The sequence below is a fragment of the Urtica dioica genome, chromosome 5, assembly GCF_054948205.1.
Source record: "Urtica dioica subsp. dioica isolate 48M chromosome 5, U.dioica_male_clone48M_v1_H2, whole genome shotgun sequence".
In the NCBI taxonomy this organism is placed as follows: domain Eukaryota; kingdom Viridiplantae; phylum Streptophyta; class Magnoliopsida; order Rosales; family Urticaceae; genus Urtica; species Urtica dioica.
This window is the reverse complement of record NC_142760.1, coordinates 14,204,556-14,276,644: the sequence shown is the minus strand read 5'-3', so window position 1 is coordinate 14,276,644 and position 72,089 is coordinate 14,204,556. Positions and strand designations below refer to the sequence as shown.

Here is a 72,089-nt window from a genome sequence, read left to right as displayed (position 1 = left end):
TATGTACCTTGTGCCTTTATGCACTAACAGTGCTATTCCTTGAACATGACGATCTAAGATTCCTTTCTAGAAGCCCACTCTATCTCGCTAAGCACTAGGAAAACATGTTTCCGAAATGTATTAGAGACGACGTGCCAACTCTAAAAACTAAGTGGGAGGGTTATACTTGTTGTTTACAACCCACGATCCCCAAGACCAAAGAAAAGTGCAATTATCGCCAGACTAAGAGTCACCCTCGTGGCCCTCTCTTAAATGAGAGTACTCAATGGCTCTTTGCTTTGATCATTGTTCAATGAGCTACGGTAGAGAGTGAGACAATGAGACAAGGCCTCCCCTCGGTGGATTGTTTTTCAAAGTCGATCTTTTGGACTAAGTGGTTGGTTACACACTTAGACTCCACCTTATTAATCCTCCCTCGAGACCCTGCGAAAGGATGTGAGTGATCAAACTTTTTTTATAAGGTGGGTAGTCAATTATGATGTATTGACATCTTGGCTATGCATTAATGATGAGTCATTTACTTATGAAAGGAGACTCATTGCGGCCTTCCCTCGAAGGAGTATAGTGTCATTTTGTTCATAACACCTTTGGATTTTTCCTGTCTTGTTCATCCTAAAAACTTCAAACTTAAATCCTAAACCAAAAGACTAATCATAAACTTATTTCAACTTAACTTCAGCAAAATGTCTCTCCACCTTCTCTCAATCATCATTTCCTCAAACAAACTCGAAACCGAAAACTACGTTGATTGGAAACATAACCTCGCCATCATCCTTACATTGGACAAGCGTAAATTGGTACTCACCACCCCCTGTCCTCAAACGAATGATGATTCGACACAAGAGGAAAAAGATGCCTTGGCGGCCTGGCTCCGATCCGATGAGATTACGAGGTACTATATCTTTGCATCAATGAACAATGTGTTGCAACAACAACATCGTGAAATCGAGACTGCCACCGACATGCTCTACGATCTCCATGAGATGTTTGGAGAGCAAGGGTATCAAGCAAGGAAACAAGCGGTTCGACAGTTTATGAACTGTCGCATGAAGGCTGGGACTCCCGTTAGCGACCATATGATGCTGATCATTAGTTATCTAAACGAGATGGGAATCCTTGGATATGAGATTGATGGGGAGACAAAATAGATATGATATTGGAAACTCTCCCCGAATCTTTTGATACCTTGAAGCTGAACTACTCCATGAACAAGCTAGAGTACACTGTTACCGAGCTTATGAAGGAGCTTCACACTGCTGAAGGTCTCAATAAGAGAAAGAGGAATCAAGGAGAGGCACATGCTACTGAGCACAAAGCCACCGCCTCTGGATCTAAGAAGAAGCCTCACAAGACCGAGAAGAAGAACTGTCTTGCCTACCTCAAAGCAAAGGAAAATAGTAATATAGTTATTATTAAAGCTTCTTAGTAGCAGATAATGTATCAACGTATATTCTTGACTCCGCTACTACTAACCATATTCGCTGCTCCTTGACTGGTTTTAGGAAAAGCAAAAGCTTAGAGGAAGGCAACTTCTGCTTCAAGTGGGGTAATGAGAGCTTAGTGTCTGCGAAGGCTGTGGAATCCGTGACGCTGCCTTTTGAAAACCGCACTTTAAAGTTGAATAATGTTAATTATGTTATTTCCTTTGGGAAAAACCTAATATCTGTTGCTCAACTTTTTGAGCAAGATTATTGTTTAAAGTTTACAAAGAATGGAATTCGTATTTCTTTTTCAAATTCTTTAGTCACTAAAGCATGTATTAAGAATGCTCTTTTCTACATTCATCCCACGCAACCTTCTCTTTTAGACACTGAAATAGATAATGATCTAGTTAGGGAGCCAAAGAGGATCAAACTTTCTGATTCATGCGATCTAATAAAATCAACATATCTCTGGCACTTAAGACTTGGTCATATCAGTCTAGACAGGATTAAGAGACTTGTGAGGGATGGTCCACTCCAAGCCTCTGCAATAGGTTCACTACCTACTTGTGAATCTTGTATAGAAGGAAAAATACCAAGCGACCTTTCTACAGGTCGAAGAGCCGCTGAGTTGCTGGAACTTATGCATTCTGATGTATGTGGTTCGCTCGATACACAGGTACGGGGAGGATATGAATACTTCATTACCTTCACCGGTGATTACTCAAGATACGGTTTTGTCTATTTTCTCAAACACAAATCCGAGAGCTTTAACGTATTTAAGGTCTTTCGGGCTTTAGTGAAACAGCAAAGTGGCAAACAGATCTAAACCCTTCAATTTGATCGAGGTGGTGAATATATGTCTGGAGAGTTCGATGACTTTCTTAAAGAAGAAGGTATCGCTTCTCAGCTTACAACACCTGACACACCTCAACAAAACGGGCTTTAGAGAGAAGGAACCGAACTCTAATGGAGACGGTTAGATCAATGATGTTGGAATTGATCTAGGGTTTAAGAAATAGTTTAATGCTTCGGTAAGCGGCGGAATTTTAAAAATTTTCTTTTAACTAGTAAAACGTTTTTACTAACCTAGACAAAGAGCAAGCACATGTAAATAAAAACTATTATGAGCATAAAAGATTACTAACCTTTTTAGAAGCTTGAACGTTGAGAATCTTTTGGAAAGTTGCAACGTTCGTCTCCCCTCGCAGCACGTCTCTCTTCTTTCCTTGGCAACACGAGCAACCACGATAGTTTCTATCACAAGAATCACTCGAGAGAAAAGGAATGAGTGAGTTTGCACTTTTAAACACGACGACTCGAGAACAAGTCTCAAAGTCGAAGAGCTAAAACCGCTAGGTCAAATGAGGACCTAGGTGCCAAAACAAAAAACGAAATTGACTAGAGAGAGAGAGAGGAGTCGGCCAAGCTTGAGAGAGAAGCTCTCAAATCTCAAAAACTTGGGATCAATGAAATGAGAAGAATTAGGCTCATATTTATAGGAGAGGTCTCACCTTCAATAAGGTAGTTTCCTCTTCTATAGAATATCACATATTCATGAGCCAATTTCCTCTTTTCCTTCATGAGTCACACGGTCAAGAGGATCCAAGTGTATCCTTGGATTTGTTTCCTCTTTTATTTGCTTCTCCCTTGACCCATTTGGCAGCCCATATCGATTTCCTCTTAGGGGAAATTTGTTTCCTCTTTTTCTTTTGGCAAGTATTTTCATACATTTATGCACAAAATATTCTCTCTTTTCCTTTGGGTAGTGGGCGCCCAACACCATCCAGAAAGGCCTTCTAGAAGCTTTTCCATTTGTTCATGACAACATGAAAAAGGCCCATTAAGAATTTTCAATAAAATTTTTATGAAATGAAATTAATCCACAAGGCCCAATTAAACTAACTTGGTCGAGTGGGTTTAATTCATTAAATGACTTTGTCAAAAAATTGATTGACACTCATTTCATCCTATGTCCAAAAAGACAAAAATACCCTTTTGACAATTTTCACAAAACTTGTCTCGTTCTTGTTTTGACTTAGCTTCTAGTTTAACTATTCTTACTCGATGTGATTTGTGACAGTAACCTCATGGATCCAAATGAACAAAGCTTGAGCTAAACACTTGGACTCAAAAGTTCACAAACCTTTTCCAAGTTTAGCTTAATGTCAACTGACTCCACTAAAGAGTTGACGCTGAAAATCTCTCAGTTCAAATGAATTTATTTTCTACTCAAGAATTCAACCAAATTATGATGAGCGGATCCACTGAATATTATCTATGTTTACCGTTCATGAATATCATCAGCTAGTCGAGATTTACAAAATTACCATTTTACCCTTCAAGCTGTTACATCCTCAACTCCTTTGTCGCTTGTGAATAAGTTAGAAACAATGTATTGACGATGAGCTAACAAGTCGCATTGTTTCATCCAAAAGAGTCAGGACTTAATTTTGACACTGGCCAGTTTGTTGTCAATGGTGCCCACAAGAAGAGTTGTAGTGTGTATTTATGTACATTTGATGTCATATAGTCTTACGAAGACTCTTGCTTGTAACTGCTTATTTATTAATAAAAGTTGAAACGTTCAATCAATCTTCCTTGTCTGAAGATTTATGATAAAACCTTAGTCTTTTACTCCATAAACAAACTTAACAACTTACGAAGAGACAAATGTAGATTTGCATGAACAAACTCTTCGTAGTTTGCTTAAAACGATATATACGCAATCTAAGGGTTAAAGGACTATTGACCTCAGTATGATTGTTAGAAGAATCTATGATGTCTCGTTATGAGGCATTGAGAGTTGGACACTCTATAGTTCTTCTAGGTATCTTCCGAAGGTACTGAATTGACTAGTGCACTTCTAGAGACAAGATAAGAACAAACCATTTAACCTCTTATGTCTCGAAGTCACTACGTATGAATTGCATCGTGCTTACCTTAATCCTGAAATGAGACATGTCATTTCACACCTTAGTATTCTCATTTGAGAAAGTCAGAGTTCGGACTCACTATGTGATTCCGAACAAGGCCTATTGGTGAAGTACTAAGTTGTGAGAATGTCATGAGTATTTTTGTGAAGATCTCATAGATATGGAATTCATGTACAAGATTGCTGAAATGCAATGTATATCACGTCATGCTTTGTTCCTTGGAGTGTGAATAAATGAACTGGCCAGTGTCCAAATTGAGTCTTGACTCTTTTGGATGAAACAATGTGACTTGTTAGCTCCTCGTCAATACATTGTTTCTAACTTATTCACAAGCAACAAAGTAGTTGAAGAAATAACAGCTAGAAGGGTAAAATGGTAATTTTGTAAATCCCGACTAGCTGATGATATTCATGAAGGGTAAACACTGATAATATTATGTGGATCCAGTCATTACAATTAGGTTGAATTCTTGAGTAGAAAATAAATTCATTTGAACCGAGAGATTTTCAGTGTCAAATCTTTAGTGGAGTCAGTTGACATTAAGCTAAACTTAGAAAAGGTTTGTGAACTTTTAAGTCCAAGTATTTAGCTCAAGCTTTGTTCATTTGGATCCATGAGGTCACTGTCACGAATCACATCGAGTAGGAATAGTTAAACTGGAAGCTAAGTCAAAACAAGAACGAAAATAGTCAAAAGGGTATTTTTGTCTTCTGAGACATAGGATGAAATGAATATCAATAAATTTTCTGACAAGGTTATTTGATGACTCAATAACACTCGGCCATGACTTGATCATTGGGCCTTGTCGATTAATTTTATTTCATAAGAATTTTATTGAAAATTCTTAATGGGCCTTTTTCATGTTGTCATGAACAAATGGAAAAACTTCTAGAAGGCCTTTCTAGCATGTTTTAGGCGCCCAACTACCCAAGAGAAAGAGAGAATATTTTGTGCATAAATGTATCAAGATACTTGCCAAAAGAAAAAGAGGAAACAAATTTCCTATGCATGGCATAGAGAATTTCGGCCAAAGAGGGAGAAAATAAATGAGGAAACAAATCCATGTGGCATGAGTAATGCCTTACACGCCCAAAAAGAAAAAGGGAAACAAGGGATTTGTTCATGAATATGTGATATTCAATATAGAAGAGGAAACTACCTTATTGAAGGTGAGACCTCTCCTATAAATAGGAGACTCATTCCTCTCATTTCATTTATTCCATATAAGTTAGAGATTGAGAGACTCTCTCTCTAGACCTTGTGGCCGCCCCTCTCCTCTCTCTCTAGTCAATTTTGTTTTATTGTTTTGGCACCTAGGTCCTCATTTGACCTAGAGTTTAGCTCTGCGACTTCAAGACTCGTTCTTAAGTCGTAGTGTTTAAAAGTACCCACACACTAATTCTTTTTATTTCGAGTGATTTAGTGATAGAAACTTTCGTGGTTGCTCGAGTTGCCGAGGAAAGAAAGAGAGACGTGCTGCGAGGGAGACGAACGTTTTCAACCTTCAGAAGGCTCATCAACGTTCAAGCTTCTAAAAAGGTTAGTAAATTTATTATGCTCATATTAGTTTTATTTACATGTGCTTGCTCTTTGTCTAGGTTAGTAAAAATTGTTTTACTTGAAAAAGAAAATTTTTAAAATTCCGCCGCTTAACGAAGCGTTAAACTTTTTCTTAAACCCTAGATCAATTCCAACAAATGGTATCAGAGCTATGGTCAAAGATATGCATGTACATGTATTTAAAAATATGAGCTTGAAAATCGTTTTTGAAAGTTTACTAATTTTGTGAAAAGTTAGAATTGTTATCATAGATTTTTTTTAATTTATTGCTCTTGCCTTTAAATTAAAAATCATGTTGAAAATCAGTTCTAAAAGTTTTTAATTTTTTAAATCGAAAAACGTGTTTTAAAAGGTTTGAGAAATTTCGAGTAAATTTTGTGACTAGTTTTCTTGTCTTACTAGTTTCTTTTATTTACTTGAATAGTTTTATGCATGTTGTTATTTCTTTTATACTATGTTATTACCCTGCTAATAAAACACAAATAAAAGCTTTAACAACATCCTAAAACGTTCCGTTACACTCGATTCTTTTTCGCACCTAAAAAGGACCAAGCTTTAATTATTTCTTTTTCTTCGAAATGGAGTAAAACCCGCAGTAAAAGTAGCGTAACTCTAAGCTCAAAAATTGAAATTTAATGATACTTGAATCAAATTAAAGCTCTGTCCGTCCTCTATCCAATGCCACTGGTTTCAGGTCAAAAGAACATCGGAGCCTCCAGTTATGGCGATTTTACTCCGAGGTGCGCGGCTGTCCGAAAGTCCAGTTTTTTAGAATTCCGGATTTTCGGCCCCACTACCATGAGTTATAGAACTCTAATGAGAAAAATTTCTTGAGAAAAAATGTTTTTCATAAGATTATAAACATGATGTGTAAAATTAAAATGTTTTGATCTTTGAAAGTTTAATTGAAATTGAATTTTTACAAAACTAGTTTGAATTTTGAAAAACCGTTTTCGCTTTCAAACTTGAAAAATATTTTGTCATCCAAATCAAATAAATTTTCAAAATGTTTTCAAAACTATATCTATATCACATATGTTCAAAATCTATATGCTCTTGAAAATTTAAGTGGGAGGTCTCCTTGTAGACAAGCCGAAAAATAAAAAGATGTGTAATCTCAAACCTTCAAGTGTTCGAGTGAGTTGAAGTTCACACTTCCCTCATGCACTTTCCCGAAATAGAAAATAGGAAAAGATCCGAGTATGTCCCTTGTGCCTTTATGCACTAACACTGCTCTGAACATGAAGATCTAGGATTCTCTTCTAGTTGTCCGCTCTGTCGCTCTCTAACTAGAAAATCCGTTTCCGAACTTATAAGAGTCGATGTACCAACTCCAAAAACTAAATGGGAGGGTTATACTTGTTGTTTGTAACCCACGATCCCCAACACTAATGAAAAGTGCAATTGTCGCTAGACTAAGAGTCACCCTCGTGGCCCTATCTTAAATGAGAGTACTCAAGGGCGCTTTGCTTCGATCATTGCTCAATGAGCTACGTCCGAGAGTGAGACGATGATGACAAGGCCTCCGTTTGGGGGATTGGTTTTCAAAGTTGACCTTTTGGACTAAGTGGTTGGTTACACACTTAGACTCAATCCCTAGTAATCCTCCCTCGAGGCCCTGCGAAAGGATGTGAGTGATCAAACCAATTTAAAAGGTGGCTGGTCAAAATTGGTGTATTGACATCTTGGCTAAGCATTAATGATGTGTCATTTACTTATAAATGGAGATTTTTTGCGGCCTTCCCTCGAAGGAGTAAATTATCGTTTAGTTTATAACACCTTTGGATTTTATCAAATGTTTAAAAACTTAAATCCTAAACCAAAGACTAATCATAAACTTGTTTCAACTTTTATAAGCAACATGTCTCTCCACCATCTCTCAATCATCCTTTCCTCAAACAAACTCTAAACCATATCATCCTTACCACTAACAAGCACAAATGGGTACTCACCACCCCATGTCCTCCTCTAACGAATGATGATTCGACTCGAGAGGACAAAGACGCCTTGGCGGCCTGGCTCTGCTCCGATGAGATTGTGAGGTGCTATATCTTAGCATCAATGAACAATGTGTTGCAACAACAACATCGTGACATCGAGACTGCCTCCGACATGCTCAACGATGTTTGAAGAGCAAAGGCGTCAAACAAGGCAACAAGCAGTCCGACAGTTTATAAACTGTCGCATGAAGGCTAGGACTCCTGTTGGAGACTTTATGATACTGATCATTAGTTATCTGAATAAAATTGAAATCCTAGGATCTGAGATTGATGGGAAGAATGTCATAGATATGATCTTAGAAACTCTCCCCGCATCTCTTGATACCTCCAAGTTGAACTACTCCATGAACAAGCTAGAGTACACTATTACCAAGCTTATGATGGAACTTCACACTACTGTAGGTCTCACTAAAAGAAAGAGGAATCAAGGAGAGGCACATGCTACTGAGAAAAAAGCCTCCGCCTCTGGAACTGTGAAGAGACCTCACAAAGCCGATAAAAAGAATTGTCATGCCTATCTCAAAGCAAAGGAACATAGTATTGTACTAGTTACCGAAGCATGCTTAGTAGCTGATAATGTATCAACGTGGATTCTTGACTCCGCTGCTACTAACCATATTTGTTGTTCCTTGAATGGTTTCAAGAAAACCAAAAGCTTAGAGGAAGGCGAGTTTTGTTTTAAATGGGGTGATGGAAGCCTGGTGTCTGCGAAGGCTGTGGGATCCGTGACGCTGTCTTTTGAAGACCGCACTTTAAACTTCAATAATGTTTATTTTGTTCCTACCTTTGGGAAGAACTTAATATCCGTTGCTCGTCTTCTTGAGCAAGATTATTGTTTAAAGTTCATTAAGAATGAAATTCGTATTTCGTTTCCTGATAATTCTTTTGTCACTGATGCATGTATGAAGAATGCTCTTTTCTACATCTATCCCACTCAACCTTCTCTTTTAGACACCGAAATAGATAATGATCTAATTAGGGAGCCAAAGAGGATCAAACTTTCTGAATCCTCTGATCTAACAAAATCAACATACCTATGGCACTTAAGACTTGGTCATATCAGTCTAGATAGGATTAAGAGACTTGTGAGGGACGGTCCACTCCAAGCCTCTGCAATAGGTTCACTACCTACTTGTGAATCCTGCATAGAAGGGAAAATGACTAAGCGACCTTTCTCCGATAAAGGTCGAAGAGCCACTGAGTTCCTGGAACTAGTACATTCTGATGTATGTGGTCCGCTCAGCCAACAGGCACGTGGAGGATACGAATACTTCGTTACCTTCACCGATGATTACTCACGATATGGTTTTGTCTATTTGCTCAAACACAAATCCGAGACCTTTAACGTATTTAAGGTCTTTAGGGCTTTAGTGGATAAGCAAACTGGCAAAGTGATCAAAACCCTTCGATTTGATCGAGGTGGTGAGTATATATCTGGAGAGTTCGATGACTTTCTTAAAGAAGAAGGAATCGCTTCTCAGCTTACTGCACCTGGCACACCTCAACAAAACGGAGTGTCAGAGAGAAGAAACCGAACTCTTATGGAGATGGTTAGATCAATGATGAGTTACTCATCATTCCTTCTTTCCTTTTAGGGATATGCCCTCGAAACAACCGCTTATATTCTGAACCAAGTTCCGTCCAAAACGGTTCCTGGTACTCCTTATGAACGATGGACTGGCCGTAAAGTAAATCTGGGTCACATCCGAATTTGGGGTTGCCCTGCACATGTGCTAAGGCAAAAGACTAGCAAGTTGGCTAGTAGGTCAGAATTGTGCCTGTTTGTGGGATATCCAAAGGAAACCAAGGGTTTCATCTTCTATAGTCCCGAGGACGATAAGACTTTCATTAGCACGAATGCTCGTTTCCTTGAGGAGGACTTTATGAAAGATGCAAAACCTAGAAGCAAAATTGTGCTCGAAGAAAAGTTGGGTGAGGAAGCTTCTACCTCATCTGTAAGAACTGTTCTTACCCCAACTGAAACACAACATAACTCATCAGAATCTCGTCAAGTAGTACTTCGACGTAGTGAGAGGGCTACTCAAAAGCCTGACAGGTACATGTCTTATGGAGACTCTCTCGTAGTTGTCTCTGACATGGATGATCATGTTTCCTATAGCCAAGCGATGGCTTGTTCTGAATCAAACCTTTGGCTTGACGCCATGAAAGTTAAGATTGTTGTCAATGGTGCCCACAAGAAGAGTTGTAGTCTTTATTTTATACATTTGATGTAATAAAGTCTCACGAAGTCTCTTGCTTGTAATTGCTTATTCATTAGTAAAAAGTTGAAACGTTCATTCATTCTTCCTTGTCTGTTTGAAGTTTTATGATAAAACATCAGTCTTTAGTCCATAAACAAACTTAACAACTTACGAAGAGACAAATGTAGATTTGCTTGAACAAACTCTTCGTAATTTGCTTAAAACGATATATTCGCAATCTAAGGGTCAAAGGACTATTGACCTCAGTATGATTGTTAGGAGAATCTATGATGTCTGCTTATGGGGCATTGAGAGTTGGAGACTCTATAGTTCTTCTAGGTATCTTCCGAAGATACTGAATTGACCAGTGCACTTCTAGAGACAAGATAAGAACACACCATTTAACCTCTTATGTCTCGAAGTCACTACGTATGAATTGCATCATGTTTACCTTAATCCTGAAATGAGACATGTCATTTCATAGCTTACGTATTCTCATTTGAAAAAGTCAGAGTTCGGACTCACTATGTGATTCCGAACAGGACCTATTGGTGAAATACTAAGTTATGAAGATGTCATGAGTAACTTTGTAAAGATCTCATAGATATGGAATTCATGTACAAGATTGTTGAAATGCAATGTATATCACCTCATGCTTTGTTCCTTGGAGTGTGAATAAATGAACTGGCCAGTGTCCAAATTGAGTCTTGACTCGTTTGGATGAAACAATGTGACTTGTTAGCTCCTCGTCAATACATTGTTTCCAACTTATTCACAAGCGACAAAGGAGTTGAGGAAATAACAGCTAGAAGGGTAAAATGGTAATTTTGTAAATCCCGACTAGCTGATGATATTCATGAAGGGTAAACATAGATAATATTCAGTGGATCCGCTCATTACAATTAGGTAGAATTCTTGAGTAGAAAATAAATTCATTTGAACCGAGAGATTTTCAGTGTCAACTCTTTAGTGGAGTCAGTTGACATTAAGCTAAAATTGGAAAAGGTTTGTGAACTTTTGAGTCCAAGTGTTTAGCTCAAGCTTTGTTCATTTGGATCCATGAGGTCACTGTCACAAATCATATCGAGTAGGAATAGTTAAACTAGTAGCTAAGTCAAAACAAGAACGAGATAAGTTTTGTGAAAATTGTCTAAAGGGTATTTTTGTCTTTTTAGACATAGGACGAAATGAATGTCAATAAATTTTTTGACATTGTCATATGATGACAAATGAAATAAAAATCACACGGCCAACTTAAAGAATTTTGGCCTTGAGGATTAATTTCATTTCATAGAATTTTACTTGAAAATTCTTAATGGGCTTTTCTTATGTTGTCATGAACAAATGAAGAAACATCTAGAAGCTCCTTCTAGAAGCTCAAATTTCGTCCAACCCAAGGAAAATAAGGCTGAATTTCGTTCATGCCATAGTGGGAAAGAGAGTTTATTTTGTGCATTAATGTATGAAGATACTTGCCAAAAGAAAAAGACGAAACAAATTTCCTCTAGAAGGAAAGTGCATTTTCGACCAACTAAGAGAGAACAAATGAGGAAACAAATCCAAGGACTTGCATGACATGTCATGAACGTCCAACATGGGTAGAAAAGAGGAAATAAGATTTGCTCATGCCTCCTCTATAAATAGAGACATCATTCCTCTCATTCTAGTCATTCCACATAAGTTAGAGATTGAGAGACTCTCTCTCTAGACCTTGTGGCCGATTTCTCCTCTCTCTCTCTCTAGTTATTTTTTGTTTTTGTTTTGGCACCTAGGTCCTCATTTGACCTAGTGGTTTTAGCTCTTCGACTCTGAGACTTGTTCTCGAGTCGTCGTGTTTAAAAGTACACACTCACTAATTCATTTTTTCTCGAGTGATTTAGTGATAGAAACTATCATGGTTGCTCGTGTTGCCGAGGAAAGAAGAGAGACGTGCTGCGAAGGGGGAGACGAACGTTGCAACTTTCCAAAAGCTTCTCAACGTTCAAGCTTCTAAAAGGTTAGTAATCTTTTATGCTCATAATAGTTTTTATTTACATGTGCTTGCTCTTTGTCTAGGTTAGTAAAAACGTTTTACTAGTTAAAAGAAATTTTTTAAAATTCCACCGCTTACCGAAGCGTTAAACTTTTTCTTAAACCTTAGATCAATTCCAACAAATTGTATCAGAGCTATGGTCAAAGATATGCATGTACATGTATTTAAAATTATGAGCTTGAAAATCGTTTTCGAAAGTTAACTAATTTTGTGACAAGTTAGAATTGTTTTCTTAGATTTTTTTTTAATTTATTGCTCTTGCCTTTAAATTAAAAATCATGTTGTTTTTCTATGAGTTTGGGATGTTATTAAAACACATTAGAATAAGTTCTAAAAGTTTTTAATTTTGTATATTGAAAAACGTGTTTTAAAGGTTTGAGAAATTTCGAGTGAATTTTGTGACTAGTTTTCTTGTCTTACTAGTTTCTTGTATTTACTTGAATCATTTTATGCATGTTGTTATTTCTTTTATACCATGTTATTACCCTGCTAATAAAACACAAATAAAAGCTTTAACAACCTCCTAAAACGTTCCGTTACACTCGATTCTTTTTCGCACCTAAAAAGACCGAACTTTAATTATTTCTTTTTCTTTGAGCTGGAGTAAAACCCTCAATAAAAGTGGCATAACTCTCTGCTCAGAAATCGAAATTTAATGATTCTTGAATCAAATTAAAGGTCTGTCTGTCCTCTTTCGAATGCCCCCGGTTTTGGGTCAAAAGGACATCGGAGCCGCCAGTTATGGCGATTTTACTCCGAGGTGCGCGGCTGTTCCGAAAGTCCAGTTTTTTAGAATTCCGGATTTTCAGCCCCACTACCATGAGTTATAGAACTCTAATGAGAAAAATTTCTTGAAAAAAAATGTTTTTCATAAGATTATAAACATGATGTGTAAGATTAAAATGTTTTGATTTTTGAAAGTTTAATTGAAATTGAATTTTACAAAACTAATTTAAATCTTGAAAAACCGTTTTCGTTTTCAAACTTAAAAAATTTTGTCATCCAAATCAAATAAGTTTTCAAAACTATATCTATATCACATATGTTCAAAATCTATATGCTCTTGAAAATTTAAGTGGGAGGTCTCCTTGTAGACAAGCCGAAAAATAAAAAGATGTGTAATCTCAAACTTTCAAGTGTTCGAGTGAGTTGAAGTTCGCACTTCCCTCATGCACTTTCCCGAGATAGAATATAGGAAAAGATCCGAGTATGTCCCTTGTGCCTTTATGCACTAACACTGCTTTGAACATGAAGATCTAGGATTCTTTTCTAGTTGTCCGCTCTATCGCTCTATAACTAGGAAAACCGTTTCCGAACTTATAAGAGTCGATGTACCAACTCCAAAAACTAAGTGGGAGGGTTATACTTGTTGTTTGTAACCCGCGATCCCCAACACTAATGAAAGAAGCAATAAACGTGGGACTAAGTGCCGCTCTTGCGACCCTCTCTTAAATGTGAGTACTCCAAGGCGTTTTTGCTTCGATCATTGCTCAATGAGCTACGTCCGAGAGTGAGACGATGATGACAAGGCCTCCGTTTGGGGGATTGTTTCAAAGTTGACATTTTGGACTAAGTGGTTGGTTGCACACTTAGGCTCAATCCCTAGTAATCCTCCCTTGAGGCTCTGCGAAAGGATGTGAGTGATCAAACCAATTTAAAAGGTGGCTAGTCAAAATTGATGTATTGACATCTTAGCTAAGCATTAATGATGTGTCATTTACTTATAAATTGAGATTTTTTGCGGCCTTCTCTTGAGGGAGTAAATTATCGTTTGGTTTATAACACCTTTGGATTTTATCAAGTCTTAAACAAACTTAAATCCTAAACCAAAGACTAATCATAAACTTGTTTCAACTTTTTGTCTCCCAACTCTCTCTCTTTCATCCTTTCCTCGAACAAACTCGAAAACAAAACTACGTAGATTTGAAACATAACCTCGATATCATCCTTACCATTAACAAGCACAAATGGGTACTCACCACCCCGTGTCCTCCTCAAACGAATGATGATTCGGCTCAAGAGGACAAAGACGCCTTGGCGGCCTGGCTCTGCTCTGATGAGATTGTGAGGTGCTATATCTTAGCATCAATGAACAATGTGTTGCAACAACAACATCGTGACATTGAGACTGCCGTCGACATGCTCAACAATCTCCATGAGATGTTTGGAGGGCAAAGGCGTCAAACAAGGCAACAAGCAGTCCGACAGTTTATGAACTGTCGCATGAAGGCTAGGACTCCTGTTGGAGACTTTATGATACTGATCATTAGTTATCTTAATAAAATGGAAATCCTAGGATCTGAGATTGATGAGAAGAATGTCATAGATATGATCTTAGAAACTCTCCCCGCATCTCTTGATACCTCCAAGATGAACTACTCCATAAACAAGCTAGAGTACACTGTTACCAAGCTTATGATGGAACTTCACATTGCTGTAGGTCTCACTAAGAGAAAGAGGAATAAAGGAAAGGCACATGCTACTGAGCACAAAGCCTCCGCCTCTGGAACTGAGAAGAGACCTCACAAGGCCGATAAAAAGAACTGTCCTGCCTATCTCAAAGCAAAGGAACAAAGTATTGTACTAGTTACCGAAGCATGCTTAGTAGCTGATAATGTATCAATGTGGATTCTTGACTCTGCTGCTACTTACCATATTTGATGTTCCTTGAATGGTTTCAGGAAAACCAAAAGCTTAGAGGAAGGCGAGTTCTGTTTCAAATGGGGTGATGGGAGCCTGGTGTCTGCAAAGGCTGTGGGATCCGTGACGCTGTCTTTTGAAGACCGCACTTTAAACTTGAATAATGTTTATTTTGTTCCTACCTTTGGGAAGAACTTAATATCCGTTGCTCGTCTTCTTAAGCAAGATTATTGTTTAAAGTTCATAAAGAATGGAATTCGTATTTCGTTTCCTGATAATTCTTTTGTCACTGATGCATGTATGAAGAATGCTCTTTTCTACATCTATCCCACTCAACCTTCCATTTTAGACACCGAAATAGATAACGATCTAATTAGGGAGCCAAAGAGGATCAAACTTTTTGAATCCTCCGATCTAACAAAATCAACATACCTCTGGCACTTGAGACTTTGTCATATCAGTCTAGATAGGATTAAGAGACTTGTGAGGGACGGTCCACTCCAAGCCTCTGCAATAGGTTCACTACCTACTTGTGAATCCTGCATAGAAGGAAAAATGACTAAGCGACCTTTCTCCGATAAGGGTCGAAGAGCCACTGAGTTGCTGGAACTAGTACATTATGATGTATGTGGTCCGCTCAGCGAACATGCACGTGGAGGATACGAATACTTCGTTACCTTCACCGATGATTACACGCGATTTGGGTTTGTCTATTTGCTCAAACACAAATCCGAGACGTTTAACGTATTTAAGGTCTTTAGGGCTTTAGTGGAAAAGCAAACTGGCAAAGTGATCAAAACCCTTCAATCTGATCGAGGTGGTGAGTATATGTCTGGAGAGTTCGATGAATTTCTTAAAGAAGAAGGTATCGCTTCTCAGCTTACCGCACCTGGCACACCTCAACAAAACGGAGTGTCAGAGAGAAGAAACCGAACTCTTATGGAGATGGTTAGATCAATGATGAGTTACCCATCACTCCCTCTTTCCTTTTGGGGATATGCCCTCGAAAGAGCCGCTTATATTCTGAACCAAGTTCCGTCCAAAACGGTTCCTTGTACTCCTTATGGACGATGGACTAGCCGTAAAGTGAATCTTGGCCGCATCAAAATTTGGGGTTGCCCCGCACACGTGCTAAGGCAAAAGACTAGCAAGTTGGCTAGTAGGTCAGAATTGTGTCTGTTCGTTGGATATCCAGAGGAAACCAAAGGTTTCACATTCTATAGTCCCGAGGACGATAAGACTTTCCTTAGCACGAATGCTCGTTTCCTTGAGGAGGACTTTATGAAGGATGCAAAACATAGAAGCAAAATTGTGCTTGAAGAAAAGTTGGGTGAGGAAACTTCTACCTCATCTGTAAGAACTGTTCTTACCCAAACTGAAACACAACCTAACTCATCAGAATCTCGTCAAGTAGTACTTCGACGTAGTGGGAGGGCTACTCAAAAGCCTGACAAGTACATGTCTTATGGAGACTCTCTCGCAGCCGTCTCTGACATGGATGATCCTGTTTCCTATAGCCAAGCGATGGCTTGTTCTGCATCAAACCTTTGGCTTGACGCCATGAAAGTTGAGATGCACTCGATGTATATCAACAAAGTCTGGAAACTTGTAGACCTTCCTGAAGGGATTAAACCCGTAGGGTGTAAGTGGATATACAAGAAGAAAACAGGTCCTGATGGGAACGTCAAGACGTTCAAAGCACGACTTATGGCGAAGGGTTATACCCAACAAGAAGGGATTGACTATGAAGAAACCTTCTCGCCAGTCGCGATGCTTAAATCCATCCGCATACTCCTATCCATAGCTGCAGCTCTCAACTATGAGATCTGGCAAATGGATGTCAAGACAGCCTTCCTGAATGGCAATCTTGACGAGCGCATTTACATGGCTCAACCAGACAGTTTCGTGGAAGAAAGGTCAAGAGACCAAGGTTTGTAAGTTACTTAAGTCCATTTATGGACTAAAGCAAGCATCTAGGTCATGGAATATTAGATTCGATGAAACTGTAAAGAGCTTCGGCTTTGAACAGTCAATAGATGAGCCTTGTGTTTACAAGTTAATACACGAAGGCAAAGTTGTGTTTCTGGTACTATATGTCGATGATATATTACTCATTGGTAATGACGTGGGTAAGTTATCTAAGGTTAAGGTCTGGCTCGCAAAGCAATTCGATATGAAGGATCTAGGAGAAGCCGCGTACATTCTGGGGATCCAAATCTTTCGAGATAGGAAAAACCGGATACTGTCGCTCTCTCAAGCATCTTATATTGATAAGGTAATGGATCGCTTCTCGATGCAAGACTCCAAGAAGGGCCAAACACCCTTTAGGCATGGAGTTTCACTCTCTAAGGACCAGTCTCCCAAGACTGCACAAGAGATTGAAGACATGAAGAAAATTCCTTACGCCTCTGCCGTAGGAAGCCTCATGTATGCTATGCTTTGCACTAGACCTGACATCTGTTTCGCAGTTGGCGTAGTTAGCCGTTTCCAATCCAACCCTGGACCCGAGCACTGGATTGCTGTTAAGCATGTTCTTAAGTATCTTCGAAGAACTAGGAACTTGATGCTTACATACTCAGGTACTGACCTGACTATGACGGGATATACCGACTCCGATTTTCAAGCGGATAAGGATTCCAAGAAATCCACTTCAGGATCTGTGTTCATCCTTAATGGTGGAGCTGTTGTGTGGAGAAGTATTAAGCAATCTTGCATTGCTGACACCACAATGGAAGCAGAATATGTGGCTGCTTGTGAAGCATCCAAAGAGGCTGTATGGCTTAGAAAATTCCTTAAGTATTTGGAAGCTGTTCCAAACGTCGACGAGCCCATGACCCTTTATTGTGATAATAGTGGGGCTGTCGCTAACTCAAAGGAACCTCGAAGCCATAAGCGCTCTAAACATATTGAGAGGAAATACCATTTGATTCGAGAGATCGTGCAGCGCGGAGACGTGGAGGTGAAGTAGATCTCTGGCAGATCCATTCACCAAGGCCCTAGCGAACAAGGTCTTCGACCAACATCGAGAGGAATTAGGCATGAACGACTACACACATCTTCTTTGTGTCAAGTGGGAGTTTGTTGTCAATGGTGCCCACAAGAAGAGTTGTAGTGTGTATTTATGTACATTTGATGTCATATAGTCTTACGAAGACTCTTGCTTGTAACTACTTATTTATTAATAAAAGTTGAAACGTTCATTCAATCTTCCTTGTCTGAAGCTTTATGATAAAACCTTAGTCTTTTAGTCCATAAACAAACTTAACAACTTACGAAGAGACAAATGTAGATTTGCATGAACAAACTCTTCGTAGTTTGCTTAAAACGATATATTCGCAATCTAAGGGTCAAAGGACTATTGACCTCAGTACGATTGTTAGGAGAATCTATGATGTCTGGTTATGGGCATTTAGAGTTGGAGACTCTATAGTTCTTCTAGATATCTTCCGAAGGTACTGAATTGACCAGTGCACTTCTAGAGACAAAATAAGAAAAACCATTTAACCTCTTATGTCTCGAAGTCACTACGTATGAATTGCATCGTGCTTACCTTAATCCTGAAATGAGACATGCAATTTCACAGCTTACGTATTCTCATTTGAGAAAGTCAGAGTTCGGACTCACTATGTGATTCTGAACAGGGCCTATTGGTGAAGTACTAAGTTGTGAGAATGTCATGAGTAACTCTGTGAAGTTCTCATAGATATGGAATTCATGTACAAGATTGCAGAAATGCAATGTATATCACCTCATGCTTTGTTCCTTGGAGTGTGAATAAATGAACTGGTCAGTGTCCAAATTGAGTCTTGACTCTTTTGGATGAAACAATGTGACTTGTTAGCTCCTCGTCAATACATTGTTTCTAACTTATTCATAAGCGACAAAGGAGTTGAGAAAATAACAGCTAGAAGGGTAAAATGGTAATTTTGTAAATCCCGACTAGCTGATGATATTCATGAAGGGTAAACACTGATAATATTCTGTGGATCCACTCATTACAATTAGGTTGAATTCTTGAGTAGAAAATAAATTCATTTGAACCGAGAGATTTTCAGTGTCAACTCTTTAGTGGAGTCAGTTGACATTAAGGTAAACTTGGAAAAGGTTTGTGAACTTTTAAGTCCAAGTATTTACCTCAAGCTTTGTTCATTTGGATCCATGAGGTCACTGTCACGAATCACATCGAGTAGGAATAGTTAAACTGGAAGCTAAGTCAAAACAAGAACGAAAATAGTCAAAAGGGTATTTTTGTCTTTTGAGACATAGGATGAAATGAATGTCAATAAATCTTTTGACAAGGTCATTTGATGACTCAATAACACTCGGTCATGACTTGATCATTGGGCCTTGTGGATTAATTTCATTTCATAAGAATTTTATTGAAAATTCTTAATGGGCCTTTTTCATGTTGTCATGAACAAATGGAAAAGCTTCAAGAAGACCTTTCTAGCATGTTTTAGGCGCCCAACTACCCAAGAGAAAGAGAGAATATTTTGTGCATAAATGTATCAAGATACTTGCCAAAAGAAAAAGAGGAAACAAATTTCCTATGCATGGCATAGAGAATTTCGGCCAAAGAGGGAGAGAATAAATGAGGAAACAAATCCATGTGGCATGAGTAATGCCTTACACGCCCAATAAGAAAAAGGGAAACAAGGGATTTCTTCATGAATATGTGATATTCAATGTAAAAGAGGAAACTACCTTATTGAAGGTGAGACCTCTCCTATAAATAGGAGACTCATTCCTCTCATTTCATTTATTCCACATAAGTTAGAGATTGAGAGACTCTCTCTCTAGACCTTGTGGCCGCCCCTCTCTTCTCTCTCTCTAGTCAATTTCGTTTTATTGTTTTGGCACCTAGGTCCTCATTTGACCTAGAGTTTAGCTCTGCGACTTCAAGACTCGTTCTTAAGTCGTAGTGTTTAAAAGTGCCCACACACTAATTCCTTTTATTTCGAGTGATTTAGTGATAGAAACTTTCGTGGTTGCTCGAGTTGCCGAGGAAAGAAAGAGAGACGTGCTGCGAGGGAGACGAACGTTTTCAACCTTCCGAAGGCTCATCAACGTTCAAGCTTCTAAAGAGGTTAGTAAATTTACTATGCTCATATTAGTTTTATTTACATGTGCTTGCTCTTTGTCTAGGTTAGTAAAAACTGTTTTACTTGAAAAAGAAATTTTTTAAAATTCCGCCGCTTAACGAAGCGTTAAACTTTTTCTTAAACCCTAGATCAATTCCAACACAGTTCATTTATTCACATTCCAAGGAACAAAGCATGAGGTGATATACATTGCACTTCAGCAATCTTGTACATGAATTCCATATCTATGAGAACTTCACAAAGTTACTCATGACATTCTCACAACTTAGTACTTCACCAATAGGCCCTGTTCAGAATCACATAGTGAGTCCGAACTCTGACTTTCTCAAATGAGAATACGTAAGCTGTGAAATTGCATGTCTCATTTCAGGATTAAGGTAAGCACGATGCAATTCATACGTAGTGACTTCGAGACATAAGAGGTTAAATGGTTTTTCTTATTTTGTCTCTAGAAGTGCACTGGTCAATTCAGTACCTTCAGAAGATATCTAGAAGAACTATAGAGTCTCCAACTCTCAATGCCCATAACCAGACATCATAGATTCTCCTAACAATCGTACTGAGGTCAATAGTCCTTTGACCCTTAGATTGCGAATATATTATTTTAAGCAAACTACGAAGAGTTTGCTCATGCAAATCTACATTTGTCTCTTCGTAAGTTATTAAGTTTGTTTACGGACTAAAAGACTAAGGTTTTATCATAAAGCTTCAGACAAGGAAGCCCGCCATGCGATAGGCGAAGCCCGCCATGCGCGCTGGCCAATCCCTTCTGCGTGTGCCTCTTGATGCGAGGTGCGTGCGCCACGCCATCCCTCCCGCGCGTCCAGAAAGAGCGCGCGCGCCAATTACTCGTCTAAGAGGGTTTTTTCAACCTTTTTTCATTAATAAATAGATCACTCATCCAAAGGGAATATGTAACTTTTTTTAAACACAAATTACTCGATTCCTGAGTTTAGAAACGTTGCCGAAGACTTTGCACACAGTTTTCTCTGATCGAACACAAATCTCCTAAAATATTATCGAAGAATATCAGTGCCCCACCTCACTCATAGTAATAAAATTAATATTGAGCATTGTTCGTATAAGAGACGCCGTTTTTGTGCCCTTTTATCTTCTTTTTTTTCGTACTCTAAGATATTCACGACGAACAAAAAACGTTTTTGACCTAGAGAACAACACTTATGATTTTTGAGTTCCGCACACCCGATTCGGAAGCAAGACACTTAACGCGGCCTTAGATGGTAGCACCAAAAATCTTCAATCGTTTAATTTTCAGCGACAATGGTGTAAATTTTTAAAATTAAAAAGTGAAGGTATTATTTTGCAGGAAAAAAAAGAAGGCGTGGGATATATCGTAGTTTACTCTTAGATAGGTATTAAAAAAGATATATAAAATTATTCAAGATCACAGCGCTTCTAATTGTCGATTTTTTAGACACCAAATCCCTTTTTAAACACTGCATCGCCGGCAAACCCAACAATCTTCCCGCCACGTCACCGTCGATCCCTCTCCTTCCCTCCGGTACACTCTCTATTTCGCATTCATACAATCCGACTCCCTAAAGTATTTTAATTCTGTGATTTCTTTAGTAACCGATTTCGAATTACTGAATTCGATTGACTTAGAAGGAAATGTTTAATGCGATCCGTTTATTAATTTTTGTTCTTTTTGTTTTCGAACAGCCATGGCGTCGAGAATAGCGACAAGAAATCTGGGTTCTAGAATTTTGCCGAAGTTTCGTTCTTCCTTCACCGCTCTTCATTCTCATGCCACTAGTTTTGGTGGGTCAAAGGAATGATAATTAACTCTCTTAGATAACCCTATTATGCAAGAGATCAATTTTAAAATTAAAATGTGTATCTGAAGTACTGATTGTTTCGCCAATAAAATTTTATTCCGTAGAAAAAAAAAAAAAAAAAAGTTAGGCTTAAGCTAGTTTTATGCAGAAGACATTTTTTTTTCGTTCTTCAAAACAGTTTAATTTGAAATGACATTCTAAAGGGAATGGCATAGTTTAGGAAATGGGATAAACTTGGGCTTGTAGTGTTAATGATATTTACATGTAGTCTCCAAGCCATTGAAATTGATTGATAGGCGTAAGTAGAACCTTGTCTTCTTGAACGTATCAATTATTTTAATTTTTTGTGTATCAAACAATATTGGTTATTGAGCAAAACAATTAATCTTTCACCTGGTTATGGTATATTATCTTGACTGTAGTAATTCACAAGTACTGTGTCTGCAGGATTCAAAGAGGTAAGTGAAGATGAGAAAAGTAAGATGGTTGGTAATGTGTTTAGCAACGTAGCTTCAAACTACGATCTGATGAACGATTTTATGAGCGTTGGATTGCATAGATTATGGAAGGATAGGTGATCCCTCTTCTATCATCGAATCTCATTCTTCGTTCTCTTTCTTTGATTAATTTGTTTTAGTTATTGTTTCAATTTCGTTTAAAATGATCTTTTTAATGTGCGTAATTTTCAGATTGGTTTCCGAACTTAACCCGTTTCCTGGGATGAAGCATCTTGATGTGGCCGGTGGGACGGGTAAGAAATTGTTATATAATTATCAGAAATGGTCGATTATGTAAGTAAAACAATAGACAAAACATGGTGAGTTATTTGTATATTGGACAAAGAAAATTGCAACTGATATTGTGATAATCTAGTGTAACGAATTACAATATAAGGAGAATCGGCTCTTTAAACATGGTGATACCAACTTATTTTCTTGACTTGGGTCATCTCGAAAATTAATCTCTTACTAATCCTGCTTTTAATAAGTTGGTAGTATTTCTTTTCGGCTTACTTCTGTTTGAAATATCATTCTCGGTAGAGGAAATTGATATTTTTTTGCTTTAGATTACCATTCCAACACCTTATAGTTTATGTTTATCTGTGTTTGTAGGTGATGTTGCCTTTAGGATCCTAGAACGTATAAACAATACTAGACGCAGAGCATTTCAAAGTATTACTGAAGATCGCGCACAAGAAGAAACACAAGTTTATGTATGCGATATTAACGGAAACATGTTAAATGTTGGTAAAAAGCGAGCGATGGAGAGAGGTATGTATTAAAAAAGAACTTGAAGTTGAGCCAATGATTCTCAAATATATTGTTAAACAGATCGTTCTTCCTCAAAAGTTGTGTGCTAACGAACAGTATAGGTCTTGGAGAGAACCAGTCACTTGTATGGGTAGAGGGAGATGCAGAGGCCTTGAATTTTGCCAATGATTCCATGGATGGTTACACAATTGCATTTGGAATAAGGAATGTGACGCACATAGAGAAGGCCCTTGCTGAAGCGTATAGGTAGAAACTCTGTAACTTTGTGTCTTTATATAATCATATATCAGATATTTGGACTCATGTTTATCATGCTGGATAAATCACCATTCGGGCTCTATAGCTCTTTTTGATTCATGTTTTATGGTTTGGATTATGGAGCAAAAAGCAAAGTCTGAATGGAATGATGAATTGTAAGAGCGAAAAAATAAATAGAGAAGAGTAAGTGAATGGAGAATTGAGGATGGTTATGGGAGAGAGTCCGCATTGTTATGGGACTCAATAATGCGCTTGTCACTTCACACTCGCTCTATAGTCTATAGTACTGCCACAAATCTAAGAAAAACATGCTATTTTTTTTTTTTTTTTTTATCATCATCATCTTGTAATACAAGCTCGCCTCAAACCCAGCGATCACTGAGAAACATTAAACATGATCACGTAGGCACTTAATCCCCTGGAATGAGGAACACAGACCATGTGATGCTGTTTTCTGAATGGTTAATAGCTTTTAATAGTCAATTTCAAAGAAAACGATAAACTAACTTTTGTTAATTCAAGAGTTACTATTTTCTACCATAATTATTTTGAAAGAAACATTCAGGTATTATTAATAAATGATGGGAAATATATATCGAAGGAAATTGAATTTTGGCCGAAAACCGGCCGAACGCAAACAAACACACCGACCCGAATTTTACTGTATAAATTAGTTCCCAACAAAGGGTTGTTTATTAAGGTCAGGTGAGCAAATGTAGCTTAAAAAGACATCACTATTTTATAAGTTTCAGTCAAGCCTTGTTTCAAAAATAAACTTTTTGAAATTTTCGTTGGCTTCTGTTGTAACTGGTCGTTAGATTTGAGCAGCTGCGAGTTCAGTGGTTAGATTTTGAAAGAATCTGAGATGGACAAAAGTTTTTGGGATAATTTGTGGTATATAACTTCCACTTATGTAGATTTTGTCATACCTGATTCAGTTTTCCTTATATCTAATTGTTTTTGCAAAGGGTGCTTAAACGGGGCGGAAGATTCCTTTGTCTTGAGCTGAGTCACGTTGACGTTCCCATATTTAAGGAAGTGTAAGAGTACTCGACAATTGTTAAAAAATTAATCTCCGTGTTTGTTCGTTTTTGTCTTTTTTGAGAATCTCACTTCTATGTCTAGTCTGACCATCTATGCCTGTTGGCATATCATACAGGTATGACTATTATTCGTTCTCAGTTATTCCTGCTGTAGGAGAGCTTGTTGCAGGTGATCGTGAATCATATCAGTACTTAGTTGAGAGCATTCGCCGTTTTCCAAATCAGGTTTTTGCTCTCTCATATACATCGTATTGATACATTGACTATAGTTTGCTTGAAGGTTCTAAGGTATTGACTGTTCAGATAAGATTGGTACTTCAACATAATGCTCGAAGCTTTTCCAGGGGTAACCTGATAAAACCTTCGAAATCATTGGTAAAACGATAGGAAATACAGAATAAGAAATGAGTATTCGAGACGTGTAAACACTCCCAAAGGGCTACGCCGCGCACAAAACTATTTTATTCCACCGCTCAATGAGTACTTTGACTAAAGACTTTTAATAATGCTATTTACCCTACACAATTAATTTATTATTTTATTGCGTCTGAGTCATATACTCATATCACAATCACAGGACAAAGTCTGAAGTCATAAGTATTTTTCTTTTTCTTTTTTTAAGCAATGCGTATTCCTTATTTGCCTCGTTCTTTTCCCATCCAGAGGATCATTAACCAAAATCTGAATTTTCAGAAGCTAAAATGAACTCTAGCAAATTCTGTCATGTACAAATAATCTATCAGAAGATTTCACCGTCACTTCTACTCTCATAGATCATTGATTGCTCATCTTTTTATATCCGTTCTACTTACTAAAATAAGTTACAATTTCAATCTCAAATTCCAATAGTCTATTTGTTGGTGTTATTTAAAGAATTACACATAGGGTAAAATATCGATCAAGATTTATGCTTTAGACTAGCTCTAATACTTTTCACACTTGAGGGTAATTTTTTTATCTTTTGTTTTTGTTCTTAAATTCTCATCAAGTTTTTGTTGGTATCGATTTTGCAACTGATGAATGTGCAGGAGACCTTTGCATCAATGATTTCAGAAGCAGGGTTTCAGAAGGTCGAGTACGAAAATCTTGTCGGGGGAGTGGTTGCCATTCACTCGGGCTTGAAAGTCTAGTTGATTTTGAATCAAAGAATTCCGCGATATTGAGTTACGAGTCATTTTTCTTTTGTTACCGCAGTTTATTTTAATAAATTAATAATAGTTGCTCAACATTTCTTTCTTTTTGTTGAGATATGGAGAGTGAGAAGTGTAAACGAGGTATACAAAATTTCTGATTCAATGCTGCTTATGATGATACTGAGGGGAAATTTAATTTGTACAGTTGATGAATTATTGTATTATATTTTTGGACCTGTTTAGGATGTGTGGGAAAATGTTTTATGTTTAATTTATCTTTTATCTTAAATTTTTACTGTTAGATTTAAGAAAAGTGTTAACTAGGCCTATAGATTTATTAGTGCTTTATTCCAAGCTCTCTATAGTTTAATAGAATATTCTGTGAAATTTTGTTAATATTAAATTTTTAAATAAATTCCGCTCAAAATGAGAAATATTGCAACATGGTCAACCTAAGTAAATAAACGAAAAATCGGATAAAATTGATAACCGAACCGATCCAAAACCAAAATTGGTACTATGTCGTATGATTAAAATTCGAATTTGGACACCCGATCTAGTTTAAAAAATAGACCGGATATCAGATTAAATTTAAGCTACATTGGTTATCGGATATATACCAAATTTTTTTTTTATTAAAAATAGAAAATAAAGATAGGGTGATTCACTTAAATAGGAGTTGGAGAAAGTCCAATTCCGAAAATCTACAAAAATTAAAAATTTACCGTTCTATGAATGGTCAAACTAAACCCCATCCAAGTCAAAGGAGAGAGATAAATTTTTTCCCTATTTTAACCTTCATATCTAACTAAACCCCAACTAATTAAAACCCACAATTATTTCCTTCGTCCTTTCCCTCATTCATTCAATTTCTGCTTGGGCAATTCGACCTCCGCCTCCGCCAGAATAAGTTGATCGGCCGAGAGTGACCGCCACGGCCAATCGACCTCACGCACGCGTTCTTTTGTCCTCTACCTCTCGCATGCGTTGTTGTTCTTCCTCTAATCCCATTTTTGCTCTACAATTTCAACATCCGGCGTATTTATTTGCACGCCCGAAAATTACCGCCACCGCGAGAATCCCAGGTTTATAAAGGTACGTACGTATCCATTCATTTGAGTTTTCGAAATTAGGGTTGTGTGTGGATATGCAATCAGAGTAATCGAAATTAGAGTTTGTTATCAAGGTATTTATTTATGTTTTCTAAGGTAATTTCCCAGATTTATAAACACAATACCGAGTATGTTTTCCCACAATTCTTTGCGTTATCAAGGTATTCATAGACCAAGACTAAAGTCTCCTTTATACTAGAATTATATTTACTAATCGTGACGAGTGTCCATTGATCTAGTCAGTACATGATCAAGATCCTCCAAGTTCAAGCCGTATCGAGAAAGGTCAATTAATCTGTTATACCTTTCTTGATACATATATACCCTAAGCATGGGTTGCTTCCCCAGCGAAAGATTCTTCCGAACGTACATACTTCAGAAGTGTCAGCAATCTATTGATTCTGGAATCAACCCTAAGGTGAATGAATATTAACCTTCTTTCAGGAAGGCTGGATTCCGTATCTATCAACCACTTCCCACTCAAATGATGGTCCGAAACTCCCAAGACATAATATGTGATTAGCATAGCATGATAGTAGCCTTTTAGCGAATGAGTCAAAGAGCGCGGTAGCATGATCCAGTGTGCATGATCACTTCAGGATTTAGATCAAGTCTAACTATGACCATCATAGCGACTCTGGTTAGTTTGTTGTAACGGTACTTAAACGACACATCTACAACCAAAGTTCTATCTGGGTCGTGCACTTACCACATGTGCAGAATGCTCGCACGTCGTGATCAACCTTCACTAGTGTTCCGCATATATGACTTTAGACACAGCTATCCAGGCATGTATCTATCATCGATCATGTTTTAGCTCACCGTCCGAACTCAGGTGCCCAACACGTGACTCAGTTTAGTATGGAGGCTATGGATGATAGTTGCTATAGATTCTGATATACAGAGCTCAACCCACTAATCATATGATGCTAATAAAGTAAACCATTATTCTATTTAGTAATCATTTATGATTTATTCATTATCTCTCGTTGGCAAGAATTCCTAACAAGAGTACCCAAATTGTAATGAAACCGTATTCGGTGGTACCTACAAGTCATTGACTTGTATCGAGGACTATGCCGGTCCGGATGGCACTGAGTACTCAAGCGGGAGCTGTCACAAGCACCACGTTCCGGAGTGGGGGAGGATCGCAAATCGCGAGCTCATTGCCGAGCGGGAAAATCAAGCGGAGGTTAATTCGAGCGCCTTGTGACACAATGGGTGAAGGTCGCAAATCACGAGTTCATTGCCGCAAGACACCAGCACCCACCGACGTCAAGATGAAGACGGTACCACTCATGGATCTTGGACAAGCGATAAAACTCTTAGGGCGTTGGACGACTGCTGCTTGAAGTCCAAGGCTGGTCCCTTGCCGTTCCGAAGGTTATAGCAGGGGATGTGTGTAACTTTGCGGACGGAAAGTACTAGTTAGAGTGTGCACACATTAGTCATGCTCTAGAACTAGTTATATATGCATCCTGCATTCTTATATGCTTGTTTGCACGTCACATGGCATTAGTTTGTTTTTCTTTCCTAAGTTAGACTACCGCTTACTGAGTCAATCGACTCATAGCTTCATGACCCTTGGTAATGTAGAGAATGGCAAGACGGCTATCTGAATGAAGAAATCGAAGACCGAGACCGGACATGTATCTCTTGACTTATGGGCTAATGAGGTCTCACCCGGAAACAAAACTACTATATAATAGTATTTTGTCGAACACTTTTCTAATCTACGCTCTTAAAAACGAAAATTTCCCTGGGATTTTTATATGACCACTTTTATACTTATAACCGCACCTAACTTATGTTTAATATAAGTATTTACTTTTATTATGTCTGTTTATTTATTATCTTCTTGATATTTATATATGACGTTGTGATTACGCGATATTCAATTTGACCGGTCGCGGCTCGTGGGCGAGCGAGCGCTCGCAGGTCGTGATAGGTTTTGAGGTACAGAGCTCATGCTTAGCCTTTTCTGTAGACTTAAGATACGTGTTTCTGATACGGATTTTGATGTTGATGCTTGTGCTCACCGTAGACCTATCGCTTAATAGCTACAGTATGGCGCATGGAGAGATCCCCACATACCATGATCAGCTGATATGCAATCCTACATCCGCACAGACCTTCAGCGGATTCCGAGGTACTCTGACGTGGACTCGTTGGATCGTCCTCACCATAGAGTGGATGGGTGCCATTTTGATTCCATATAGATTATAACAAGCGTGATAATGACTCTCCTTCGAGGCCCCGCTTTGAGCCGGTGGACTCGCTACTCTATGATCGGGGATGTCTGTCGAGACTAGAAAATATTCCAGGTTGTTTTGGGAGGGGCTTTCGGGCCTCATGGGCATAGATACCATTGGGAGGAAAGTGCCTGTGAGGTCTACCAGTTGGGCTTTGAGTCGATTCGTCAGTACAAGGATTGTTTTGCAGACGTGATCGTGAATGCTTGCCCGTTCCCGCTCGAGGACAGGCGGCAACATCTGATCTTCTACCAGGATTTGCGCCCTGAGTTCAAGTACCCATTACTGATTCATGACTGTTGTCGGCCCGTCTGGGGCCGACGAGGACCAAGGCGTCTCTTCAACCCGCGTGGCTGGTGCGAGGTCTTGAACGACGAAACCCTGACCCAACCAGGGGCCGGCCCAAACCAATGGCCAAGTCAAAAGCCTTGCCCGGCCATTGGTCGAGTCAATGGCTCACTCGGCCATTGGGCAGGTCAGTCGGCCATTGGCCGAGTGAACCCTCCAGCAGTTCACTCGGCCAATGGCCGAGTGAACCTTCCAGCAGTTCACTCGGCCAATGGCCGAGTGAACCTTCCAGCAGTTCACTCGGCCAATGGCCGAGTGAACCTTCCAGCCGCCCAGGCAGTTCACTCGGCCATTGGCCGAGTGAACCTTCCAGCTGCCCATGCAGTTCACTCGGCCATTGGCCGAGTGAACCTTCCAGCAGTTCACTCGTTTAATGGCCTAGTGAACCTTCCAGCCGCCCAGGCAGTTCACTCGGCCATTGGCCGAGTGAACGTTCCAGCAGTTCACTCGGCCAATGGCCGAGTGAACCTTCCAGTCGCCCAGTCATTTCACTCGGCCAATGGCCGAGTGAACCTTCCAGCCGCCCATGCAGTTCACTCGGCCATTGGCCGAGTGAACCTCAGCCGGCCCAAGCTTTTCACTCAGCCAATGGCCGAGTGAACCTCATCACCATGTTCACTCGGCCATTGGCCGACCCAACCATTGAAGGGGTCAATGGCCGACTCAAGCATGCTCACTCGGCCAAGGGGTCTTCAAACCACCTCTTGGCCGCCTATAAATACAAGGGTCTCTCCCTTGACCCAGGTAATCCATTCTTGAGTACTGAAACGCTGTCGAACTCGTACCTCGCTCGTTTCTCTCAAGTCTCGGCCTCTAAACACCTAAACCCTCTATATCCACCTTAATCCTACTAATGTTGAGCGTCGGAGAGGTAAACAGAGGCACCCCCTCTGTTTCCCCTTTGTAGTTCACACCTCTTTCTGTTTGCTTTTCAGGTGCTTGGACGAGATTAACACCACCAACAGCTAAGGGACGGCTTAGGATACCAAGCCCGACACGCTCGAGTCAAGGCGAGACCACTTGGTCCGGCCTTGGGTCTAACCGCCTTCGACTCCTAAATCGTTGTCCGAAAAACAACGACAATATTTTGGCGCTAGAAGGAGGGGACCACCGACCTTGGCGCGCTCTCCCTTCCATTCCACATTTTCACCACTCCTACGACTCTCGAGAGATGAGTCACCTACCCACTACCTCCGCGGGTACACGAGCGACGAGCTCGAGGTACGGTCTCCGACGCCTCGCACACCGTCTTGAAGGGCAACCTCGCGATAGCGAGAGCCAGCCCCAAGATCCGGTGAACGACCCCGAGGCCGAGCTCCGAGAGGACACGTCCCGGCGGCTCGCGGAGCTCCTTGACCGTCCCGGCGTTGACGGCTCCCTCATCGCCAATCTCCTCGGCTACGACGTCGAGGATCGATCCGCTCAGGACGACTCCGACCCCGAATACGTGGGGGAGTCAAGGACCAACGAGGCAACTCCTAGCCTCGCTCAAGCACGGCCCGAGTGTTGGAATTGATCTAGGGTTTAAGAAAAAGATTAAACGCTTCGGGAAGCGGCGGAATTTTAAAAAAAAAATTTCAAATAAAAACAGTTTTTACTAACCTAGACAAAGAAGCAAGTACATGTAATTAAAAACCAATATGAGCTAAGAGTTTACTAACCTTTCTTGAAGCTTGAACTTTGAAGAAGCTTTTGGAAAGTTCGCAACGCTCGTCTCCCCTCGCAGCACGTCTCTCTTTCTTTCCTCGGCACCTCGAGCAACCACGAAAGTTTCTATCACTAAATCACTCGAAAAGAAGGAATCAGTGAGTGGGCACTTTTAAACACTACGACTTAAGAACGAGTCTCGAAGTCGTACAGCTAAACACTAGGTCGAGTGAGGACCTAGGTGCCAAGACAAGAAAAAATCGAAAATAAACTAGAGAGAGAGAGAGAGGATTTTCGGCGAACAATGTCTAGAGAGAGAGTCTCTCAATCTCTAACTTATGTTGAATGAATGGAATGAAGGGAATGAGGCCTCTATTTATAGGGGAGGTTTTACCTTCAATAAGGTAGTTTCCTCTTTCATTGAATATCACATATTCATGAGCAAATATTGCTCTCCTTCCCTTAGAGTCACTCGGCCAAATAGGCTTCTAGAAGCCCTTTGATTTGTTTCCTTTTTTGTTCCATTCCTTGATTGGCCGATTCCCATGTGCATCCATATGCAAATTTGTTTCCTCTTTTTCTTTTGGCAAGTATCTTGATACATTTATGCACAAAATATTCTCTTTCTCTTGGGTATTTTGGGCGCCCATCTCTCATCTAGAAGGAGCTTCTAGAAGCTTCTTCATTTGTTCATGACAACATGAGAAAAGCCCATTAAGAATTTTCAATAAAATTCTTACGAAATGAAATTAATTCACAAGGCCCAATAATCAAGTTATGGCCGAGTGAGATTAAGTCATCAAATGAACTTGTCAAAAAATTTATTGACATTCATTTCATTATATGTCTCAAAAGACAAAAATACCCTTTTGACTATTTTCGTTCTTGTTTTGACTTAGCTTCCAGTTTAACTATTCCTATCGATGTGATTCGTGACAGTGACCTCTTGGACCCAAATGAACAAAGCTTGAGCTAAACACTTGGACTCAAAAGTTCACAAACCTTTTCCAAGTTTAGCTCAATGCCAACTGACTCCACTAAAGAGCTGACACTGAAAATCTCTCGGTTCAAATGAATTTATTTTCTACTCAAGAATTCGACCTAATTATGATGAGCGGATCCACTGAATATTATCTATGTTTACCCTTCATGAATGTCATCAGCTAGTCGGGATTTACTAAATTACCATTTTACCCTTCTAGCTGTTATTTCCTCAACTCCTTTGTCGCTTGTGAATAAGTTAGAAACAATGTATTGACGAGGAGCTAACAAGTCACATTGTTTCATCCAAAAGAGTCAGGACTCAATTTGGACACTGGCCAGTTCATTTATTCACACTCCAAGGAACAAAGCATGAGGTGACATACATTGCATTTCAGCATTCTTGTACATGAATTTCATATCTATGAGAACTTCACAAAGTTACTCATGACAGACTCACAACTTAGTACTTCACCAATAGGCCTTGTTCGGAATCACATAGTGAGTCCGAACTTTGACTTTCTCAAATGAGAATACTAAAGTGTGAAATGGCATGTCTCATTTCAGGATTAAGGTAAGCATGATGCAATTCATACATAGTGACTTCGAGACATAAGAGGTTAAATAGTTTATTCTTATATTGTCTCTAGAAGTGCACTGGTCAATTCAGTACCTTCGGAAGATACCTAGAAGAACTATAGAGTCCCCAACTCTCAATGCCTCATAACCAGACATCATAGATTCTTCTAACAATCATACTGAGGTCAATAGTCCTTTGACCCTAAGATTGCGAATATATCGTTTTAAGCAAACTACGAAGAGTTTGTTCATGCAAATCTACATTTGTCTCTTCGTACGTTGTTAAGTTTGTTTATGGACTAAAAGACTAAGGTTTTATCATAAAGCTTCAAACAAAGAAAGAATGAATGAACGTTTCAACTTTATTAATGAATAGATAGGCAATTACAAGCAAGAGTCTTCATGAGACTTTATTACATCAAATGTACAAAATAAAGACTACAACTCTTCTTGTGGGCACCATTGACAACACCGAGAGGGCCAATGGTGCGTTGGCCAATCCTTTGCACCCGGCGCGACGACAGGCACGGTCACAGTCCCGGGGACTCGCCCCCTCGGTTTCAAGAGGTGGCCGGACACGGCCCCTCGCCGAGGAGAGAGCGACTCTGGTTGACGATGGGGCCGATAGCCGAAGCGCTCGCCGGACGACCCGACCAAGGGCGGCCTCGCCTCGCCACGCACCTAGCGCGGACCTTAGAGAGCACTTGACGGCGCAAAGAAATTCCCGAGGGGAGGATCTCCGCCAAAGGCTCAACACTCGGCGGGACGCGCTGCCCGCCGCGATTCTCGGCCGACCTCAGGCCAATGTCGTGGACCAAGCGTCCAACGAACGCCAACCGGTGACCCCCGTGGCCCCGACAGTCGGCCCTGCCAACGGGCTTGATATGGTCACGATGATTCAAAGCCTCCAAAACCAAATCATCGAGATGAGGGAATCGGGGAGGCAGAGATCATACGGAGGGATCGAGGAATCATACTCTCCCTTCGCCGCACAAATCCTCGCGCAGCCTTGCGTGGGGAACTTCAAATTACCGTCCATCCCTCCCTATGATGGACGGACTGACCCGAACTTCCACATCCAACACTACGAGACGTGGATGACAATGCAAGGGCAGCCAGACGCGACCCTATGCCAAGCCTTCAGCCTGACCCTCACAGGGTCGGGCTTTGAGTGGTTCCGGAGTTTGAGGCCTGGAAGCATCCCGTCCTTCTGGGCCTTGCGAGAGGCTTTCCTCGCCCGCTTCGCCACGCTTGTGGCACAAAAGAAGTCAAAGACCCACCTCCTCTCCATTCGGCAAGGGAGAGACGAGACATTGAGACAATACCTCGCTCGCTTCACCGTGGAGTCTCACAAAGTCGAGGGGTTCGACGACAAGGACGCCATCACGGCGATCACCGAGGGAGTTCGCACGAGCGACTTCCTCAAGTCCATTGTTGGGCAAGTCCCGCGAGACATGGCGGAGCTGATGACGAGAGCCCGCACGTATATGGGAATCGAAGACTATCTCGATGGCCGAGACGGCCGGAAGTCAGGAGGACAAGGTAGTCGCAACCGCGATGACCAAGACGAGGATCGTCCCGACCCCCGAAGGAAGAGGAACAAGGGAGGCCAGGCCCCTAACGGTCGCTCCCTCCCCGGGCCGAGATCGTCACACGTTGATAGCTTCCGAGCGTCACCGACATTCACCCCTCTGAACACCCCGCAGGAGCGGATCCTAGCTCTGCACCGCGACAAGCTAGGAAGTTCGGCTCCTCTCGCAAAGGATCCCGCGAAGAGGGATCGAAACAAGTTCTGTGAGTACCACCAGGATCACGGGCATCTGACGTCCGAGTGTTATCATCTCAGGCGTCAGATCGAGGCCCTGATTCAAAATGGGAAATTAAAATAATATGTCTTAAGAACGGTCGGGGCGGCCGCGGTGCACGTAGAGCACCCGCGGCAAGAAAGGAAGGGTCCGGCGACGGCGACCGTCACAGACCAAGTGGCAAACCAAGGACCGGGGAACTCACAATTGAACATCGTGGGCTCGATCATGGGTGGTCCAGAGTTCGGAGACTCGAGCACGCAAAGGAAGAAATACGTGCGCGAAGTTTCCCAGGGGAAAATAGCGCACTACATCAACCACACGTACGAGGCTCCTCCTCCAGCCCCGTTCGAGTCCATGTTCTTCACCGGCCAAGAGGCAGCGCGTGTGCTCCACCCGCACAATGACGCGATAGTCATCTCCGCACCGGTCGCCAACAACCTTGTCCGAAGAATCCTAATCGACAATGGAAGCTCCGCCGACATAATCTTCAAATCGGCGCAGGACAGAATGAAGCTATCCGGAATGGGACCGACCCCGGTCTCGACCCCACTCTTCGGCTTCTCCGGGGAGAGGGTCATGACGGAGGGAACCATCGACCTCCCGGTCACCTTCGGAACACCGGGGGGGCTCGAGGTCACTCGCATCGTATCCTTCCTAGTTGTGGACCAGCCCTCGGCATACAACATCATCATCGGCCGCCCGACTCTCAACCGGCTGAAGGCCATAACGTCAACCTATCACCTGATGATGAAGTTCCCAACTGAGAAGGGGCTTGCCATCATGTTGGGAGACCAGTCGATGGCAAGGATGTGCTACATCCAGGGCATGGACGAGAAAGGGAAGGAAAAGATGGTGAGCGCCATCCTCTAGCTCGGTCAAGCGGCAGAAGCTGGCACTGCAGTGGAAGCCCGCTCCCGTTTCTCATTATGTCGTTTTATTTCCAGTTTTAAGACAATCTTGAATTTCAATAAGGCCAATGGCCTAGGGATGTAATTTTTGACTATTTCTACATGGTAATTAGATTACATTTCACCTCGAAGTCTTTATCTTGTTGCATTATAATTTCTAGTCTCCTCTACGAGTACACTAGAAACTCGGGGGGCTAACGGGAAACAATGCTCAACGAAACTAGAGCTCACTCGCTCAACAAAAAAAAACAACTCAAAAACAAAAACAAAAGTATAACAAAGTCTCAAGGGGCCGATGGTTAGGCCGGAGGTCCCAATGAAAGACTTATCACGTAACTCCTCGTGCAGGCTCTACATGAGTCCTCGAGTTGAGTCCGAGTCCACGAGTTGACTGATACTCCTCGTGTCAACTCTCCACGTAACTCCTCGAGATGAGTACGTCCCTCGAGTCGAGTTCGAGTCCACGAGGCGATTGATACTCCTCGTGCCGACTCCACATGTCTCCTCGAGATGAGTTCATTCCTCGAGTCGAGCCCGAGTCCACGAGTCGACTGATACTCCTCGTGCCGACTCTTCACGTAACTCCTCGTGCAGGCTCTACATGAGTCCTCGAGTTGAGTCCCGAGTCTACGAGTCGACTGATACTCGTCGTGCCGACTCTTTACGTAACTCCTCGTGCAGGCTCTACATGAGTCCTCGAGTCGAGTCCGAGTCCACGAGTTGACTGATACTCCTCGTGCAGGCTCTACATGAGTCCTCGAGTTGAGTCCGAGTCCACGAGTTGACAGATACTCCTCGTGCCAACTCTCCACGTAACTCCTCGAGATGAGTACGTCCCTCGAGTCGAGTTCGAGTCCACGAGGCGATTGATACTCCTCGTGCCGACTCCACATGTCTCCTCGAGATGAGTTCATTCCTCGAGTCGAGCCCGAGTCCACGAGTCGACTGATACTCCTCGTGCCGACTCTTCACGTAACTCCTCGTGCAGGCTCTACATGAGTCCTCGAGTTGAGTCCCGAGTCCGCGCTCGCCGCCCAGCTCGTGAGCCGAAAGGCAGCAAATTTCAAATGGGTTTCAAAGGCTCGCGCCCGCCGGACGTATCTGGTCTAGCCAGCGTCCACGGAAAACCAGGTCACACAAACGTGACACCAAGGCCCCCCGAGGCCCAAGTCGTGCTAATCGATCACGCCTTCATTGGTGGGTCGAGAAAATAAGCCACGCACAATAAAGTCGTGCTAATCGATCACGCCTTCATTGGTGGGTCGAGAAAATAAGCCACGCACATTAAAGTCGTGCTAATCGATCACACCTTCATTGGTGGGTCGAGAAAATAAGCCACGCATAATAAAGTCGTGCTAATCGATCACGCCTTCGTTGGTGGGTCGAGAAAATAAGCCACGCACAATAAAGTCGTGCTAATCGATCACGCCTTCGTTGGTGGGTCGAGAAAATAAGCCACGCACAATAAAGTCGTGCTAATCGATCACACCTTCATTGGTGGGTCGAGAAAATAAGCCACGTATAATAAAGTCGTGCTAATCGATCACACCTTCATTGGTGGGTTGAGAAAATAAGCCACGTATAATAAAGTCGTGCTAATCGATCACGCCTTCATTGGTGGGTCGAGAAAATAAGCCATGCACAATAAAGTCGTGCTAATCGATCACGCCTTCATTGGTGGGTCGAGAAAATAAGTCACGCACAATAAAGTCGTGCTAATCGATCACGCCTTCATTGGTGGGTCGAGAAAATAAGCCACGCACAATAAAGTCGTGCTAATCGATCACGCCTTCATTGGTGGGTCGAGAAAATAAGCCACGCACAATAAAGTCGTGCTAATCGATCACGCCTTCATTGGTGGGTCGAGAAAATAAGCCACGCACAATAAAGTCGTGCTAATCGATCACGCCTTCGTTGGTGGGTCGAGAAAATAAGCCACGCATAATAAAGTCATGCTAACCGATCATGCCTTCGTTGGTGGGTCAAGAAAATAAGCCACGCACAATAAAGTCGTGCTAATCGATCACGCCTTCATTGGTGGGTCGAGAAAATAAGCCACGCACAATAAAGTCGTGCTAATCGATCACGCCTTCATTGGTGGGTCGAGAAAACAAGCCGCGCACAGTAAAGCCGAGCCAATCGATCACGCCTTCATTGGTAGGTCGAGAAAATAAGCCGTGCCAATCGATCACGCCTTCATTGGTAGGTCGAGAAAATAAGTCGCGCACAGTAAAGCCGTGCAAATCGATCACGCCTTTATTGGTAGGTCGAGAAAATGAGCCACGCACGATCAACTCGGAACAAAAGCCGTCCCTTGCGGCGCATAGTCATCCCTCGCAACGCAATAAAGTCGTCCCTCACGACGCAATACAGTCGTCCCTCGTGACGCGCGAAGGTCGTCACTCGCGACGCGCAAAGGCCGTTCCCCGTGACGCAAACCCGAGAGCGTTCGTCCCGCATCCACGTAAAAGCGTAGATTTTGAGTTTCCACTCGACCTACGCTCGACCAGAAACTCGGGGGGCTAATGTTGTAGGCCCGTCTGGGGCCGACGAGGACAAAGGCGTCTCTTTAACCCGCGTGGCTGGTGCGAGGTCTTGAACGACGAAACCCTGACCCAACCAGGGGCCGGCCCAAACCAATGGCCAAGTCAAAAGCCTTGCCCGGCCATTGGTCGAGTCAATGGCTCACTCGGCCATTGGCCGAGCCAATGGCTCACTCGGCCATTGGGCAGGTCACTCGGCCATTGGCCGAGTGAACCCTCCAGCAGTTCACTCGGCCAATGGCCGAGTGAACCTTCCAGCAGTTCACTCGGCCAATGGCCGAGTGAACCTTCCAGCAGTTCACTCGGCCAATGGCCGAGTGAACCTTCCAGCCGCCCAGGCAGTTCACTCGGCCATTGGCTGAGTGAACCTTCCAGCAGTTCACTCGGCTAATGGCCGAGTGAACCTTCCAGCCGCCCATGCAGTTCACTCGGCCATTGGCCGAGTGAACCTTCCAGGAGTTCACTCGGCCAATGGCCGAGTGAACCTCAGCCGGCCCAAGCTTTTCACTCGGCCAATGGCCGAGTGAACCTCATCACCATGTTCACTCGGCCATTGGCCGACCCAACCATTGAAGGGGTCAATGGCCGACTCAAGCATGCTCACTCGGCCAAAGGGTCTTCAAACCACCTCTTGGCCGCCTATAAATACAAGGGTCTCTCCCTTGACCCAGGTAATCCATTCTTGAGTACTGAAACGCTGTCGAAGTCGTACCTCGCTCGTTTCTCTCACGTCTCGGCCTCTAAACACCTAAACCCTCTATATCCACCTCAATCCTACTAATGTTGAGCGTCGGAGAGGTAAACAGAGGCACCCCCTCTGTTTCCCCTTTGTAGTTCACACCTCTTTCTGTTTGCTTTTTAGGTGCTTGGACGAGATTAACACCACCAACAGCTAAGGGACGGCTTGGGATACCAAGCCCGACACGCTCGAGTCAAGGCGAGACCACTTGGTCCGGCCTTGGGTCAAACCGCCTTAGACTCCTAAATCGTTGTCCGAAAAACAGCGACAACAATGACTATCCCTCGAATACCGTTCTTCGGCAGCGAGTCAAGTTTTTTTTCAGACAAGGGGCGGTACACGAGTACCCCCAGCTCAGCAAGTGGTTCAACTGCCAATCATCCCCATGTTGGTCGCTCTACCAGTTGTCGAGGAGGTCCCTGACGATGATGACGAGGAGGTTGACGCGCACGAGGACGATGGAAATGTGGAGGACCCGGAGACCCCGTAGAGGACGACCTCGAGGAAAACCCCGAGGAGGACCAAGACGAGGATCCTGCAGAAGATGATCAAGAGGAGGACTTACCTCTGATCGATCTGGCGAGTAGTTAGGCAGTAGTGGTGGATGTACCTTTTGTTTTCTCTTAACGGGTTGTGGTAGTTCTTTTTGGAGCCCGTTCGGCTAAGCCTCGAAGAAGGATAGTCTCTTTTTGAAGTCTATAGATATATGGATAGTGATAGTTGCCATGTGATGTGTAGATAGTAGTTGTATAAATGCAGGTTGTATATATCTTTTGTTCTATGTATATATGTGACATTTTGGTGAAATCTCATTTTGAATTACGATTGGGTGTTGATATTGCCCCTTCTATGTGTAGAATTGAGAAAGCATGGGACCTAGACGAGACCCGTCTAATGCCGGGAATGCTTCAGCGGCAAACTCACAGAGATCAGCAGTAGAGAGACAAGTTGCTGACGCAACCCAATGGGACGAGCTGAAGCAGAGGTTTGCGGAGCAGCTGGATATGCAAAATCGCACGATCGCATAGCTCTTAAGAAGGTTGAACGTGCCGCCTCAACAATAACCAGTGCCTCTAGTTCCGGAAGAATGACGTTAGAGTCCACCGCCAGTGTCCGTGGATTGTCTTGAAGAACTTAACTTCCGAATTCATGACGTCCTTCCTCCAGTGGGCAAGACAGTGTATGAGTGGTTTCGTAAATAGAAGCCTCCGGCGTTTCACGGTCATGTTGACCTGGCCGCAGCTGAAAACTGGGTCAAGAAGATCTAGCAGATCTTCAACTACATGTAGTTGTCAGATACTGAGAGAGTGGCTTGCGACGTGAACCAGCTAGAGGACGAGGCTAAGGGCTGGTGGGAGGTGATGGCGGGCTGAGGATGTCTACTCGATGACGTAAATTCATTTCCTCAATTTGTTCCACAGAAAATACTTGAGCAAGGCTAACCTGTCGAACAAGGTACACGAGTTTATGAGCCTGCGACAAGGTTTGATGTTTGTATTAGAGTATACGACAAAGTTCGTCACGTTAGTAAGGTTTTCTCTTTCCCTAGTCCCTACTGATCAAGCTCACAACATGAAGTACATGCATGGTCTCAACGTGGATATCGTGAGCCAAGGGGATAGCGGAGATAAGAGGACCTCGCACTTATGCCAACGTCGTAAAGAGAGCCTTGCGTATTGCAGCACCTTCTGAAGCCGTCAGCCCAAGGCAAAGCGATTCGCGAAAAAGAACAAGATCTCAGTCGAGATGGAAAAGTAGGCCGCATCGGGGAGACAGAATGAGCAACAAGGAGCTTGCATATATACGCAAAGCCGGGAGCTTGTATATATATAAGAGTCATTATATGACTCAAAGTGTGAAAACTAAAAATGAAAAATTCTCTGGGAGTTTTGTATAACCACTTTTATACTTATTACCGCACCAAACTTATGTTTAATATAAGTATTTACTTTATTATGTATGTTTATTTATTATATGCTTGATATTTATATACGATGTTGTGATTAGGTAATATTCGAATTGACCGGTCGCGGCTTGTGGCGAGCAGGCGCTCAAGGGTCGTGACACAAAAGCTCGGCTACGTCTCTCAGTTCCTTTGAGGAAGTCCAAGGCCAATAACCCTTGATGTCTCTTTCTATTCATGAGTACGTGGGCAAGAATCCGTGCGCCTACAAATTTAGCAAGTAATGGGGAGACAACCATGAGATTTCTCGAGCCTACCTAGAGAAGGCCGTGAAGAGAATGAAAAAGTGGGTAGACCAAGATCGATGACCGATCGAGTTCAAACTTTGGGATCAAGTCCTCCTCAAGTTGATGCCAAGACAAGTGATGTATCACCAAGCAAGAGACAAGCGCCTGTTTTGAATGTACGAAGGCCCGTTGATCTTCCTCGAGAAGGTAGGCAAGGTGTCTTACAAGGTCGACACCAAGCCTTGGATGAAGATGCATCTCATCTTTCATGTCAACAACCTAAGACCCTACGGCTCCAACAAAGAAGACACATCCCAGAACAAAGACAATCGCTCGCCCATGAAGGGACCACTATGCAAGAAGATTACTAAGGAGGTGGACACTATTCTTGCAGACCGCTACGTCAAGATCCAACAAAAATAGCGTTGGGAACTCCTCGTTAAGTGGAAGGATGCATGAGATGAAGAATCAACCTGGGAGTGTGCATAAGACTTAGAAGACTTCAAGCACAAGATTGAAGAGTTCAAGGAAGCAAGTCAACTGTCACCGACATCAACAACTCTTGTCATGAGAGGGGGTAGAGTACTAGGTTCATTTAAAAAGTACAAGTTCGTCCAAAATCGTAAGTAAATTTATGGCCTCGTGCCCCGTACTAAGTATTTTTGGTAGATTGTACTTACAATTTCCTTTTTGTAAGCCTGATGATGGAATCAATAGAATTAGTGGGGGTGAATGTTAGAGACCTCTTATTTTGTCCTCCAAAAAATATTTGCACACAAGTCCCTGAGCAATTTTGTTTGCTTCATCAGCCTGTTTAATGTTTACTATTGTGAGTTAGTTAAATGTTCGTTTTTCTTCTTTAGGGAAGGGTGATGGAAAGGCATGAGAGGAATGATCCTAAATCCACCACCGGAGATATCAAACTTGCCATGTAACCTTCCCGTTTGATATTAATAGACAAGTAGATTCATTTTGTTTCAATGATTGCTGTGTCGTGTCCCTATGTATGATTGCTTGATCGTTAGTTTGTTTACCCATATGCCTGTCGATATGTGTTTGTGTGTGAATGATGTGGTCCCTATGGCTTGTTATAATGTTATTTTGTGGTTGATCATTATCTTTTGTTGCCTTGCAGACAATTAATAGGCTCACTTGCTAGTGAAGCACCATAAATGTCGCACGTCCCGACTATCTATCGAGCAAAATTAGTCGGCATGTGACATAAAAGAATTAGACCATCAATTTCCATTATTCTTGACACATGGGCAAAACCCAAAACAAACGAAAACACCGATTAAAAGAATAAATTCTCAATAAATTTCACAATAACAATAATTTGATCAAACACATTGACACATCAGATCAATCTTTATGCGGCCAAATTCAATTCAATTGGATCTAGTACCAAAACAAACACACTCACTAGATCATCGGTTAGGCAATAAATTTCAGTGCGAGCATACATCACCCAACAACGCCCAGTAACAAATAGCGGAATATAACAATTCAATTGGAAAATCAATAGTTCAACAATCAAAGGTCTGGTACTATAGGCATTAATTTGAACTATCCTAAATAGCCAATATCTTAAAACTATATATTTTTATGTGATTTTCATATATCATTAGAGAGTGAGAAAGTCTACCTCAATAGATGACGAGAGTGACGATAGCAATGACAGAATCACCGGAATTGATTTATCTCTCTTGACCCCTTTAGACTTGTGAGCTTTCTGTTGATGGTATAAGAAAACTACGTAGTGGATTGAGAGTGGACAAATCCCCTGAGTTTCTCTTTATATAGACACAACATCAGTGTATATAGGAAAATTACATTTATTCAATTTACTAATAGAATTTAATCATATTATTATTAAACACCTAATAGGTATTATAGTTGGGCCACATTTTATTCCCACGTACAAATCCCATATTTAGACCGCACGGGAATACAAGTCTAACATGCAATAGAATATTCGTACTTTCTTCGAAGAATAGAAATTCGTCCCGGAATCCTAGACGACTACAACAACAATCGGCAACTGAATTTCAGTTCACGAGCCAGGAACAAAACCGGAGGATCTTCAAAACGTTTGTTTTCTTCGAAGATTTCACGAAGTCTCAAGAAATGTTTTCTTAAGAGACATTTCAAAGATTTCACAATTTTTTTTATCGGTAATCTGTCGTAACAGGAACCGGCATATAAAAACATACGAATGACAATGGTTATAGCAGGAAATATAAAAGAGAAGATTAATCTTTGTATTCTAAGCATGCAAGAAAAAATGGCAGAAGAGAGAAAAATAATACCTTAGAAAAAGTTGAGGATCACTTCGGATGAAGAATTTGAGAGTGATGAAGAGTTAAATTTTTTTTTTTTTACATACAAATGTGCAAATGCTTTTTGAATACTAGAGATATTTTTATCGACACAATCGCGTGGAAATAATGTTGGAATTGATATAGGGTTAAGAAAAGATTTAACGCTTCGAGCAAGCGGCGGAATTTAAAAATTTTCTTTAAAACAAGTAAAACGTTTTTACTAACCTAGACAAAGAGCAAGTACATATAAATAAAACTATAAATGAGCATTATATGTTTACTACCATATGAGAAGCTTGAACGTTGAGAAGCCTTAGGAAGGTTGAAACGTTCGTCTCCCCTCGCAGCACGTATCTCTTCTTTCCTTGGGAACTCGAGGAACCACAAAAGTTTCTATCACAATAATCACTCGAAAAATAAAGGAATTAGTGTGTGGGCACTTTTAAGCACGACGACTCAAGAACAAGTCTTAAAGTTGAAGAGCTAAAACACTAGGTGAAATGTGGACCTAGGTGCCAAAACAAAAACGAAAGAAAACTTAGAGAGAGAGAGAGAGAGGGATCGGCCAAGAGGTTCTAGAGAGAGAAGCCCTCAATCTCTAAAATTTTGGAATGAATAAAATGAGAGGAATGTGAGCTCTATTTATAGGAGAGGTTTTACCTTCAATAAAGTAGTTTTCTCTTCTATAGAATATCACATATTCTTGAGCAAATATTGCCCTTGTTCTATTAAGGTCACACGTCCAAGGCTTGTCATGCAAGATTTGTTTCCTTATTTGTTTTGCTTCTCTCTTGCCTCTAATTGCCGCCCATGCTCTTTCCTTGTAGAGGAAATTTGTTTCATCTTTTTCTTTTGGCAAGTATCTTCATACATTAATGCACAAAATTGGTCTCCCTTTTTTTTGGGTTGGACGTGCAACATGGGGCTTCTTGAAGGTGTTTCTAGATTTTTCTTCACTTGTTCATGACAACATAAGAAAATCCCATTAAGAATTTTCAAGTAAAATTCTATCAAATGAAATTAATCCTCAAGGCCCAATAATCTCTTCATGGCCGAGTGGTTTAAGTTTTATTTGTCATCATATGACAATGTCAAAACGTTTATTGACATTCATTTCATCCTATGTCCAAAAAGACAAAAATACCCTTTAGACAATTTTCGTAAAACTTGTCTTGTTCTTGTTTTGACTTAGCTTCTAGTTTAACTATTCCTACTTGATATGATTTGTGACAGTGACCTCATGGATCCAAATGAACAAAGCTTGAGCTAAAATACTTGGACTCAAAAGGTCACAAACCTTTTCCAAGTTTACCTTAATGTCAACTGACTCCACTAAAGAGTTGACACTGAGAATCTCTCGGTTCAAACGAATTTATTTTCTACTCAAGAATTCAACTAAATTGTTATGAGTGGATCCACTTAATGTTATCTATGTTTACCCTTCATGAATATCATCAGCTAGTCAGGATTTACAAAATTATCATTTTACCCTTCTAGTTGTTATTTCTTCAACTCATTTGTCGCTTGTGAATAAGTTAGAAACAATGTATTGACGAGGAGCTAACAAGTCTCATTGTTTCATCCAAAAGAGTCATGACTCAATTTGGACACTGGCCAGTTCATTTATTCACATTCCAAGGAACAAAACATGAGGTTATATACATTGCATTTCAGCAATCTTGTACATGAATTCCATATCTATGAGAGCTTCACAAAGTTACTCGTGACATCTTCATAAATTAGTACTTCACCAATAGGTCTTGTTAAGAATCACATAGTGAATCCGAACTCTGACTTTCTCAAATGAGAATACGTAAACTATGAAATGACATGTCTCATGTAAGAATTGAGGTAAGCATGATGCAATTCATACGTAGTGACTTGGAGACATAAGAGGTTAAATGGTTTGTTCTTATTTTGTCTCTAAAAGTGCACTGGTCAATTCAGTAGCTTCCGAAGATACCTAGAAGAACTATAAAGTGTCCAACTCTCAATGTCCCACAACAATTGTACTGATATCAATAGTCCCTTGATCCTTAGATTGCGAATATATTGTTTTAAGCAAGGAAAAAAATGCCGATGAATTTCCAGAATTTTCGCCGAGAAATTCGTTTCCGGTGGGTCAACGGCCGACGATAGGCTAAGGTGTCGTTTCGTCGTTTTATGCCGAGCGAATTTCCAGGAAACGGCGTGTCGTTTCGCCCAAAAAACGACTGGTAGTTTTCGTTTCATTTTTAGTATAAAAACCATGTTTATTCGTCGAACATTTCCGAAAGTCGTAGAAAAAGGAAAAAAAAACGAAAGTCTGGTGTGTTGTAGCAGTGAAGAAGACGACCAGGTTTCGGCGACGGAGCGAGGATTTTCGGCGACTTTCATTTTTTTCGGATCACTGACGTTCAAATCCAACAATTTGTCGGGGAATTTCGGGGGAGATCCAAGAAATTCGTTTCCTTTGTAATCACAATTTCGGCGAGATTTATTTAAAAAAATCGATGTTAAAGAAGAAGAAGAAGAAGAAGAAGAAGGAGAGAGAGAGAGAGAGAGAGAGAGAGAGAGAGAGAGAGAGAGAGAGAGAGAGAGAGAGAGATGTAGTGTCACGTTTAATATTAGTGTAGCAGTTTTTTTTTTAATTTGATGGTACAAGTTGTAGTGTCACGTCATTGCTATTGCTTTTGAGTGGGAAAATGGAGAGTTGGCGAGAGAGAGAGAGAGAGAGAGAGAGAGAGAGAGAGAGAGAGATAGATACAAACAATATTAGTTTATTATTACCCAAACGTTTCCATATTTCCAATACATCATTTCATATTTTCAATGAATCTAGACTCTAGTACAATTACACCACCGGACCACCCTACATTAAATATATTATATTATACATTATTATGTATTAATAATATTAAAGTAAAAAAATCATAAACAATAGATATTATTAATAGAAAATATTATTTATATATTTTAAATGAACACACATATTTAGAAACACATATATCTAAATTATTTTATTACATTATTTATTTGTTCTCTTAAATAAATGTATATATACATATATATAGAGTAAATGAATTGTTCTCAATGGTGCCCACAAGAAGAGTTGTAGTCTTTATTTTGTACATTTGATGTAATAAAGTCTCATGAAGACTCTTGCTTGTAATTTCTTATTCATTAATAAAAAGATGTAACGTTCATTCATTCATTCCTCATTGTCTGTTTGAAGCTTTATGATAAAACATTAGTCTTTAGTCCATAAACAAACTTAACAACTTACGAAGAGACAAATGTAGATTTGCATGAACAAACTCTTCGTAGTTTGCTTAAAACGATATATTCGCAATCTAAGTGTCAAAAGACTATTGACCTCAGTACGATTGTTAGGAGAATCTATGATGTCTGGTTATGAGGCATTGAGAGTTGGAGACTCTATAGTTCTTCTAGGTATCTTCCGAAGGTACTGAATTGACCAGTGCACTTCTAGAAACAAAATAAGAACAAACCATTTAACCTCTTATGTCTCGAAGTCACTACGTATGAATTGCATCATGCTTACCTTAATCCTGAAATGAGACATGTCATTTCATAGCTTACGTATTCTCATTTGAGAAAGTCAGAGTTAGGGCTCACTATGTGGTTCCCAACAGAACCTATTGGTGAAGTACTAAGTTATGAAGATGTCATGAGTAACTTTGTGAAGTTCTCATAGATATGGAATTCATGTACAAAATTGCTGAAATGCAATGTATATCACCTCATGCTTTGTTCCTTGGAATGTGAATAAATGAACTGGCCAGTGTCCAAATTGAGTCATGACTCTTTTTGATGAATCAATGTGACTTGTTAGCTCATCGTCAATACATTGTTTCTAACTTATTCACAAGCGACAAAGGAGTAGAGGAAATAACAGCTAGAAGGGTAAAATGGTAATTTTTTTAAATCTCATCTAGTTGATGATATTCATGAAGGGTAAACATAGATAATATTCAATGGATCCACTCATTACAATTAAGTAGAATTCTTGAGTAGAAATTATATTCATTTGAACCGAGTGATTTCAGAGTCAACTCTTTAGTGGAGTCAGTTGACATTAAGCTAGAACTTGGAAAAGGTTTATGAACTTTTGAGTCCAAGTGTTTAGCTCAAGCTTTGTTCATTTGGATCCATGAGGTCACTGTCATAAATCACATCGAGTAGAAATAGTTAAACTAGAAGCTAAGTCATAACAAGAACGAGACAAGTTTTACGAAAATTGTCAAAAGGGTAATTTTGTCTTTTTGGACATGGCATGAAATGAATGTCAATAAATTTTTTGACATGATCATATGATGACTTAAATCACTCGGCCATGATGTGTTCATTGGGCCTTGTGAATTAATTTCATTTCAAAGAATTTTACTTGAAAATTCTTATTGGGGTTTTTTTATGTTGTCATGAACAAATAAAGAAAAATCTAGAAAGCCTTTCTAGAAGCCTTTTGGTCGTCCAACCCAAGGGAATGGGAGACTAAAATTCGTGCAGCCCTAGTGTGAAAGAGAGATTATTTTGTGCATTAATGTATGAAGATACTTGCCAAAAGAAAAAGAGGAAACAAATTTCCTCTAGAAGGAAAGTTGATTTTCGGCCAAGAGAGAAGGAATCAAATGAGGAAACAAATCCAAAGCTTCCATGAAGCACGTTGGACGCCCATGAGGTGTGAAAAAGAGGAAATAATATTTCCTCATGAATATGTGATATTCTATAGAGAAAAGGAAACTACTTTTTGAAGGTTATCCTTCTCCTATAAATAGAGCCCTCAGTCCTCTCATTTTCTCATCCCACATAAGTTAGAGATTGAGAGTTTCTCTCTCTAGACATTGTGGCGGATCCTCTCTCTGTCTCTCTAGTTATTTTCGGTTTTTGTTTTGGCACCTAGGTCCACATTTGACCTAGTGTTTTAGCTCTTCGACTTTGAGACTTGTTCTTGAGTCGTCGTGTTTAAAAGTGCCCACTCACTAATTCGTTTTCTCTCGAGTGATTTTTGTGATAGAAACTATCATGGTTGCTCGTGTTGCCGAGGAAAGAAGAGAGACGTGCTGCGAGAGTGACGAACGTTGCAACTTTTCAAAAGCTTCTCGACGTTCAAGGTTCTAAAAAGGTTAGTAAATTTATTATGCTCATAATAGTTTATATTTACATGTGCTTGCTCTTTTTCTAGGTTAGTAAAATCGTTTTACTTGTTAAAAGAAAATTTTTAAAATTTCGCTGCTTACCCGAATCGTTAAACTTTTTCTTAAACCCTAGATCAATCCCAACAAATGGTATCAGAGCTATGGTTAAGCAAACCATGAAGAGTTTGTTCATGCAAATCTACATTTGTCTCTTCATATGTTGTTAGGTTTGTTTATGGACTAAAGACTAAGGTTTTATCATAAAGCTTCAGACAAGGAAGAATGAATGAACGTTTCAACTTTTATTAATAAATAAGCAATTACAAGCAAGAGTATTCGTGAGACTTTATTACATCAAATGTATATAAGTAAAGACTACAACTCTTTTTGTGGACATCATTGACAATAAATAGTCGAAGCGACGTGACGTGCAAACAGCTGACAGTAAAGAAGGTGAAGCAGTGAGACATTTAGACGTAGCCTGATTTGAAAGGAAGAAAAAATAATTACCAGTCCTAGCAATGATTTGTTTTTCTCTATGGGCCAATAGTGAAAGAACAAGTAGGCGAGCCGTGTGGGAACACATGGATTCAAAGGGTATTAACGAAAATAAAATATTGGGGATTAGAACAGGAAAGCAAATCGGCGCGAGAATCAAAGCTGTGTTTTAGTTCCACAAGTAATATATACTTGCCGAACTAGGGGGCTGAATGTTGGTACATAACTTCGTTGATAAGACATGCCTAACTAGTTAGGCCAAATTGGGTCAGGCTCATCCTGGCTTCATGGTTCGGAACCAGACGGAAGGAAGGAATTCCTTTACCTGCGTGTGTCTCACGGTACTACCATGTACCGTAGGCCTCGGAAATGGAAGACAAATTTTCGCCACGTGTCGGAAGCGGTACAGGGGGTTCGGAAGGATGTCAGGCGCATTGTACCGTTGGCAAGGAGAGAGAAAGAAGAGGGGGATGTGTGTGTGTGTGTCAGTGTATATATTTGTAGCAGAAGAGGAAATAAATTGCAAAAAGTAGACATTGGCTATAGACTATTGGCTGTTGTTTGATTTTTTATTTTTTTTAATTCTTTATTGGAAGTTAATGGAAATATGGATTTCCATTATGGTTAACGGAAATTCCATTTCCAATAAGTAATGGAAGGCACCAAAATTGGAAATGGAAATACCATTTCCAATAAACAATGGAAGGTGACTTATTGGAAATGGAATTTCCATTTCCTTCCAATAGCATGAGGTCAGGCTCGTCTGCACGAGATTAAATGAAGGAGTTTGAGCTGCGCAATTAGTTTGATGAAGGAGAATAATGTGGAAAAACATATTCGAGAATCGACAAAGTAAAGGAAAGAAATTTTGACCTATAAAATGGATGTATTAACTACTTTTTTCTTTTTATAGAGCTTAATTGCGGGGATATTAACGTATGAATCTCATTACATGAGTTTGACATTGGTATCCGTAATATAAATATGCAAAAACAAGTCCAAGAAGGGACACGTATAGTTCTGGCCAATTATTAATAACACATAACTAGCAACTTCCTCTATTTTACCAAGCTTTGTCTAGAAATCACTGGTTCATCTCTTTAAGCAGAAAGTTCACATTCCCTTTTAGGAAAATTTAACCCACCTCAAAGCAAGAAATCAAATATTAAACATATAATATTCGTAATTATTGACCTCGGAAATTCCACGTCAACAACACCCCATTGAGGCATGTCACAAGCAAGTCCGCAACACGTCATTGAGGCGCGCCATCAAAACAAGCCGCGTATAAAGTCATGGCACGCCACTTAGATGCACCACATGCATGATGTCACACCCCAGAAAGTGGGGTGTAAATTTTGACGATAATTAAACTCTAATAAATTCTACAGAACCATTACACAGTGCGTACTCAGTCAATGACTGAACAAGTCCAAATAAAAAATGTACATAAATAAACGATTACACATGATCAAGACATGTCATCATGGTGCGCCATCAAGACATGCAGCACGCCACCAGGCCATGGTCGGGCCTAACCACCTCAACCAGGGTCATGGCCAGACCAAGCCACTTTTTCCCAGGGCCATGGCCGAGCTAGACCCTTCGCCCGGGGCAACAACTTCACAATTTGGAGGTAAGTTCTCTCCAATTTGGAGAAAAATATCCTAAGTTTACAACTTCACTAAGAAAAAACCATGCCAAACATCTTTCTCTCTCTCTCTCTCTCTCTATATATATATATATATATATATATATATATAAATTCTCTTGAACCAAGCATATTAAAGCCAAAGTTACCATCTTTCCCCACTTTCTCTTTAAACTAAAGGAGACAAGGACAAAAGCTACCACCTCAAATAGTCATCAGACTTATATTGAGTGTTGGAGCACGTGTTAGAGGAAACCCCTCTGCGCCCCTATATCTCAAGATTCCTCTTTTGCTAGGTGACCAAGATCGAAGGCCCATCCAACCAAGAAGAAGGAGAGACACAGAGAGCCACTGCCACCACCTCGATCGACCCTTCTAAAGACCCTTGAAGGTCGTGGCTATTTGGGTCTAACCTAATTTGCTATGACTTTCTTTTGACTGAAGGAAGTCTTATCTTCTTTCCTAAGGCCCTCTTGAGATAACAACGGTTCAGGTTCGTCTCCAACTAGACGTTGTGACCTTTTCGAGCCTGACCGAAAGGTGACTCAAGGATCTCAAAACGACGCAAGTGCCAGCTTTCCACTTTGGCATGTGTCTCGTAAATACTATCCGAGAAATCGTATTAGGAAATAGTATTTTTGTTAATTTTAGTTAATTAATAATATGAGTGACTAATTTTCAATTATTAACTAAATGTTGAATAAAATGTAATATCAATGTTTTAAGAAGGTTATCTAGTTACATTACCATTTTAAAGTTACTAAAAAAATAGAGTTTTCATAAATATATAAGTGCAAAAATTATAAAACTAAAATGATTAATATCAGATTCCAATGATAAAGATAAAAATAGACGAGTATAAAACCTTCCATGTGGAAGATATTTAGACGAAATCTAATAGAGAAAGAAACGGGAGTAGAATGGCGGATTATTGGACTACATAATTTTTTTTTTTTTTTTTCTAACATTCACATCCCATTGGTCTGTCACTTAGTTTACATGAACCCAACCCACTACTTCATAAACTAATCCAGTGTATTTCAGACCACTTTTTACTCAAAAACCCTTTATATAAACTAAAAACAAATAATAATAATAATAAAAACCTCTTATCTCTCTCTCTCTCTCTCTCTCCCTCCCTCCCTCCCTCCCTCTACTAGCTTCGACAATGGCTTCAGCGGTTCCCGTGACGGGTCAGGTATCGAATCCACGAGGACTCGGAGTCACTGATAGGAAGCAACAAAGCCGTTCTGCTCTTTCACTCTGTAACTCTCATCTCTCTCTCTCTGGAATTTGAAGTTCTGTATGAAAAGAAATGAGGGATATTGAAAAACCATGTCCGCATTTTCTTTTCACTGTATTGTTTCTCTGTGATTTATCGTAATTTAGATGATAATTAAAAAAGAATAGCGTGTCACTGTTGCACAGAGCTAAGTAACTCTTATTTGAAGAAATTGGGTATTTTTTATAAGAAAAAAGATTGAAAATTGAAGCTATTTTTTTGTTTTGTGTTTTATTTCCAATGTATATTTTTTTCCAATAATTTACATGAATAAAAATACAAAGAAACAAAATGCTATTTGTTCAAAAGACTGTCTTTTCTTTTGTTTGTGCATTTTTGCTATTTTTTTAATCTTGGAAGGTGACGTTTAGGGTTCTGTTGTATGTGGTAAAGAGAACTCTAGAGAAGTGTTATTTAGGTTGATAAACTATGGTAACATTTTATACCCTATATTGATTAATCATAACTCTTCTCGTGTTTTTACAGGTAACTTAAGTTCGAATGCAAACATTGTTGGTAAGAAGGTTTCTTCAAACTCATATCGGAATGTGGGACATAGCCGGCGATCTCTTTGCGTGCATGGTCTATTCGGGGGGAAGAAGGAAAACAATGAGAATGGGAATGACTCAAAGGTTAATCAACTCATACTAATTTTATCTTTTTCATATTCAAGTCGTGATAATGTTTATGTAATTTTGATATAGCTTCATTTCGTGAAACGTTACAGCCACGTCCGGTCTGAAGTGAAATTATTATTCTTTACTTACTTACACAGAAGTATTGTGTCGCAATGATTTTTCATGATTTTAAGCTGTGCTAGGTAATAGAGGATAAATTTTTGTGAGGAAGGTATTGATGTTTATGGCTTGTGTTTGGGTGTAACGTATAGTTTGTGTGAGAAATGTATATTGTTACTATAAGTCAAATTCAAAATATTAAATATGGTGTTTTTGTAACCATAATGCTGTTTTTTAATGGCCTCTCAACTTATATATGTCCGTTTACTTTTAGGCAGGAATATTTGGAAACATGGCAAATCTATATGACACTGTGAAGAAAGCGCAGATGGTTGTCCAAGTTGAGGCAGTTCGAGTACAAAAAGAGCTTGCTGCGTATGTTACAAATAATCTTTTTTCTTATATTTTTTTTTGGGTATCCCCTTATTTTTGAGTTTTACCATTTTTCTATCATATTTGCAGAGCAGAGTTTGATGGTTATTGTGAAGGTGAGCTAATAAAGGTATCTTTCTCTCTCTCTCTCTCTCTCTAGACATATATTTGTACCCTATCTTATGCAATATGGCATTTTTCTTGTGCAAATATGAGATAATATGTCATGTTCTATTCCTCAACCTTTGTATTGCATAGACTTGAATCTTGTAAAAGCTTGTTAGGATTATTATAACTGATGATCATAGTTAATAGCAATAGCAATTTTTTTTTACGTTACATTTCAGGTAACGCTATCTGGAAATCAGCAGCCCATACGCACAGAGATTACTGAAGCTGCAATGGAGTTAGGACCCGAAGTAAGTTCTTTACTGGATTCTGTTGACCATTTTTTCAAAATTTTTATAAGGAACCCAATAAATAAAATGAGAGAAGTTTAGTGAAGCGAATGCAAAACACAAACAAGAGGTCGCTAGACCAATCTCGAATGAGGGATAAGAATGGACTCAAGATTGATTTAATTGCAAATGGAATTATGTACACTGATAATGTATTATATATCCACACTAAAATATTGCATTGTTTCCATATGAACTATGTATCTCGCATTGTATCCCGTTTTTAGAGTCTGATGCATATTCAATGTGCGGTACCATTGTTGTTTGACTGTTTGGCTTAAATAGTCATTGAACTTTTATGCGAGTTGCACTTTGATACCTAAATAGTTTCCTGAGCAGATTGGTCCTCAAACATTTTCCAAAAATAAAGAAAAAAGAATGGTTCTCAAACTATTGATTTTGTGACATTTTAGTCATTTACATATAAATATTGAACTTTTTAATGAAATCTATCTCCTATGAAACTTAAAACATATTTGTCTACTTAAGTAACTTGTTAATTTTATAAAAGAAACTAATTATGCTGTATTCTAATTTCTAATGCTAAAAAACACTAAATAAAAGTTTCTTCAGAATTAGATCGTGTTTTAACAAAAAATTTCGAAATTGTAACCATGTTAAGTCTGTTAATATGTTGCGCTTCTGTGTGCACCAAATAAGGACATCATGCTTTTTATCTACTCGTCCTAGATTTTCAATTACCATTTCTGTTCTCTGCACGAATATGTTTATTGAGTTTATATGTTTATAATGAGAAATGATGTTTATATGTTTATAATGAGAAATGATGTTTATATGTTTGCTTTGTAATGCAGAAACTCTCTCTTCTGGTCACGGAGGCCTATAAGGATGCCCATCAAAAGAGTGTGTTGGTATGAAATTTTCATTGTTTTGTTTTTGCAAAGCACGAGGTTGAAAAAATCACCACTTCAATTTTGTGTGCTAAATTTAAAATTATTCTTGCAGGCCATGAAAGACCGGATGAGTGATCTCGCACAGAGTTTAGGAATGCCTCCGGGTCTCGGGGATTCACTCAAGCCTTAAGCATTAGGAGTTTTGTATATGAACTGGGCAAAGAAACTCTCACATGTAAGAGCCATAAGTTTAAGTTTCAACTAATTTGTGTTCCAATGGAATTAGAGATTTCTCAACCATTTTGCTATAATAGAGATTTTTCGTAGCTTCGTTTTTGCATTGACTCTCACTAAATGAATCATTGGTAATATTTCTCTCATTTGTTTCGTCACCTAGAGGAAAATTGTGTCTTTTTCATCCATTTCTTATACTTGTGAATTGAATATATATATATATATATATATATATATATATATATATATATATGTTTAGTCAGCTGCCAGCGTGGCATAAGTTGTTAGAGTTAGTTAGAGTCAATGTCTGTAATCGTGGTAGTATAAAGCACCACGTAGTCTAGCTAGTTTCTTTTTTCTTAGAGAGTCTTTTGGTTTTATCAGAGGTTTACACATTGTACACAGAGTATTGGGAGAGTGTTTGAGCGGCTGAGAGATCGGGAAATTCTTTCTTCTCCGGGTAGCTTAGGTCACACGTTTCTCTATGTTTTGGCATCGAAGAACTCGGATTGTGAGTCTTCGAGGAATCGATAGTGTTCCTGGGTGTGTTTTGATCGGAAAGATTTAGTGCAACGAATTTCTGTGGGGAATTCCGGGGAGTAGGCGTGTTTGCCGAACCTCGTAAACAATCTTCGTGTGTTCTTATCTTGAGCTTTATCTGTTCGCTGTATTGTCCAAAAGAACTAGGATAGGAATCCTAACAGTGGTATCAGAGCCTCGTGGCGATCGAAAATCATCGATGAAGGTTCTTGGCACCCTAGTTCTTCATCTTGGGGGACAAGGAGGTGAAATCTGAGGCCGGTGGAAGAGTTACAGAAATTGAGGATCAAGATTCGTCGTTGATCAACACCGACTCCAACAACGCCATTGTAATTGCCCAAGAAAACTGGTCTACGCCAAGTATGATGATCGACATCGAGAAATTCGATGGCAATGGCGATTTCAGAATTTGGCGACGGAAGATCAGAGCTCTCTTGGCTCAACAACGCCTTCTTAAGGCGATTGACGATCCAATAGTGTGGCCAAAAGGAACGACAGAGGAAGAGAAGAACGAGGTCTTAGAGATTGCTACAGGGACAATCATCTTCCATCTATCAGACTCGGTGATTCGCTTGGTTGACAGCGAAGACACACCGGCGAAGATTTGGAGAAAATTGGATTCCCTGTTTCAGGTAAAGTCTCTCACTAACAAGATCTATCTTAAAGAGAGACTGTTTGGGTACAGAATGAGCACAGCAAAGTCTTTGGAAGAGAATCTTGATGAGTTTCTCAAGATGACGATCGAACTCGCTAACTCCGGTGACAAGGAAGCTCTTAGCGATGAGAACCAAGCGATCATCATTCTCAATTCTCTTCCAGAAGCCTACAAGGAAGTCAAGACTGCTATCAAGTATGGCCGTACGGAGATCTCTCGAGAAGAGGTGGTGTCAGCTTTGAGGTCTAAGGAATTTGAGCTCAAAACTGAACGCAACAATTCAGGCGGTGAAAGTAATTATGGCAGAGGAAGAAGCCCCAACAAGAATCAAAACAAAGCTCAATCCTCAAGAAGTCAAAGTAAAAGCCAAGAACACTCCAGTAAAGGAAAGGAAAGGGAACTCAGGACTTGCTTCTACTGCAAGAAACAGGGGCATTTGAAGAAAGACTGCCACAAGTGGAAGAAGAACCAGAAGGACAAGCCAAGCACATCAACCACAAGAGCCAAGACTCAGCCAACTATGGTGATGGCTATGATAGTGGTGAGGTTCTCCTGGTAAATTCAAATGCCAATAGAAGTGAGTGGATTATGGATTCTGGTTGCATGTACCACATGACCTTTCACAAGGAATGGCTTTCTGATTTCAAAGAACTCAGAGGAGGCAGTGTTGTCCTGGGGAACAGTGACACTTGTCAGGTGGAGGGCATGGGAAATGTCAGAATCAACATGTTTGATGGGTGTACCAGAATTCTAAAGGATGTTCGCTTAGTTCCAAGTCTCACAAGGAATCTTGTGTCACTAGGAGTCTTGGATGGTTATGTGAACAAGATTGAAAAGGGGGTCAAGAGGATCTCACGTGGCTCTATGGTGGTGATCAAGGGTCAGAAACAAGATGGCCTATATCACCTGATTGGAGAGACTCAAGAAGCTTCATCAGCAAATGTCACTGAGGCTAAAGAGGATAAAAAAGATGTCCTTTGGCATAGAAGGCTTGGTCACATAGGTGACAAAGGCTTACAACTCATGAAGGATCAGAAATACTTTGGAAATGAGAAGATAAGCAAAGTGGACTTCTGTGAACAATGCATCCTCGGCAAACATCATCGACTGAAGTTCAAGACAGGACAACACAATTCCAAAGCAGTTTTGGAGTACATCCATTCAGATCTGTGGGGCCCTGAACAACATACAACTCATGGTGGTAACTCTTACTTTCTCTCTATAGTTGATGATTTCTCTAGGAAGGTTTGGATTTTTCTTATTAAAAACAAGAATGATGCCTTTGAAAAATTCAAATCCTGGAAGGTTTTAGTAGAAAACATAACTGATAAGAAAGTAAAGACACTGAGAACAGATAATGGCTTGGAGTTTTGCAATGATGTTTTTGACAGGTATTGCAAAGATGAAGGAATTCAAAGGCATCACACTGTTAGGAAAACTCCACAACAAAATGGTGTCGCAGAACGAATGAACAGAACCTTGCTGGACAAGTCAAGGTGTATGCTTTTCAGTTCAGGGCTTGCAAAGCATTTCTGGGGAGAAGCAGTGGTTACTGCAGCCTATCTGGTCAACAGGAGTCCTTCAAGTGCAATAGAGTTCAAAACTCCAGAAGAGGTATGGTCAGGTAAAATTCCTGATATCTCTCATCATAGAGTTTTTGGCTGTGCTGCTTTTGCTCACCAGAAAGAGGGAAAATTAGATCGTAGGGCTGTTAAATGTGTTTTCCTAGGGTATCCTAAGGGTACTAAAGGCTATAGATTATGGTTGAAAGGTGATAGAGGTTTCAAAACTATTAACAGTAGGGATGTTATCTTCCATGAAACTGAATTTCCCTGTTTAACTGAGTCTGGTGCTAGAGACACAGATACTTCTTGTAGAACTAACCATGCAGGTACAACTAGCATAGAAATGAGTCCCACAGCAGCTTCATCAGATCAAATGGAGCAGATGACAAGAGGACTGGAAGATCCACACTCACAAAGGAGTCAAGAGCAAGAGGTTCAGAAAGACCCTCAACCTGACGAGGATGGATAAGAAGAGAGGTGTGCTTCCCCTACCAGTTACCAGCTTGTCAGAGATAGAGAGAAGAGGACGTCAAGACCTGTTGAGAGATATGGGTTTTCTGCATATACAGAGCTCCTCGCATATGCCTTCTCAGCTGTGGAGATTTAAAAGTCAGAGCCAGGAACCTATGATCAAGCTATTAGGTGTTCTGAGGCTCAGGAGTGGAAAGAAGCTATGAATGATGAGATGAATTCTCTACACAAGAACAAGACCTGGGAAGTCATTGAGAGACCTAGAGGTCAGTCAGTGGTAGCTTGCAAATGGATCTACAAGGTCAAAGAAGTCAGCAGTGCATCTGAGAATGTAAGATATAAAGCCAGGTTAGTGGCAAAGGGATTTACACAGAAAGAAGGAGTGGACTACAATGAGATCTTCTCACCAGTGGTCAAGTATAAGACCATAAGAATCATACTGGCTTTAGTAGCTCAGTTCAACCTTGAACTTGAGCAAATGGATGTTAAAACAACATTTCTTCAAGGAGAATTAGAGGAGGTTATTTACATGGATTATCCTCCTGGTTATGAGGTTAAGAAGAAGAATAAAGATCTTGTATGTTTGCTCAAGAATCCTTGTATGGATTGAAACAGTCTCCTCGGCAGTGGTACATAAGATTCGACACTTTCATCACAAAGCAGGGTTTTCAAAGAAGCTTCTATGATACTTGTCTTTACTTCAAAGGGACAAGCATCAACGAAGCTGAATATCTACTCTTATACGTGGATGACATGTTGTTAATCAGCAAAGAGAAATGTCGAGTGGATCACATGAAGAAGATGCTTACTTCTGAATTTGATATGAAGGATTTAGGAGCAGCAGGGAAAATTCTGGGCATTAAGATTGAGAGAGATCGCAGTAGAGGACTACTATTCTTGAATCAACAAGGTTAATTGGAGAAGCTTGTGGAAAAATTCTCAGTTATAGATGCAAAGGCTGCTAAGTTGCCACTTGGTCCTCAGATCCAGTTGTCAAAGGACCAGTGTCCAAGTAACCAAGAAGATGAGGAGATCATGCGTGATAAGCCTTACTGTCAAGCGGTTGGTTCTATTATGTATGCAATGACTTGCTCCAGACCAGATTTAGCACATGGCATAAGTTGCTTGAGCAAGTGCATGGCAAATCCTGGCAAAAGTCATTTGTTTGCAATTAAAGGAATGCTAAGATACTTAGCGTACACCACAAGCATGGGGCTGGTGTACAACCAACATGGCTCAAAATGAGTTGTTGTTGAAGGGTTCGTGGATTCTGATTACGCTGGTGACAGGGACACGAGGAGATCAACATCAGCCTACTTCTTTACTGTGTGTGGTAGCTGCGTAAGTTAGAGATCACAGCTTCAGTCGGTGGTTACTCTCTCAACCACTGAAGCTGAGTACATTGCTGCTACTGAAGCCGTGAAAGAGGGGATATGGATTCAGGGTTTGCTGAGAGAGTTAAAGCTTTATGATGGTGTTGCTGTCATCTACTCAGATAGCCAGAGTGCTATACATCTGAGCAAGAATCCGATGTTCCATGACAGAACCAAGCATGTGGAGATAAAGTATCACTTCATAAGAGAGAATATATCTCAGAATGTGGTCAAGTTGGAGAAGGTTTCTACTGAAGAGAATCCTGCAGATTATGGGACTAAGGTACTACCTCTGAGTAAGTTCAGACATTGTTTGAACTTGCTTGGGGTAGTTAAGAGAAGCTAATTGGACGAATGATGATCCACGGGAGTGTGGTTGCACTGGCCAGCTAGGCAGCTGAGGTGGAGTTTGTTGAGTCAGCTGCTAGCGTGGCATAAGTTGTTAGAGTTAGTTAGAGTCAATGTCTGTAATCGTGCTAGTATAAAGCACCGCGTAGTCTAGCTAGTTTCTTTTTTCTTAGAGAGTCTTTTGGTTTGATCAGAGGTTTACACATTGTACACAGAGTATTGGGAGAGTGTTTGAGCGAGTGAGAGATCGGGAAATTCTTTCTTCTCCGGGTAGCTTAGGTCACACGTTTCTCGGTGTTTTGGCATCGAAGAACTCGGATTGTGAGTCTTCGAGGAACCGATAGTGTTCCTGGGTGTGTTTTGATCGGAAAGACATAGTGCAACGAATTCCTGTGGGTAATTCCGGGGAGTAGGCGTGTTTGCCGAACCTCGTAAACAATCTTCGTGTGTTCTTATCGTGAGCTTTATCTGTTCGTTGTATTGTCCAAAAGAACTAGGATAGGAATCCTAACAATATATATATATATATATATATATATATATATATATATATATATATATATATATATATATGTATGCTCTCTCTTGCTAGTTTAAGAGAAATAACTAGCCATGTCACGATCCCAGATAATTAAATAAGAAATAATACAAATAATAACTTATTTACACTAAGTCAAAGGGCCGATGGTCAAGCCGGAAGTCCTGAAGAGCGGCAAGCCTTCCGTCACGAGTCGACTGGCAAGTCCTCGTGCTAAACTTTCAGCTCATCGAGTCGAGTCACTCTCCTCGAGTCGAGCCTTGCTCCTCGAATCAAGATAACTCCTCGAGTAGAATCACGTGTCCACGACTCGATTGACGGATCCTCGTGTCGACCTCGGTTCCTCGAGTAGAGACTTTTATGTTTCACGCGACTTACGTGAAATCTCGAGTACCGAAGGCCCAACGGGCCGGGTCATCAAAGGTCTCTAAGGCCCACAAACGGCCTGTTGGAATAGATCTAAGGTTAAGAAAAGATTTATCGCTTATAGCAAGCGGCGGTATATAAAAAATTTATTTACAACTCATAAAATGTTTTTACTACATAGACAAAGCACATGAACATATAATTTAAAATTTTAAAACTACATTTAGTTTTTACTTGGTACCCACCTTGAATGGAGCTTGAACGTTGAGAAGCCTTAGGAAGGTTGAGACGCTTGTCTCCCCATGCAGCTCACCTCTCGTACTAGTCTTCTTGAACTTGTGAGCAACCACGAAAGTTTCTACCACTAGAGTCTTTGAGTGTGGTTAGGATTTAGTGTGTGGGCACTTTTAAACACTATGACTCAAGAACAAGTCTTTGAGCCAAAGAGCTAAAAAAAACACTAAATCTAATGAGGACCTAGGTGCCAAAACAAAAAGGACAAGAAGAGATTCTAGAGAGAGAGGGGGCGGCTACAAGGTTAGAGAAAGAAACTCTCAATCTCTAAAATTGTGTGTTGTGAATTGTGAATGAGGTGAGGTATTTATAGGAGGAGGATTACCTTCAAAAAGTAGTTTCTTCTTCTCTATTGAATATCACATATGCATGAGCAAATCTCTTGTTTCCCTTTTCCATTTGGGCGTGTAACAATTACCTCATGCCACATGCATTTGTTTCCTCATTTGTTTTCTCCCTCTTTGGCCGCCCAACATGTTTCCTTCTAGAGGAAATTTGTTTCCTCTTTTTCTTTTGGCAAGTATCTTCATACATCAATACACAAAATAATCTCTCATCTCTCTCTTGCTTGGACGGTGTCTATGCTTCTAGATGTTTCTTCATTTGTTCATGACAACATAAGAAAAACTCATTTTGAATTTTCACATAAAATTCCATGAAATGAAATTCAATCCTCAAGGCCCAATTTGTCAATTATGGCCGAGTAATCAATTTCATTGTCATCATATGACAATGTAAAAAAAACTTATTTATTGATTTTCATACCATCCCATGTCCAAAAGGACGAAATTACCCTTTAGACAATTTTCGTAAAAATTGTCTAGTTCAACATTTGAACTTAGCTTTCGTGTTTAACTAATACTACTCTAAAGACTTGTGGTAGTGACCTCATGGATCCAAATGATCAAAGCTTGAGCTAGCACACTTGGACTCAAAAGTTCACAAACATTTTCCGAGTTCTAGCTTAATGTCAACTGACTCCATTTAAAAGTTGACACTGAAATCTCTCGGTTCAAATAAATATATTTTCTACTCAAGAATTCTACTTAATTGTAATGAGTGGATCCATTGAATATTATCTATGTTTACCCTTCACGAGTATCATGAACTAGATGAGATTTACAAAATTACCATTTTACCCTTCTGGTTGTTATTTCCTCAACTCCTTTGTCGCTTGTGAATAAGTTAGAAACAATATATTGATGAAGAGCTAACAAGTAACATTGATTCATCCAAAAGAGTCATGACTCAATTTGGACACTGACCAATTCATTTATTCACATTCCAAGGAACAAAGCATGAGGTGATATACATTGCATTTCAGCAATCTTGTACATGAATTCCATATCTATGAGATCTTCACAAAGTTACTCATGACATCTTCATAACTTAGTACTTCACCAATAGGTCTTGTCTATACCACATAGTGAATCTAGAACTCTGACTTTCTCAAATGAGAATACGTAAGCTATGAAATGACATGTCTTATTTAAAGATTGAGGTAAGCACGATGCAATTCATACATCGTGACTTCGTGAAATAAGAGGTTAATTGGTTTGTTCTTATCCTGTCTCTAGAAGTGCACTGGTCAATTCATTACCTTCAGAAAATACATAGGAAGAACTATAGAGTCTCCAACGCTCAATGTCCCATAACTAGACATCATAGATTCTCTTAACAATCATACTTTGATCAATAGTCATTTGATCTTTAGATTGTGAATATAATGTTTTATGCAAACCATGAAGAGTTTGTTCATGCAAATCTATATTTGACTCTTCATTTGTTGTTAGGTTTGTTTAAGGACTAAAGACTTTCCTGTATCATAAAGCTTCAAATAGAGAATGAAGAATGAATGAACGTTTCAATGTTTATTAATTATTCAGCAGTTACAGGCAAGAGTCTTCGTGAGACTTTATTACATCAAATTACATAAGTAAAGACTACTACTCTTCTTGTGGGCACCATTGACAACCAACTCCCACTTGACTCAAAGTAGATGTGAGTAGTCCTTCATGCCTAATCCTTCCCGATACTGGTCGAAGACCTTGTTGGCTAGGGCCTTGGTGAATGGATCTGCCAGGTTTTCCACCGTTGAGATCTTTTTCACCACCACGTCTCCAAGCTGCACGATCTCTCGAATCAAATGGTATTTCCTCTAAATATGCTTAGAGCGCTTATGGCTTCGAGGTTCCTTTGAGTTAGCGACAGCCTCACTGTTATCACAGTAAAGAGTTATGGGCTCGTCGACGTTTGGAACAACTTCCAAATGCATAAAGAATTTTCTAAGCCATACAACCTCTTTGGATGCTTTACAAGTAGCCACATATTCTGCTTCCATTGTGGAGTTAGCAATGCATGATTGCTTGATAATCCTCTAAACCACAGATCCACCATTTAGGATGAACATATATCTTGAAGTAGATTTTCTGGAATCCTTATTCGCCTGAAAATCGGAGTCGTTATATCTCGTCATAGTCAGGTCAGTACCTGAGTATGTAAGCATCAAGTTTATAGTTCTCCGAAGATGCTTAAGAACATGCTTAACATCAATCCAGTGCTCGGGTCGAGGGTTGGATTGAAAGCGGCTTACTACGCCAACTGCAAAGCAGATATCTGGTCTAGTACAAAGCATAGCATACATGAGACTTCCTACGGCTGAGGTGTAAGAAATTTTTCTCATGTCCTCAATCTCTTGTGCAGTCTTGGGAGACTGGTCCTTAGAGAGTGAGACTCCATGCCTAAAGGGTGTTTGGCCCTTCTTGGGGTCTTGCGTTGAGAAGCGATCCATCACCATATCAATATAAGATGCTTGAGAGAGTGACAAAGTCCAGTTCTTCAGATCTCAAAAGATTTGGATCCCCATAATGTACGCGGCTTCTCCTAGATCCTTCATATCGAATTGCTTTGCTAGCCAGATCTTAACCTCAGATAACTTACCCACACCATTACCCATGAATAATATATCATCGACATATAATACCAGAAACACAACTTTGTCTTCGTGTATTAACTTGTAAACACATGGCTCATCTATTGACTGCTCAAAACCGAAGCTCTTCACAGTTTCATCGAATCTAATATTCCATGACCTAGATGCTTGCTTTAATCCATAAATGGACTTAAGTAACTCACAAACCTTGGTCTCTTGATATTCTTCTACGAAACCGTCTGGTTGAGCCATATAAATGCTGTTGTCGCTCGTTTTCGGACAACGATTTAGGAGCCCCGAACGGTTCGACCCGAGGCCGGACCAAGTGATCGCGTTCGGGCTCGAGCGTGTCGGACTCGGTATCCCGAGCCTTCCCTTAGCCGTGAATGTCCCTTGAGTTCATCCAAGCACCTGAAGAGGAAGAAAGAACACGTGAACTACAAAAGGAAAATAGAGGGGGTGCCTCTGTTTACCTCTCTGACGCTCAACATTAGCGGGATTGAGGTGGAGAATAGAGGGTTTAGGTGTTTAAGGGCCGAGACTTGAGAGAAACGAGCGAGAGGTGAGTTCGGCAGCGTTTCAATACTCAAGAATGGATTACCTTTTGAAGAGGGTGGGCCTCTTGTATTTATAGGCGACCAAGGGGTCATTGGTGGGCCCCTTGGCCGAGGATAACATAGGCTCGGCCGAGGATAGCATAGGATGGCCGAGGATAGCATAGGATGGCCGAGGATAGCATAGGATCACCGAGGATAGCATAGGCTCGACCGAGGATAGTATAGGATGGCCGAGGATATCATAGGCCTGTGAGGCCGAGGTCGAGCTCGTGAGGCCGATGTCAAGCTCGTTAGGCCGAGGTCGAGCTTATGGGGCCGAGGTCGAGCTCGTGAGGCCGAGGTTGAGCTCGTGAGGCCGAGGTCGAGCTCGTGAGGCCGAGGTCGAGCTCGTTAGGCCGAGGTCGAGCTCGTGAGGCCGAGGCCATCGGGCTGGTGGCCATGGATAGCCGAGCTCGGTCTTGGGCCGAGGCTATTGGGCCGGCCCTTGGCCGAGCCGGCCCACGGGCCGATCAATGGCCGGGGTAAGTCTGATCGCTGTTTTGCCTCTGATTGGTCCTGATCGAAGGTCAGGCCGATAACATTATCCCCCCGAGTTTATCGTCGAGTGAAGCTCGTGCGGTAAACTCAAGATTCCCGTCATCGTTGGCCCACCGGAGCGACCCATCGCGAAAAGGTTTGACTCGAGCCTCTTTTTCTATTTATTTTTTCTTTTTCTGGTCACTTTTCGTCTTGCCTCGCCACACATGCCAATGGACCCTACCAACCACCTGTCGGGCGCGTGGGTCCGTTGAAGATGACCTCTTCCCTCTGCTCGGGAATCAAGATGTAAACCTAGACTACTTTTGAGCGCAATTCGGATCCCCTGCGGCTACCCAAAACGCAGCGCCCCCATCATCGCCTTCGGGCAACAGGTCGGTTGAGATGGCCGGAGGCGATCTTCGCTCGGTCGATGCGTGGCTGACAGACGTGGAGGAGGGTACGCGCACCGGAGACGTCGCCAGAGGGGACCCCGACGCCGTCGGGGACGCGCGCGGCCCGGGGGAAGGTGCGCCCGCCGAGGTGAGTTCGCGCGAAGCTGGGCCGACCTCCGTCGGCCTTTTCTGTGCTGGAGGCGTTGCTGGGAGGGGCCCAAGCCGCGCTGGTGGAGCGCCCGTCCTGGAAGGAGTCGCGTCAGCCGAGCCGGGCGCAGGGAGAGTCGCGTCGGTCCCGGGTGGCGTTGTCGGGACTGTCCGGCAAGCGGGCGGAGGCGAGGGAGGCCCGGGTACTCTGGGCCCGGCCTCCCCCGAGGAGGGATGCGCCGGTGGAGGTCGATCGAAGGCGGGGGGCGCCGACGGAGGGCCGCCAGAGGCGGGCGGCGTCGTTTGGCGGCAGCGCCGGCGCCAGAGACGAGGAGCGTCGGCCGGGGGGCGGCGGCCGAGGCGCTGGTTGCCCTAGCCCTAGGGGTTGGTGGCGTCCCATCTGGCGAGCCGGGCCATGCTGCCGGGCCAGGCGCAAGCGCCAATGGGCCGGGCGAGAGCCCAAAGAGCCTGGGTGACCCGGGCGCGCGAGGGGACTCTCCGGCCAGGCCGGGCGCCGACGGTGGGCCCGCTGCCGGGCCGGACAAGGGGAAGACAAGGCCGGCTGGCTCGGGCGGCCGCCGTGAGGGGTCTGAAATCCGTGATGACCTGGATTGCTCGGGCGTTGATGTCCCGAGCTCGCTCTCGATCGTCAGTTTCACGAGTTTGAGGAAGCGTTACGGCATCCCGGATTCGGTGTCGATCCTGAGGCCGTTGCCCGACGATCGCCCGACTCGCCCTCCGAAGGGACACGCGGTCATTCACGAGGCGAGTCTTCGCGGAGGGCTACGGTTACCCTTTCAATCGGTGATCCAAGAGCTATTGATTCGGTTGGGGGTGCATGCGTCGCAGATGTCTCCGTCCTTCTACCGGGCGGTCGCCGAGTGTCATATGATGCTCTATCGAGCAAAGAAACGGGCAGTCACCGCAGACGATATCAAGGATCTCGTGGTCGTTCGCGGGGTCCCGGGGAAACCGGGCTTCTACTGCGCGTGCCCTCGGAAGCGCATCTCCATCGTTACCAAGGTTACCTCGAAGCATCGGTACCCTTGGGTGTGGGTTTCCGAGTCGACCTTCGGGACGGCGCCCTTAACGTTTGGGCCCGCGGTCGACTTTCCCTCCGTCGGGGACGCAGAAGATTCCGATCTCGTATCCGTGATCAAAGCGATCCCGGATTCGAGGCGGCAGGGGTCACTGTTCGAGTCCCCGGACCTAATGGCGAGGACCGGGTGGTTCGTGCCTTGTGACAACGCCCCTCCGTGTCTTGGTCTTGGCGTGGAGGTTACGGAGGACCCTGTATCAAAGGCGGGGGGTTCGTCCGCCCCTCCCCCCGACGCGGGGGGGTACTAGCCGTTCACACGCTCTCGTGTTATCGCGCTTTTTGTTGTATTACGCTTATCGTGTGTGTTCTAACTTACTATCGTCTTTCTCTCTCTTTCAGATACCACGCTCTCGTGGCACCTATCGCTGAAGCTACGACCGCGGCTTGCCCCCGAGCTGAGGTTCGCCACCGAGGGTCGCCACCGCGGGCGGGGAACGAGGCGATCTCTTCTAACAAGCGATCGTCGTCGTCGACTTCCTCCGGACCACCCTCTGGCCACAAGCGCGCCCACACATCGACGGTGCCGGATAGCATGGATTCGATGCTCCTGGCGTAGGCGGCAGAGCTGAGGGATCAGTGCTCCCGAGGGATTCTTGGGACCTCTTTGCGGGACTTCAAAGGTTTGCTGACGACAAGCGATCTGGAGCATTTCCAAAACGAGATCGGCGATGCCCGAAAGGTACGATCCGCCTTCTTATCTCATGCGTAACCATTATGCTTATTTCGACTATACGTATATCACTTGTCTCTGCAGATGCTCGCACGTCAAGAGCGAAGCGGTCGCATTCTCCGGGACCTGCTGCGGCGCATGCAGATCATGGAGAAGGACAAGGAGAGCATGGAGACCGCCCACGCTGACGCTCTAGCGGGAGCCCGCACCGCTCGAGAATCTCAAGCACTCGAGGAGGAGCTGAAGCGAGCTCGCGAGGAGTCGGCGACCGAGAAATTACTTCGCACGGCCGGGCAGGCGTCTGGGGAGAAGGCGGAGTAGGCGGCCGACACCTTCTTAGGGGAGATGAAGAAGCTCCAGGCGGCGCTCTCGAGCCGGGACGAGGAGCTGAGCATCGTCCACGCTCGGCTGTCAGTGAGCGAGATCTCCCGGGTCAAGGCCGAGAGGGAGAGAGATACTTTGCGGGCGTAGGTGCAGATCCTCGCCGAGGAGAAAGACGACGCCGTGCAGTCCAAGACGGACTTGGAGGATGATTGGGACCTCGCGCTGGAGGCGGCCCGTTATGAGGCAGCCAAACGGGTCCGACATGCGACCGCGAAGGAGAACGTGTCTCGTGGGACCACGTTTTCCTTCTTCGACGTCATGTTTCCTACTCTGGACGATGAGCCGCCTGAGGACGACCTGCGCCCCCAAGCCCCCGCGGAAGCCGCTCAGTCGACGAACCGTCAACTTGACGGAGAAGCCATCGGCGGGTTTGGCGCCCCCTGCCCCGAGGACGACGAAGAGCAGATCGACTTCGGCTCGGAGTAGCCGAGTTTTCTTCGGTTTTCCGCGCACTTGTTTAGCGCTTGCGTCATGCTTTCTTCCGGAATTTTGTTATGTCTTTCTTCCGTTAGAAGCTTGCCGTACTCTCATACTTTTCTTGTTGGATTGCTCGTACAACATTGTTTGCTTTAGTTAAAGCTTTTTCGTCTGTTATGCGTCTTATTTTCTCGACTTGCTATGCTTAGCGTAATCGATTCGCGCGATGTGATTGGTGCGTGTCTCACGAGCCCGGCTTGCCTTACCTAGCGTAATCGGCTTGCACGGCATACTGCCGCACTTGGCGGCGAAGCTTCCCGCGGACGTTGGCTAGACCAGATTCGCCCGGCGGGTGCGACCTTCGGCCATCCATTCGTGACTCGTTGCCTATCGGCGTGTGCGAGCTGGGTGGTCATCGCGCTCATCTTCCGGCGAGTACGCTACCTATCGACGTGCGTATCGGGACGAGCTTGCAGTTCCCAGTGAGCGTGGTACTTGTCGGTACGTGCGTCACGTTTTGGGTTTTGACTACCGAGATCGACGGTCCAGTGCGCGGACGCGATCTACCGACGCCCCGTTGCCTATCGGTGTGCGGGGCGTGGAATTGTGCGAGAGCGTCGCGCGGGGGTTGGAGGTCCGGTGCGCGGATCCGACTTGTTAATCTTTAGCTACCTTTCGGTGCGTAAAACGTGTCATTGTGCGAGCTCGACTAGACGAGGTGACGAGCTCGACTAAACGAAGTGACGAGTTCGACTAGACGAAGTGACCAGCTCGACTAGACGAAGTGACCAGCTCGAAGTGACGAGCTCGACTAAGCGAAGTGACGAGCTCGACTAGACGAAGTGACCAACTCGAAGTGACGAGCTCGACTAGGCGAAGTGACGAGCTCGACAGCTCGAAGTGGCGAGCTCGAAGTGACGAGCTCGACTAGATGAGGTCAAAGTCCCAACAATCCGTTAGCCCCCCGAGTTTCTCGGGTACTCACAGAGAAGACGAGAAATTGTTACAAAATAAGGTAAAAGGTTTCGAAGCGAAATGTAATTCGATTACAATGTTGAAATAGTTAAAAAATTACATTCCCAGGCCGTTTGGCCATACTTGAGATTTAAAATTGTCATTGCAAAAATCGAAAATGAAATGGCATAACAAAACATAGAGTAAGCGGGAACGGGCATCTATTGGTTGTATCGCCGAAGGTGCTCCGCGTTCCAAGGGTGCGTGAACACGAGCCCTTCCAGGTTCTCGAGCTCGTACGTGCCGTTGTGGATGGCTCGGCGCACGCGGTACGGACCTTCCCAGGTGGGGCCCAAAACTCCCGCCCCTTGCACTTTGGTGTTTTGGAACACCCTCCTAAGGACGAGGCTTCCGTCGACGAACTGTCGCAGCTTGACCTTGGAGTTGTAGTATTTTTCGACCTTCCTCTTTTGTGCCGCAAGGCGGGTGAGCGCGTCTGTCCTCTTCTCATCTATGAGGTCCAGCTCGAGCCTGATCGCGTTGTTGTTGGCAGCTTCTTCGTATTCCTCGATGCGCAGGGTCGGCAGCTTGGTCTCGACGGGCACCACGGCCTCGACGCCGAACGCGAGAGCGAAAGGGGTTTCGCCGGTCGCGTTTCACGCGGTGGTTCGGTACACCCATAGGACCATGGGGAGCTCGTCGGCCCAAGCCCCCTTTTTCTCCTCCAGCTTCTTCTTCAGATTCTCCTTGATCGTCTTGTTGACCGCCTCTACCTGACCGTTGGCTTGAGGATGGCGGGGGGAAGAGAAAGTCTTGCTAATGCCCAACTGCTCGCATACTTCTCGGAGGCGCGCGTTGTCAAATTGCTTTCCGTTATCGGTCACAATCGACGCGGGGATCCCGAAGCGGCAGACAATGTTCTTGCAGATGAAGTTCGTTGTGTTTGTCTCGGTGATCTTTGCCAGCGGTTCGGCCTCTACCCACTTTGTGAAATAGTCGATCGCCACGATCGCATACTTGTATTGCCTCGGAGCCATAGGTAGCTCGCCGATGAGATCGATTCCCCACTTTGCGAAGGGTCGCGGCACGATGATCGGGCATAGCGGGGCAGGAGCTTGGCGCGGGATGTGAGCGAACCTTTGGCATTTGTCGCATTTTTTGGCCCACTCGTGGGAGTCCTTTTTCAAGGTTGGCCAAAAATATCCGAGCCTTAGAAGCTTCAATACCAAGGATTGTCCGGCGGCATGGTTTCTGCACACCCCTTCGTGCACTTCACGGAGCGCTTTCTTCGCCTAGACCTCGGTCAAGCAGCGGAGGAGGGGAATGGAGTAGCCCTTCTTGAACAGGTTATCCTCCCTCATCGCGTTCTTCGACGCCAAGCTTCTTAGCTTTTTGGCTTCTTCTTTGTCTTCGGGGGTGACTCCTCGCTTAAGGAATTCCACGAGCGGAGTCATCCATGAGGGGGAAGGAGTCTCATCGACTACCCCTACGTCGCCTCTCGAGACGTAGGGTCGGGTCAGCACTTCGATCGGGACGCTGCCCTCGCCCTCCTCGTCTATCCCGGACGCGAGGTGAGCCAGGGCGTCAGCGTCGACGTTCGCCTCCCGAGGAACTTGGACGATCTCGAATCATGATAGGGCCTCTAGGTTCTCTCGGGTCTTGGACAGGTACGCGACCATGTTTGGCTCTTTTGCGGCGTAGTCGCCCTTAACCTGGTTCACAATCAACTGCGAGTCGCAGTGGATGCGCAGGTTTTGGATGCCTAGCTTGTTCGCTAGCTCCAAGCCAACGATCAGAGCCTCGTTGTTGGAAGCCTTGAACTCGAACCGCAGGGCGTATCTCAGATTTTCCCTATCGGGATTTGTGAGCACAACGCCGACGCCAACCCCCCTGGCGTTTGACGCGCCATCCACGTGCATGTCCCAGACCGGCCCTATCGGGTTGTTGGTCCTCTTCTTCGACGACTCGTTGCGGTCGTCCTCCTTGTCTTCTCTGCCCTCACCGCCTTCGTCCCCCTCGTCAGCCGAGGGCACGCCTGTGAACTCGGCTACGAAGTCGGCGAGGGCTTGGCCCTTGATGGCGGTTCTCGGTTGGATCTGGTCCACGTAGACCTCCATGGTTTTGCCAATTTGATTGGCGAACATTCGGTTTACCAACCTTTGATACGTCGCTCTCGCGTTTTTGAGGCCAAAGGGCATGACCTTGTAACAGTAGAGTCCGCGGTTCGTAACAAAGGTGGTCTTGATCTGGTCCGGCTCGTGCATGCGGATCTGGTTGTAGCCTGAGTAGGCGTCCATGAAGCTCAACAACTCGTGTCCCGCCGTAGCGTCCACAAGCTGCTCGATCCTCGGGAGGGGGAAGCTGTCTTTCGGGCACGCCTTGTGGAGATCTTTATAGTCGATACAGATCCGCCATTTCTCGTTTGGCTTCTTGACCATCACCACATTGGACACCCACTTGGGGTGTTCCGCCTCCCTGATGAAGTCGGCGGCGAGAAGTTTGTCGACCTCTACACCGATGGCTTGGTATCTCTCTCCGCTGAACGTCCGCCGCGATTGAACGCGTTCGGCTACTCTCTTGTCGTCGTTGAGACGGTGAACCATTATCTCGTGGTCGATCCCCGGCATGTCGGCGTGCGTCCATGCAAAGATGTCTCTGTGCTCGCGGAGGAAGGTGACGAGCTGGGTTCGGACTTCGGACGGGAGTTGGGCACCTACCTTGACTACCTGGTCAGGTTTGGCGTCGTCCAACACGACGGGAACAAGGTCATCCGGTGTCTCCACCTTTCGACGCTCGACATCGTCCCTCTGGTCCAGTTCTCACAAGGTCGAAGGTTTCGATGACAAGGATGCGATCACGGCAATCACTGAGGGAGTTCGCACGAGCGACTTCCTCAAGTCTATTGTTGGAAAAGTCCCGCGAGACATGGCGGAGCTAATGTCAAGAGCCCGCATGTATATGGAATCGAGGACTATCTCAATGGCCGAGACGGCCGAAAGTCAGGGGGACAGAGTAGTCGCCGCCGCGACGACCAGGATGGAGATCGTCCCGACCCTCGAAAGAGGAGGAACAAGGGAGGCCAGGCCCCTAACAGTCGCTCCCTCCCCGGGCCGAGACCACCGCATGTCGATAGCTTCCGAAAGTTCTCGACATTCACCCCCCTGAATACCCCGCAAGAGCTGATCCTGGCTCTGCACCGTGACAAGTTAGGAAGTCCGACTCCTCTCATGAAGGATCCCGCAAAGAGGGATCGAAGCAAGTTCTGTGAATACCACCAGGATCACGGGCATCTGACGTCCGAATGTTACCAACTCAAGCGTCAGATCGAGGCCCTGATTCAAGATGGGAAGTTGAAAGAATATGTCCTGAGAACGATCGGGACGGCCGCGGCACACGGAGAGCGCCCGCGGCAAGAAAGGAAGGGTCCGGCGACGGTGAACGTCACGGACCGAGCAGCAATTGAGGAACCGGAGAGCTCACAACTGCATGTCGTGGGCTCGATTATGGACGGCCCGGAGTTCGGAGACTCGGCCTCGCAGAGGAAGAAGTACGTGCGTGAAGTTTCCCAAGGGAAAATAGCGCACTACATCAACCATACGTACTAGGCTCCTCCTCCGACCCCATTTGAGTCCATGTTCTTCACTGGCCAAGAGGCGGCGCGAGTTCTCTATCCACACAACGACGCGATAGTCGTCTCAGCCCCGGGCGCCAACAACCTCGTCCGGAGAATCCTAATCGACAATGGATGCTCCGCCGATATAATCTTCAAGTCGGCGCTGGACAGGATGAAGCTATCCGGGATTAGACCGACCCCGATCTC

The 72,089-nt window shown here is 42.4% G+C and overlaps 2 protein-coding genes across 2 annotated transcripts; both read left to right on the top strand.

Annotated features, from left to right (window-relative positions):
• Positions 1-21,270: 21,270 nt before the first annotated feature.
• On the top strand, positions 21,271-25,638 carry LOC149397543 (S-adenosyl-L-methionine-dependent methyltransferases superfamily protein). Its single transcript, XM_089616006.1, has 9 exons — positions 21,271-21,414; positions 21,576-21,674; positions 22,139-22,265; positions 22,381-22,442; positions 22,804-22,962; positions 23,064-23,208; positions 24,189-24,260; positions 24,380-24,488; positions 25,292-25,638. The coding sequence occupies exons 2-9, from the start codon at positions 21,578-21,580 to the stop codon at positions 25,391-25,393; spliced, it is 873 nt and encodes a 290-aa protein (XP_089472132.1). The 5' UTR covers positions 21,271-21,414; positions 21,576-21,577; the 3' UTR covers positions 25,394-25,638.
• A 25,566-nt stretch (positions 25,639-51,204) lies between these two features.
• LOC149397542 (nucleoid-associated protein At4g30620, chloroplastic-like) lies at positions 51,205-54,194 on the top strand. Its single transcript, XM_089616114.1, has 7 exons — positions 51,205-51,376; positions 51,880-52,025; positions 52,405-52,505; positions 52,593-52,632; positions 52,850-52,921; positions 53,776-53,832; positions 53,927-54,194. The coding sequence occupies exons 1-7, from the start codon at positions 51,280-51,282 to the stop codon at positions 54,002-54,004; spliced, it is 591 nt and encodes a 196-aa protein (XP_089472240.1). The 5' UTR covers positions 51,205-51,279; the 3' UTR covers positions 54,005-54,194.
• Positions 54,195-72,089: the final 17,895 nt, after the last annotated feature.

What these genes read in the sequence shown, in the direction of transcription:
- LOC149397543 (XM_089616006.1), top strand. Translation starts at nt 21,578, where the DNA reads ATGGCGTCGAGAATAGCGACAAGAAATCTGGGTTCTAGAATTTTGCCG. An exon ending in GCCCTTGCTGAAGCGTATAG is followed by an intron (nt 23,209 to 24,188) that starts GTAGAAACTCTG and finishes GTTTTTGCAAAG; the next exon opens with GGTGCTTAAACGGGGCGGAA. An exon ending in TTCGCCGTTTTCCAAATCAG is followed by an intron (nt 24,489 to 25,291) that starts GTTTTTGCTCTC and finishes ATGAATGTGCAG; the next exon opens with GAGACCTTTGCATCAATGAT.
- LOC149397542 (XM_089616114.1), top strand. Translation starts at nt 51,280, where the DNA reads ATGGCTTCAGCGGTTCCCGTGACGGGTCAGGTATCGAATCCACGAGGA. An exon ending in GTGAAGGTGAGCTAATAAAG is followed by an intron (nt 52,633 to 52,849) that starts GTATCTTTCTCT and finishes GTTACATTTCAG; the next exon opens with GTAACGCTATCTGGAAATCA. An exon ending in CCCATCAAAAGAGTGTGTTG is followed by an intron (nt 53,833 to 53,926) that starts GTATGAAATTTT and finishes TTATTCTTGCAG; the next exon opens with GCCATGAAAGACCGGATGAG.